Genomic DNA, 72,089 nt, shown 5'->3' on the forward strand with positions numbered 1-72,089 from the left:
ACAATATCATCTCAGTAGGTGCAGAAAAAACTTCTGAAAAAAATTCAACTATGTTTTATGATAAAGACATTCGGTGAACTAAAAATAAAAAGAAACTTCCTCAATATAATAAAGGCTATGTATTAAAGACACACATTTAATATACTTTTCCCCAAAGATAAAGTACAAGACAAAATTACCTACTTTCACTATTTCTATTCAACACAGCATTTAAAATTCTAGCTAGAGAAATCTGGCAAGAAAATAAATAAGAGGTATCCAAATTTAAAAGAAAGAAATAAAATTATCTTTGTTTACAGATGACATGATCTCACATGTAGAAAACTCTTAAGACACCATACACAAAACATGTCTCTTAGAACTAATAAATAAATTCATCAAAATGGAAGGATACAAATTCAACACACAAAACTAATTGTTTATATTAACAATTAACAACCTGAAAGGAAATTAAGGAAAAATACCATTTACAATAAAGTTCAAAAAACAAATAAGGGGTAAATTAATCAAGGATTTGAATGACTCCTACACAAGAAACTACAAAAGATTGCTGAAAGTAATTAAAGAAGACATACATACATTTAAAGGCATATAAATACTCATGGATTAGGGGACTTAATATTATTGAAGTGGAAATAAAATTCAAAGCTATGTACAGAGTCAATGCAATCTTTATCAAAATCCCAATGGCATTTTTTTTTTTTTACAGAAATAGAAAAACCCTAAAAAAAAATAAATCCTAAAATTTACATGGAATCTTAAAGCACTCTGAATAGCCAAAACAATTTGAAACAGAAAAAGATAGAGGTCTCATATCTCTGTATTGCAAATTTTACTACAAAGCAACAATAATTAAAACCATGTTGCTAATATAAAAATAGACATATAGATCAATGGAATAGAATAGAGAGCTCACAAATAAACCCTTGTATTCATGATCATTTTATTTTTGACAAGGTTGCCTTTCAATGGGAGAAATGACAGTCTTTTAAAAAATGTTGCTGGGAAAACTAGATATTCACATGCAAAAGAGGGAAGTTACACCATATACAAAAATAACTCAAAATGGTTCATATGTATAAAGTTAAGACTGAACTATTAAACTCTTAGATAAAAACATTTGGGAAAATTTTCATAGCAATGTATTTGGCAGTGATTTTTTTTTTCCCTTTGGATATGACACTAAGAATACAGGCAACAATTGAAAACAAAATGGTCTTTATCAAAATTAAAAATTTTGTGCATCAAAGGACACTATCAATAGAGTGAAGAGAAAACTCATAGAATGGGGAATATCTTTGAAAATCATTTATGTGATAAAAGATGAATATTCAGAATATATAAATAAACTCTACAACTCAACAACAAAAATCAAATAACTCAGTTCTAAAATGGGTAAAGAACTTGAATAGACTTTTCTTCAAGAATATATGCAGATTGTCAGTTAGCATATGAAAAGATGCCCAATATCACTATCCATTAGAAAATGCAAATGAAAACCACAATGAGATCAATTCACTACCTTTGAGATGGTTATTATAAAAAAAAATTGAAAAGCAACAAATGTTGATAAGATTGTGAAGAAACTGGTAACCTGTGGATTGCTCGTGGGAAAGTACAATGGGTAGAGTCACTGTGGACAACATTTTGGAAGTTCATTAAAAAGATAAATATAGAATTAACATGTGATTCAGCAATTCTACTTCAAGTTATATATGTAAAATAATTAAAAATCTGGACTCAAGCAGATATTTGTACATCAGTGTTTATAGCAGCATTATTTACAACAGCCCCCCTAAAATGTATATTAGCAGAGAAATGGATAAAGCAAAATATAGTATATACATTCAATGGAATATTTTTCAGCCTTAAAAACAATAGAATTCTGATAAAAGCTACCATACTAATGGACTTCAAAAGCATTATGCTAAGTGAAATAAGCCAGACATTAAAGAACAAATACTGTATGATTCCACTTATAAGAGGTATTTGTATAGGCAAATTCATAGAGACACAAAGTAGAATAGAGGTTACTGGGGACAAAGGGGTAAGGAAAGTGTATAGTTATTATTTAATGGGTAGAGAGTTTCTGTTTGTGATAATGAGAAATCCTGGAGATCAACTATGATGATGGTTGGACAATAGGGTACCTAAGACAACTGAGTTGTACATGTATAATAAATAAAGTGCTACATTTTATGTTATGTAGATTTTACCATAATAAAAAAGTAAAAAAAAACCCTTTTCTGAAGTCACTAATGTACTAATGAATAAATCAAATGACTTGTTTGCACTTTGCATATGCTCAAATATCCATCCAATTAGTTTTTGTTTTTATTTGGTTTATTTCTTTTCTTTGACTTCATTTTTTTTCCTCTGCCAGCAGATATTTAAGCTGCCAATGTTCCAGATTAATTTGTTTTTTTAAACAGAATTAGTTATTCTTTTGAAGATAAATGTACACATTAGAATTAAATCTGTTACTGGAGAGAAATCAAGATGGTGGAGTAGGAAGACCCTGGGTTCACCTCTCCTCACATACACATCAAAACTACAACTACATATATATAGTGATTCTTGCTGAAATTGGCATGGGGACTAGGAGGATGGCTTTTTTATTTTTTTAATAACCAAAGCTATAAAGAAAGATCTACATGGACTCTGGTAGGAAAGAAGGGGAAGTGATCTGGTTAGGACACACACCTCTAGTGGGGGAAACAGAAGAGGAGGGGGTTATCATTGTCTCGGGGATCCTTCCTGGAGAGCCAAGGGCTGAAGCTCTATATTGGTCATCTCAGTCCTGGAATTGGATACTAAGAAGACAAGCCCCCTTACCTTCTGAAAACCAGTGGGGCTTACAAAAGGGCTGTAAGAAACTGAGACTCCATTCTTAAAGAGTGCATGCACAGACTTGCTTACTCCTTGTCACAGCACAGAGGCAGCATACAGAAAACTGCCTAGGGTTCTGGCCAGCTCAGTGGTGTGGCACCAACCTCTCTAGCCCCAACACAGACTGTTACCAAGGCATGCACACCAAAGGAAAAGTAAAACCACCACAGAAGTGCAGCCTGAAGCCCTCATGACCTGGCCAGACACCACACCAAGGCGAAGATTTCTGTCACACCCAAATCCCTCAGAGCTCCTGTTCCAGCACCTCAGGCCGCACTTCACTCCTATAGGGCAATGATGGTTGTTAAGTGTAGGAGAAAACCCCACTTGCATCTGGCTCTGGCTCTAGCCCCTCCAACTTCAAGCCTTACTTTCCACCAAGCCAGTATCTGCCAGCACACACTGGTGGGGAGACAGCCTGTGTTCACTTCAGATCCAGCTCAAGGTATAGGGAGCACACAGAGTTCTAAACAAGATGAATCCAAACAGACCCACACTAAGACATATCATGATTAAAATGGTAAGTTAGAATTCTGAAGGCAGCAAGAGAAAAACAAAAAGCCACATACAAGGAGCCCCACCATAAGGTTATCAAATGATATTTCAGCAGAAACTTTGCAGGCCAGATGAGAGTGGCATGATATATTTAAAATGCTTAAAGGGAAAAACTTACAACCTAGGATACTTTACCAAGCAAGGTTGTTCATTCAGAACTGAAGGAGAGATAAGGAGCTTCTTAGAGTTAATCAGAACTAAATTGACCATACAAGAAATGTTAAAGTCCTAAGTGTAAAAAAAAAAAAAAAAAAAAAAAAAAGGCTTCAAGAAGAAATGCAAAGTTTTACGAAGGGGAAAATTCCACTGTTAGAGGTAACATATAGTAATTGTGGTGACTCAATCACTTAAATAAACTAGCATGAAGGTTAAAAGACAAAAATGGTAAAGTCAACCATAATTACAATAAACAGATAAAGGATAGCATGGATATGTAAAATCTGACATCAAAAACAAAAAATGTGGAGGGAAAAGTTAAAATGTAGAGTTTTAAGAAGGCACTTGAACTTAAATGACTATCAGGTTAAAACAAGTAGATATAGTTATAGGTCAATATATATGAACCTCATGGTAACCATGAATCAAAAACCTACAATAGATACACAAAAACTAGAGAAATGAAAACCTACAATAGATATGTAAAAACTAGAAAATGGAACAAAAGTATAACACTAATGAAAATCATCAAACCACTAAGGAAGAAATTAAAAGGAAAAGAACAGAGAACTACAAAAACAACCAGAAAACAAGTAACAAAATGGCAATAAGTATAGACCTATCAATAATTACTTTTAATATCAATGGACTAAGTGACCCAATCAAAAGACATGGGCTGGCTGAGTGGATAAAAAGATGACCCATCTATATGTTGCCTACAAGAGGTTTACTTCAGAGCTAAAGACACAAACTGACTGAAAGTGAGGGGATGGAAAAAGATAATCTATGCAAATGGAAATGAAAAGAAAACTTGGGCAGCAAAACTCATATCAGACAAAGTACACTTTAAAACAAAGTCTATAATAAAAGACAAAAGAGTATTATATAATCATAAAAGGATCAATACAAGATGAGGGTATAACACTTACTAACACATATGAATATAGTATAAGAGCATCTAAATATATAAAGAAGATATTAAAAGACATAAAGGGAGAAACTGACAATAATACAATAACAGTAGGGGGCTTTACTCCACTACATCAGTGCACAGATCATCTACAAAGAAAATCAATAAGGAAACAGTGGCCTTAAATGACACAATAGACCAGTTAGATTTAATAGATGTCTACAGGACATTTCATCCAAAAACAGCAGAATTCACATTCTTTTCAAGTGCATATGGAACATTCTTTAGGATAGATCACAGTCTAGGCCACAAAACAAGTCTCAACACATTCATCATGATAGAAATTAGACCAAGCATCTTTTCTGAGCACAACACTATGAAACTAGAAATCAATTAAAGGAAGAAAACTAGGAAAAACACAAATGCAGAGAGAGTAAACACTGTATTTTCAAATAAGGTCACATTTTGAGGTGCAGAGGTTTGGTAGGTCTTCATCATATGAATTTTGGGAGATAAAATCCAATCCATATATTTCTTCCTTATGGCCCCTGAAAGTAATGTCTTTCCACATGTGAAATACGGTCACCCATCTGAACATTCCCAAAAGTCTTAACTCATTTAAGCATGAACTCTGAGTCCCAAATCTTTTACCAGTATCTTATAAATGAGATATGATTGAGACTCAAGGTATGATTCTTTCTAAGGCAAAATTTCTCTGATTATGAACCTATGAAATCAGACAGCAAATTACCTGCTTCCAAAATACAATGGTGGTACATGTACTGCATAAACATTCCCATTTTAAAATACAGAAATCCTAATTAAGAAAGAGGTCAGGGGTTCCAAGAAAGTCTAAAACCTAGTAGAGCATATCTTATTAGATTTTAAGGCTTGAGAATAATTCTCTTTAGCTTAGATTCGTAATTCCACCTACTAGCTTCCAGACTCACTGGTTGGTGGCCCAGTCCTCTGAGCCTACAGGTATGGCAGCCTTGCCCCTTCAATGTCTGCTCCCTGGGCCTGTGGTGACAAAGGTAACCCTGCCAGCCTCAGCTGTGACTTACCCCACAAAACACTATTTTCTTTTATCTCTTTCAGTCCAGGCTGGCAATGTTTCTGCTATCATGAAATTGTCAAAAATACTTGTTGACCTCTCCTGCAGTTCTTAGGAGTCCAGGCTATCAGAGAAGAATATTCTCCACAGATATTTCCTATATAAGTGTATCTCTATTTCTAGTTTCTGCTGAGAAGGTTGACTAGATTTTTGAGTCACACACATAATCTCTTTAGTAAAGCTGTCTAGCCACATCTTTGGTCCTGTTCCCAGAACACACTATTTGGAGAATCTGAGAATCTTCCAAATCATAAAAGTTCTGATTTTTTTTTTGCTTAGTAGTTCCTTCTTCAAATGCATCTCTCACCTCTTGTATTTTACTATAAGCAGCAAGGAAAATCCAAACCATGCCATCAACCCTTTGCTTATAAATCTCCTCAGGTAAATATCTATGTTTATCTCTTACAATTTCTACTTTCTTTAATACAATAGAACACAATTTGGCCAAGTTCCCTGCCACTTTATTACATCATTCCTCTAGTTTTATGTAAAATCTTTCTCTTTTCTGTCTGAGACCTCACCAGAAGCTCCTGTGTCCATTGGATGGACACATTATAGAGTGAAATCTGCTTTATTTAAAGCTTACTGATTGTAAATATTATATACATAAAAATATCTTTACAGTCACATTTAGCCTGCTCTTTGACCAAACAATTGGGCACTATAGCTTAGCCAATATGACACATAAAATTACCATCACAGTGATGCACACTCTTTCACACCTGATTTATTAACTTGAGTTTTCTCTCTGTTTTAAATTGGTCTTCCTAAAGTTTTGTCATTTTTGATCTTTTCAAAGAACAGACTTTTAGTTTTGTGGGTTTATTGTTTTCCTTTCCTCTATTTCACTTATCTCTAGTCTTATATTTATTATTCCATTCCCTCTGATACATTTTGGTTTACTTTATTCTTTTTTTCCTAGTATTTTAGGTGTAGAGATAGGTTATTGGCATGTGATCTTTCTTCTTATTTATATATGCTTTTACAGCAATAAATTTCCCTTCACACAGACATTTATGCATCCCATAGTTTTGGTTTGTTGTATTTTTATTTTCATTTGTCTCAAAGAATATTCTTATTTTCCTTGTGCTTTCTTATTTGAATCATTTATCATTTAAGTATATAGTTTAATTTCTACATATTTTTGATTTTCCTGTTTTTCTTTTATTTATTTCTAGTTTCATAACATAGTAGTCTGAGAAGATACTTTGTATGATTTCAGTTTTTTCAAATTATCTTTGGTTGACCTTTTTTTTTTTCCTTTCATAACTTTAAATATACCACCCCACTGCCTTCTGGCTTTTATTTTTTCTGATGAGAAATCTACTGTTATTTAATAAAAGATTTTAGTTTATATGATGAGGTGCCTCTTTATTGTTATTTTCAAAATTCTTTCCTTGTCTATGGCTTTTAAAAGTTTTATTATAATGTGAATCACTGTGTATCTCCTTGGCTTATTCTTGTTTTTCATAGAGCTTCTTAGATATGCAGATTCACAACTTTTATAACATTTGTAAGACATACTGCCATTATTTCTTTAAATGCTCTTTTTGCTCCTTTCTCTTTCTTCTCCCTCTGGGACCACTGTGCATATGTTTGTACACTTGATGTAATCTCTCAGGTATTTTAGGCTCTTGCATTAGTTTGCTAGGGCTGTGATAACAATATCATAGGTTGGTTGTCTTAAACAACAAAAATTTATTTTTACAGTCTGGAGTCTAGAAACTAAAGATTAAAATGTTGGCAGTTTTAGTTTTTGCTGAGGTCTCTCTCTTTGTCTTCCAGATGGACATCTTCTCACCATGCTCTCACATGGAGTCTCCTGTGTGTGTGTGCATTCTTGGTGTCTCTTTCTGAGTCCAAATTTACTCTTATCAGTATACTAGTCAGATTAGATTAGGGACCATCCCAACAATCTCATTTTAACTTAACCACATCTTTAAAGAATTTCTCTCTAAATACAGTCACATTCTGAAGTACTGGTGGTTAAGGCCTCAACATATGAATTTGAGGGGAGCACAACTCAACTCGTAACAAAACGCCACCCCATAGTTCTCCAAAATTCACATCATTCTCACATGCAAAATACATTCGATTTCAGTCCAGAAGCTCCCAAATATTGACAATTCTAATATCTAAAAGAAGTCTCAAATCTCTAATCTGTAAATATTATCTACATCAAGAGTGGGTGACAGAAGGTATGATTCATCCTGAGGCAAAGTTTTCTCTCCAGGTTAAACTTGTGAAACCAGATAAGTTATGTGCTTTCAAACTACAGTGGTGGGACAGACATAGGATATACATCCCATTCCAAAATGGATAAATTAGAAGAAAGGAGTCACAGGTCCCAAGCTAATTTACAACCTAATGGGACAATTTTTATTACCTTTAATGCTCTAAATTAGTTCTTTTTGGCTCTATGCTCTGTTCTTTGAACCACAGGATGACAGTACCACCTTCTGTGCCCACTGAGCAGTAGTGTCAGCTCCTCAACTCTGGGTGTCAATGTCATCCCTTTGGTCCTGGTTGGCCACCATGCCCCCATGACCAGGGGCAGTATCCTTGCTTTCAAGACCCTGGCTGGTAGTGTGGTCCTTAAATCCCTAGACAGTGGCAGCTTCATCTGCTGAACTGAGGAGATGGCTCCATCTTTGAAACTGAGGAGGAGACAATACTGTCTTTTGGGCCTGTCCCCTCTGGGCTTGTGGTGGCAGTGGCAGCCTTGTTGATCTCTGAATCACTTTTGGGTCATTTTTTCCCTTTTCTGGAAGGATAACCCATTTTTGCAGTCAGGTAGGTCTATTGTCCTGTCTTGTAGAACTCAGAGTCTGAAAGCCTTCCTCATTTTTCCCGTATCTGTCCCCTTCCATCCGTATTGACAGCCTCTCAACTGAGATGATTGATTGGATCCGTAAGTCACACCTGTAATCTTTCTAGCAAGTAATTGTCCATCCGCACTTTTGGTGCTCTCTCCAGAACACACTTTCCCCCTTTCTGCAACATGGACAGATAGAAAAATTTTTAAATATTCAAATTCTGGTTATTTTTCCTTAATTTATTCTTTAATGTCTCTATGTCCTTTCTCATTTCACTATATGCAGTCTGGAGAAACCAGGCCATATCATCAACACTTTGCTTAGAAATCTCTTGGGCTAAATATCCAAGTTATTACTCACAAATTCTATCTTCCACAAAACACTAGAACACAATTCACCCAAGTTCTTTGCCACCTTATAACAAGGATTACCATTCCTCCAGTGTCCAATAACATATTCCTCATTTCTTTATGTGTTTCACCAGAAGCACCTTTAACGTCCTTATTTCTAGCAACAGTATCATCAAGGCAATGTAAGCTTTTTCTAATATGCACCTCAAAACTCTTCCAGTCTCTATCTATTACCTAGTTTAAAAGGTACTTCCACATTTTCCGATACCTGTTACGGCAGCACTCCACTTCTCAGTACCAAAATATGTATTAATTTGCTTGGCTGCCATAAAAAAAATATCACAGAACAACTAACTTAAACATAATAGGAATGTAATTTTTTATGCTTCTGGAGTCTAGAATCCAAAGATCAAGGTGTGTGTAGGTTTGGTTTATTCTGAAGCCTCCCTTCTTGCCCTGTGTATGGCTGCCTTATTGTATCCTCACGTGCTCTTTTCTGTATGCGTGCACACCCCTAGTGTCTCTGTCTATGTCAAAATGTCCTCTTCTTACAAAGATACCAGTCAGATTGGATTAGGGTACTTTAAAATGCTGCTAAACTCTTACTGTGTTTTTGGGGGCCTTTTTATATGATTATCTTGGTTGCTGTAAATATTTTGGCTATCATCCAGAGTTTCAGTAAACTAAATTCTGATAGTCTTTGTAGTTTTTCAGTGTTTCTGGAAAGGAAATGACCCCTAGAGTTCCTTATTCTGCCATTTTCACTTAGGAATTCCTTGCTTTCATTTTTGAAAATTTATTTTGCTGGGTAGGTGACTCTTAATTGACTTTTTTTCTTTCAGCATTATGAATATTTAATATTATTAGGGCTTCCAGTGTTTCTGACGAGAATTCAGCTGTTAACTGTGTTAACAGCCCCCTCATATATGATGAGTCATTTTCCTCTCGCTGCTTTTAAGATTTCTTCATTTTTTCTTTTCAACATATGTACTGTGATTAATCTGGATTTGAGATCTCCTCATTTATCCTACTTGGAATTGGTTGTGGTTCTTGTTTATGTATATTAATGATTTTCATTACATTCTGGAAGTTTTCATCTATTATATTTTTATTACACTTTCAGCTTTTTTAATTCTCCACTGTCCTTCTGTTATTCCAATTATGCATATTCCATGCTTTCCCACAATTTTCTCAAGGTCTATTTTTCTTCATCCTTTTTTCCCCCTCTTTTCTTCTCATTGATCTATCCTCAAATTTACTGATGATTTTTTTTCTTTTGTCAGATAAAATGTATTGTTTCCCATGTAGTGAATTTTTCATTTTGGTTACTGTATTTTTTAATTCTGAGATTTCCATTTGCTTCTTTAAAAAATTGCCTTTATATTCTCTCTTTGATGAGATAATGTCAAAATACTTTTCTTTACATCTTTAAGCGTTGCTTTCTTTCATTCTTAGAACATATTTATAATAGTTGCTTTGAATTCTCAGTCTTCTAAGTTTGACATCTGAAGTATCTCAAAGGTAATTTCTGTTGCCTGCTTTTTTTTTCCCCTTGTATGGGTAATACTTTTTTGTTTTGTTTGCATATCTCATGATTTTTTAAAAATTAAAACTCTGCATTTTAGGTAATATATTGTAGAAACTCTGGACACTGATTCACCTTCTCCCTCCAGGAGCCTTGTTCTTATTTTTGTATGCTTGTCTCTTTGCTTAGTAACTTGAATAAAATTGTTTATTAAAGTTTATTTCCCCACTTTATGAACGCTTTCCTGTTGTTCCTAAGAGGACATAACCTGTGTGTGTGTGCATTTTCCTTGAAAGACAGTGGATTTTTTCAGGACTCTTTCTGCCCATCTCCTTGCCTGATACTTTTTTTAAGCTATCTGTTTTTGGTGCTATCATTCCCAGCTGTTAGCCTCTACTAAATAATAACTAATTACACTATTGTTTTCAACAATGTCCTGGAGCATAAGCAGATTCATTCCATCCAATAAGATTTGGCCCCATCACAGGCATAGTCTTTAAGGCCAAACTTTGAGACTTGTTCTGACCCCAGGAGATCTCTTCTTAGCTCTCTCTTTCTCTTGTTCAATTAAACTAGCTGGTGTACAATTTAGCTTGTTGTTCTCATGGAGCTATCAGCCTTCTCTTAATTGATTACTACCAAAATTATCATTGTTTCCTACAGTTACTTCAGTTTTAAACTTTCCTACTCTGTTCCAGATAAAGTTAATGCCCATAGGAAGAGCTACAGTGCACTGTATTCTTAAGGACTGTCTCTTCCCCTGGGCAAAATCTCTGTGCCATTCTTCCACTTCGTTTCAGGGTGGCACACTTGCTGTACAAGCTGAGCAATGGGCAGTCATGGTTACCTCTGGTCTTCTCAGTTTAACTATCTCAGCATGGAATCCATGTTCTAGCAGGAAGCTCAGCCTATTGAATTAGGGGTAATCCTTTTGCCATGTGAGTAGGAGTTGGGTAGAGGAAGAAAACTTCATACCTCTCAGCCATTCTTTCTTAAAATAAAAGAATGGAGCTACTGTCATGGGATTGAAGGGAAATAAAAATTTAGGAAACGTGACCTTCTCAGGAAGATACTGTAGTCTTAGCCTGGGAGGTGAGGGGGAAGAGGAAACTATGTGTTCTTGGCTGTATGCCTCCTCCCCAACCCACAGTAGAGCTTCCACCATGCCAAACAGGGGATAGGGATGGGAAGAAACATGCTATGGCTCAAATGCCACAGACTCTCACTTTTTTTTAAACCAATATTTAGGGGTTTTTTTGAATAAATGTTTGTTCACCTTCTGTTTGCTCTCAGGACAATTTTTGGAGATTCATATTATTGTTTCTTAATAATTTTCATCAGTTATGTTTGTTTCACTGGGGAGGTCTGTAGAGCTCCTTGTGCTACCATTCCAGAATTATCTTCCATCTATTAATTTTGTTTTTAATTGATTTAATTATAAGTTTATATAATTTGATTTATAATAATGGCTATATTTAATAACTGACTTGAAAATTAAAAAAATTTTAACATTATTTTCTTGCTATCAGTAAGAGGTTGCTCCAGCACAGCACTTAATTTAGTATAAGTAACATGTAAGGCACAATGCATCTTTAATATATAGGTATCACTGTTCTCCTATGAGAGGTTATAAACAACATCAACAACTGTGAAATTATGTTGGGGTTATTACTCCAAATATACATATCTATTATCATAAAGATAATTCTTAATTTTTCATAAAATGCCCCATTTGCACTTTTTTCTTTTTTTTTTAGATAAACTTTCACTGCAGGTAATTGATTATGTGAGGTTTGAAAAATTAGGACACAACATCAAAAGAATTTCTTATGATCTTTTTAAACAACCATTTTCTGGAGTTGATTGATTCTTTACAGAGATACCAGAAAGTATATTCAAAATTTGTTACTCGTAAATGTCTCATGCTTATCAAATACTGCAAGTTCAATTTGAAAATGTAGTAATCACTTGATAGTAATGACCCATGTGAAACAAATTCAGGACCCTCCTAGACTAATGTCTTTCTTCAGGTTTTCCATTAGCAACTTTCAAACTGTGGTTTTGAGAAAGAAAAACACATGTGGAGTTTACCTTTATTATAATTCATATACTAGATGTTGAAAATATCTAGTGACATTATAAATATTCCCTATTATCTAATAAACAATGGGGAAAAGTTTTGCTAATATAAAATTTATAAGACAGATCATAAAGACAAATTCCTTCTTCTTACTTTGGCAATGAAAGGTTAGCATAAGATCATCACACTGATATCAATATAGGCATAGCAAGGCACCGAGGGACTTCTGTGTCTCAGGCAAGAAGCAGTTTCTCTTTTGCTTCATTTGTGCCCAGAATTAGAAATGGGATGACTGACAACTATTTTGTGCTCCATACGATGGGTTAAAGCTAACTAATCATTGTATAAATAGGAAAGGGAAATTTTCTCCCAAGAGCAGTGACTAATTATCCATTTTCTTTTGTGCCTAAAGTAGTAGATATTCCACATGTTAATGACAGTCTAAAGTTTTTACATTTCTGATTGACTATATTCTATGTTACAAAACTTATTTGAACTGCGGTAGATAGGTGGTCTTTATAATTTGCTTGATATTAAATATTCTTCCTCATTAAATAGAGTGAAAGAAAATGTATATTAGTAGAAGTAATATTCTGCAATGTTTCATTATTTTATACTTAAATAAAAATATCATTCCTGTAGAAGTCAGAATGCGCTTAATTAGACAAGTGTGCTGAATAGGTTTAAAAAATCCAAACCACTGAAAAAATGTTAAATTGACATTATGCTGACACTGTAGGTTGGCTAAGTTTTAATTGTTAGATATGATGAGCTTGTGCAGAAGTGATTCACATGATACCGTGATAGTGGCACTCAGTGAGCATGCTAATATAAATACAAAATTTTAACACCAATCTGATTTTAGTAAAATGTGCCTTGTAGTATATAACTAATAGTATGCCTTTAAAAACAAAACTACAATGAGGTATCACCTCACACCAGTCAGAATGGCCGTCATTCAAAAATCCACAAATGACAAATGCTGGAGAGGCTGTGGAGAAAGGGGAACCCTCCTACACTGCTGGTGGGAATGCAGTTTGGTGCAGCCACTATGGAAAACAGTGTGGAGATTCCTCAAAAGACTAGGAATAGACTTACCATATGACCCAGGAATCCCACTCCTGGGCTTGTATCCAGAAGGAAATCTACTTCAGGATGACACCTGCACCCCAATGTTCATAGCAGCACTATTTACAATAGCCAAAACATGGAAACAGCCTAAATGTCCCTCAACAGGTGACTGGATAAAGAAGAGGTGGTATATTTATACAATGGAATACTACTCAGCCATAAAAACCGACAACATAATGCCATTTGCAGCAACATGGATGCTCCTGGAGAATGTCATTCTAAGTGAAATAAGCCAGAAAGAGAAAGAAAAATACCATATGAGATCGCTCATATGTGGAATCTAAAAAACAAAAACAAAAACAAACAAACAAAAACAAAGCATAAATACAGGACAGAAATAGACTCACAGACAGAGAATACAGACTTGTGGTTACCGGGGGGTGGAGGGTGGGAAGGGATAGCCTGGGATTTCAAAATTGTAGAATAGATAAACAAGATTACACTGTATAGCCCAGGGAAATATACACAAAATGTTATGATAACTCACAGAGAAAAAAATGTGCCAATGAGTGTGTATATGTCCATGAATGACTGAAAAATTGTGCTGAACACTGGAATTTGACACATTGTAAAATGATTATAAATCAATAAAAAATGTTAAAAAAAATAAACTCAGAAAGTTATAATACAATGGAAAATTAATTCATAAAACTCCCTTTTAATTTGAAGTATGTTGAACTATACAAACATTCTTTGAATATGCCTCAGTGTTTCTAAGAGTCTGCTTTGAAAAAACTTGTAGTAATAAATTGTCAGCTACTATACATTAATCATTACATTTGACAAGTTGTGAAATAAACTAGCATGTACATTTATCCACATATCAGGCATATATCAGGCAAAGTACATTAAGAGGTTGTTTTTTGTTTTTGATTTTTATTTTCCAAGAACATTTATTTTGCCTTTTAAAAGATTTTATTTCAGACTAGCATTTATTCTGCCTATTCTGAAATTTTCATATATCATGAATCAAATCAGTGGTCATACACATTTACATTTATAGTTCTGGTATAATATTGTATAGTACTCAATATTAATTAATTTACTAGTGAACATATAAGCTTATGTTTCAAATGTTTAAATTGCAGGTGAGGATTTATTTTTTAATATATACCTAAAATTCTACTGTGTACTTTTTGGATACTGAATAAAGAATAATTGACTACAAGAATTCCAAATACCTGTTTGTATTGCTGTCTATTCAACTGTAAAAGAATTAGATGTGACCAAAAGACAAGTCAATTTGTTTGATTTGTCACAATTTTTAATATGGATGGTGGACATATAACCTATAATAATGCAATCTGATTCAATAAAAAGAGAATTTAATCCAGAAATATAAACACAAATTATTTTATAGTGATGATACTATTAAACTTTTTGATTTCTTCAGAAATAAACTTTCTTAAAAATTGTTTTAGATTCGTTTTTGAATGGCATGCATCCAACTGGCCCAAATGTGGGTACCAAAAGGTACAGAGGAAAAATAACTCTCCACAACACCATGTGCATATTCCTCTGTAAAAAACATATTAGTCCATTTTCTTTTAGAATCATATTTTACTGTTCAAGAACACTTCAATCAGACAAGAAAGCCATAGAAAATGTCAGTAGAAATATAGCTAACTTTATATTCAAAAAGTGTACATACTTAATCATGTAATCAAAATGTGCAGTGATGAGAATGTGATAGTTCCACTGTAAATGTGCAACATGAATAACCATTTAATTTTTATTGCCACTTAATAATGCTAAGAGTTACTCTCTTATTTTCCTATATAATGTGCTATCCATATGGAAGAGAGTTCTATAATCTTTACTATTTTGGGTGCTCAGGCAGATATTTCCATTCTGTACACTAAACTCAAAACTTGACCATTTTTTGTTACTATTAAAATTTACTATAATTTTTGTCTGCTTAGAGAGGCATGTAAGTTCAGGTTTTTGGAGTTTAGAGGGAGTAAATCCCTTGCAACAGACAGAAGAAAGTCACAGGTCATGGTTCCTGACTTCAAACAATGCTACAAAGCTACAGTAATCAAAACAGCATGGTACTGGCACAAAAACAGACCCATAGATCAATGGAATATGATAGAAAGTCTAGAAATAAACCCAATCACTTATGGTCAATTAATATATGACAAAGGAGGCAAGAATATACACTGGGGAAAGACATAAAGTCTCTTCAAAAAGTGGTGCTGGGAAAACTGAAGAGCTAACATGTAAAAGAATGAAATTAAAACATTTTCTAACATCATATACAAAAACAAACTCAAAATGGATAAAAGCCTATTTTAAGACTGGATACTATAAAACTCCTAGAGGAAAACATAGACAGGACACTCCACATAAATCACAGGAATAGCTTTTTTTTTGGTCTGTCTCCTAAAATATTGGAAATAAAAGCAAAAATAAACAAATGGGACCTATTAAATTAAAAGCTTTTATACAGAAAAGGAAACCATTGACAAAATGAAGTGACAACCTACTGAATGGGAGAAAATATTTGCAAATGATATGGCCAATCAGGGATAAATATCCAACATATGTAAATGGCTCATATAACTCAACATCAAAAAAAAAAAAAAAAAAAAGAACAACCTAATTAAAAATGAGTAGAAGAACTGGATATATATTTTTTTTCCCAAGACGAAATGCAGATGGCCAACAGCCACATGAAAAGATGCTCAACATCTCTAATTATTAGAGAAATGTAAATAAAAACCACAATGAGCTATCACCTCACACTTGTCAGAATAGCTATCATCAAAAAGAAGATAAATAACAAATGTTGGTGACGATGTGGAGAAAAGGAAACCCTCATATGCTATTGTGGAAATGTAATATTTACAATCACAAAGATATGAAAGCAACTTAAGTGTGCATTAATAGATGAATGGATAAAGAAGATGTGATAAATGCATGCTTGCATGCTTGTGTGCATGCGCACGCAACACAATGAAATATTATTTAGCCATTAAAAAGAATGAAATTTTGCCATTTGCAACAACATGGATGGACTTGGAGGGCATTATGCTAAGTGAAAGAAGCCAGGTAGAGAAAAACAATTATTGTATGATATCACTTATATGTGGAATCTAAAAAATACAACAAACTAGTGAATATGACAAAAAAGCAGACTCACAGCTATAGAGAACAAACTAGTGGTTACCACTGGGTGGGGTGGGGTGGTTGGAGGGACAATATAGGGGTGGGGAAGTGGGAGGTACAAACTATTGGGTGTAAGATAGGCTACAAATAGGTATTGAACAACATGGGGAATACAGGCAGTAATTTGTAATAACTGCAAATGGAGCATAAAACTTTAAAATTAAAATTTAAAATTGTGTGAAAAATTAAAATAAATAAATAAAATGATAATGATATAATTAAAAAACAGAACAGAATTTTCCCCATTTTACGGAAGAATGTGGTCATACAACTACTAAGAAGCAGTGAGATCACCTATACTGACTCAAATGGAAAGATAATGATGATATGAGGTTGCATCTTAAGAAACTCTAAATCCTGTAAATTAGAAATAATCTGACATAAATATTAATAAGTTTTTAATTTATGCACAAAAATTGAAATAAAAGTGAATGCAAAAAGTTACTATAATTTCATAAAAATAATTTCAAAGCTGACTGAGGAAGGATTTGAATACTGATTTTATGTTAATACCACAGTGCAGTGCCATTTTAACTGGAAAAAAGAAATATCATGTATTATTTAATGAGACATCTTTATTATGAAATCTTGAAAAACTTAAACTTCATGTAAAAATGCTACCAGTTGAACTTGAAATAAAAAACTAGGCACTCAGTTCTTTCCCCCATATAACTAGATAGTTTATTAGTCTTATAAAATACTTCAATATATAGAATAAATATGGCAGAATAAAGACCATCAATTTCTGTTAAGTTAAATATTTGTAGATGATTGTACCTTTCTTGCTAATACAATACTGCTTATTTGAACTTAAATGTCACCACTTTGTTTTGTTCTAATATAAAATGCAAGGGAAATCCATTTTACTTTATATGTTTCATTTTCACCTGATTGTTTAGCAAAAATGAATTCTACTTAGTAAGAAAACCCTTGGTTTCTATGAAAATTCTAGAATTATTTGAACCACCATAAAGGAGGCAATTACACTCCCCGCAAAAAAAAAAAAAAACTTTACAAAGTTAAAGTCATAGGGTTATACCTATGTAATAGTACTTCATTTTATTTTGTACACACAGTAGCTATTCTAAGATCAGCACTTAAAAGATTTCAGTCATGGTTGGTATTAAATTTGAGACTAAAATAAAGGCATTTATTTTCTGAGGGAAATTGTATTAAAACTAGTCTTTGACTGAAATGATATTTTATAAAGCAACATGTTTAGTTGCTTAAAGAATAAATGTTTTAGGGAAATGCAAATCAAAATGCCAATGAGATAGCAACACACACCTGTCAGGATGGCTATTATCAAAAAGGCAAGAAATAACAAGTGTTGGTGAGGATGTGGAGAAAAGAGAACCCTTGTACCCTGTTGGTGGGAATGCAAATTGGTGCAGTGACTATGGAAAACATCATGGAGATTCCTCAAAAAATTAAGAATAGAGCTATCATATGGTCTGGCAATTCCACTTTGGGTATTTACAAAGAATACAAAAACATTAATTCAAAAAGATATATGCACCCTCTCTGTTCATTGCAGCATTATTTACAATAGCCAAGATATGGAATAATGTGTATGAGCCGTTAAAAAAGATGAAATCTTGCCATTTGCGACAACATGGATGGATCTTGAGAGCATTATGCTAAGTAAAAATGTCATATAGAGAAAGACAAATATCGTATGATTTCAGTCATGTTGAATATAAAAAACAAACAAAAAAACCCCAAATAAATGAACAAGTCAAATCAAACAAAAACAAACATGCAGCTGTAGAGAATAGAGTAGTGGTTACCAGAAGGAAAGGGAAGGGAGGGTGAAATGGGTAAAGGGGGTCAACTTAGGGTAACTGATGGGAACTAAATTTTTGGTGATCATGTTATAGTGTACACAGAAGTCGAAATATAACGTTGTACACCTGAAACATGTTATAAATCAATGTTACTTCAATAAAAGATGTTTTTAGTACAAAAAATAGGGATCTTCTAATTGTATAATTTCAGTTGTATTTGTTAGTTAGAATATTCCTATAAAGACAAACTTTCTCATCTACTACTTGGTTACCTAGTGGTACTGCTCTTCTAGCAAAAAAAAATACATGTTTCATTCTTTTTCTTAATTTACCAATTTTCAAGATAAGAAATTTGATCCCCATCATCACTGAAAGATGAATGAATTTATTTTATTTATCATTATGAATTGAGAATTTATATACAGTTGATGGGTTTCAACCCACTGCAACTATAATTCTTACTAAAGTTGTTTTTTTCTCATTATTTTCGAGGGACAGCTTCTTCCAGATGATATAATACTAACAGATTTTTGAAGCTTCCTTGAAATCTGATATGTTGAAAACAAAACAACATCAATACCAGTGGCATATGGTCAGGAGGTCTAAAATTACAACTAGCTTACATTCATGATGTGATTGAGAAAAGCAAAACAAACAAAAAAGGTGGGATGGGGAACTCTTATCGAAATTTAGCAGGGATATTTGGTAATGAAGCCAAAAAGTGAAAACAATCCAAATGTTCTTCAACAGATGGATGGATAAAATAAAGTATGGTATAACCATACAATGGAATATTATTTGGCTATAAAAAGGAATGAATATTGATATATAAAAAGGAATGCTACAATATAGATGAACTTTGTAAACATTCTGTAAAGTGAAAGGAGCCAGTTACAAAAGTCTGCATGCTATATTTACCCATTTATATGAGATGTCCAGAAGAGAGAAATCTAAGTAGAAAATAGATTAGTGTTTGCTTAGGATGGAAGGTTGGGTAAAAGATGGATTACTAAAGTAAAGGTCCTTATATGGTTAATTTTTTATACTCCTCTCCCATTGTGGTATTATGTCACTAGAATGTACTTCTTGGAACAGAGTCGTATTATCCAAAATACAAATGCATCTCAAATGCATCATTGCATGATATTCAGTCAGTTTTTCAGTGTATATCAGAATTCAGAGGACAAGTCACAAAATGTTAATTAAAATTTATATGAGGATATCAGAGAAATGACTGAAGTGCTTTAAATTATGGACTACAGCAGAGCACATTGATAATTCAGGGCATCACTGGAGAGTCAGAAAGACTGGAGTAGAGAGTGAAGTTGAGTCATGGAATAATGAATATAAACTCCATTCTCATTTAAATTTTATCAACAAATGATCTGCTCATGTCCCACAAAATTTTGATTAGAAGCTCTGTATATGTACATAGGTGTATGCATATTTATGTTAACAGGTACATGTGTAACTGGTTCTTCTCCTTTACATCTTGTTTTTAAAGTAATATAAACATGTATTCACACTGTAAGTTGATTACTTATAATCTTGATCTCTATGAACCACAATTTTGTCTGTTGGCAACTTGATATAAAACATAAAGTAAATGTGAGTTCATGTTTTTGCATACAATTAAAAAGAAGGTTAATGAAGCTATATATTTTTTGAGCCAAAAAACAAATACTTCATGAAAAAAATCAGTTCCCCAATAGACAAAACTACATATCAAGTACTTCACCAATTAGAGTCTCAGAAAATTATAATCCATATATTTTATTCTGCCTCTGAACAAATGTGTAACTGCTTTCAAATATATGTTTTATAGAGAACATTTTGTTTTGATAAACATGACTTTAAAAGTCAGCATCAAAAAAGAAAAATTGACAGTGTTACAATCATTTCAATATGATCAGTTTGCTTTCAGATTTATTAGCAAACAAACAAAAGCAAAAACATCTAGACAAAAAAATAAATGAAAATATCTAACTGACTAGATTGGAGAGCTAGCTGTTAAAGTAACTTGAGCCTGAGAAGCCAAATCTACTACTCGTTAGTAATCACTTCCCATTCCCTCCCTAACCCCAACCCTAGGCAGACAATGATCTGCATTCTGTCTCTATAGAATTAAATATTCCAAACATTTCAAACAGTTTTAACATACTGAGATCTAATCCTCACACCACAAACCCACTCACTTGAGGCATACAATTTGATGTGTGTGTGTGTGTGTGTGTGTGTTTTACTATATTCATAGAATTGTACAAACATAACCACAATTTTAGAGTATTTTCATCACCTCAAAAAGAAACACTTACCCTGGTACAATAAAAAAATCTCTGTGAACAAAGAAGGAAATATTGATTCTTAGCTTTTTTAATAAGGAAGGAGGAGAGAGAGGAAAAGTCCCATTTCAGAAGTATGTTCTATTGAAAGTTCAATGATTCAGTGCAAAAGGAAACTCATTTTATTGACTCTACTTATGTATACTTTCTAGAAAAAAATAAATCATTGTTAAGAAGTCCAATAAAGCATGTTTTTAATCTATGTTTGTTTGAAATAATGGAAACTCTGATTAACTGATTTAGAAAATCCAGTCTTACAATGTGCAATCAAATCCACGAGAGGTTTTAGTTCCCTTTTCTGTTAAACCTCTAGTGGTTTTATCATCATTCTGAATTTTACTTTCAATTGAAGATATTGTTCCAGGACTCACATTCTAAAATTGTAGTTGACATATCTTTTTGTTTGGTTTTAAATACATGCTACCTTTTGATAAATTACCTCTGCTTACCATAAATCCCTCTCTCCCTACACTATCTCTTTGAAACTTATTCAGTTCCTTTTCTCGTGACCTATTTTATTATTAAGTGTCTTTAGATGCAAAGTAAAACAGAAACACATCGATCTACACAATTCCAGAGCAATCAGTTTAAAACAAAATATATGAAACCATTCTCTTCACAAGACATCCATACATTTTTGAATAAAATTTGTCATCAACTTAATATGTTTTGATAAGATATTTTTTAAATCTAGTCAACCTGCATTTATCTAGCTAAATTGAAAACAACTAACTTTTTAGAATGTTTACATCATGTGATTGGAAAGCCACCCTGAGAAATCTTAGTGAATTAGTGTAAAATAGTTTTATTTGTATGCCATCTATTTGTACAAAGAATATATTGATCTACTTCTATTTATAATGTGGTACCTAGCAATACCACTCATTCTGCATTGTTAACAGTCATTTGAGGTGGTGATAGAAAAAGGCAGAAGATTAAGCTTGTGTTACAGTGCTAAAACTTAGACTGCATGAGCTAAGATTATTCAGAGCCCTGTGATTGTTGATTCCTGTGTGGAGAGTAAAACCCGCTCTGTTTTAATACAGCAGAAACAAACAAACAAAAAAACTGAGTGTAACAAGAAAAATTCTTATATATAAAATCTTAGTTAAAGAGGTAGAAAAAGCTATCAACTTTTACTTATGAAAATTTAAAGATAAAAGAAAAAAAGAGAGAAAGTAAAGAATAAGAACTAAAATAGTGCTTTGGAAAGAAAACACATATTGAGTATGCAAAATAAAATATCTTCTGTGATGGAAAATGTAATAAGGAAAAACCACACACTTTTATTATCTCTTTAAGAGGAATATACCAATGTTGACAATGCCATTTACCATCAGTAATAGAATCCACAAGTTTCTCCAGGGGTAAAGGATAAATGTTTGCTGATATATCGGGGATCATAATATATATATAAATCCATCCATATATATATATATATATATGATTCCTGAGTTAGGATAATACACTGTAAGCTAGTCTCAACTTAAAAACTAAAAACTAAGTATATGATTTTATCTTTAAGCTAAAATTGCCTCTTTTTAGTCTGGAGCTCAAGCCATCACTGATTCAGAAAAATAAAAATATGTGAAGAAGGAATGACCTTGTCACATATGAGAGAAGGTAGGTTCACTTCACTTTAAGCTTCAGGAAGGAAAAGAATGTTTCAGCATTTTTTTTCACACAAGGGTTTTTTTTAAATAAACATTTATAAGTTATAGATTTACAAAACTATTTTGAGGATAGTACGGAGTGCCTTTATACCCCACATCCAGTTTGCCCTATTCTTAACATCTTACATTTGTATGGCATATTTGTCACAATTAATAAACAGATATTGATATATTATTATTAACTGAAGTCCATACTTTATTCAAATTTTCACAGTTTTTTTTCCATGTCTTTTTTTGTTCTAGGATCCCACTCAATATACCGCATTACATTTGGTCATTGTGTCTTCTTAGGACTTCTGAACTGTGACAGTTTCTCAGACTTTCTTTGTTTTCAATGTCCATGACAGTTCTGAGAACCATTCAGGTATTTTGTAGAATTTCCCTCAGTTGGGGTTTGTCTGATGTTTTCCTCATAATTAGAGTGGAGGGATATGTGGAAAACCAGAGAAGTAAAGCACCACTTTTATCACATCATATCAGGGGTACATAGTCTCAACATGACACATCACTGTTAGAGTTAAACTTGGTCACCCACCTTAGGTAATGTTTTTCAGTTTTCTCCACTGTAAAGTTATTCTTCTTTCCTCCCTTTCTATAATCTACTCTAGAAAAACAGCACTATGTGCAGCTCATATTTTCAGTTATGCATCACCTTCTTAAGGGTGCATTATTTATATAAGTTATTTAGAATTATTTTGCATGGAAGATTTCTCTAATCTTCCTCATTCATTTATTTACTCAATTATATATTTAATCAGTATGAACTTACAAATATTTATTTTATGCTTTGGATTATAATCTAAAACTAGTTTACTTATTTTGTGACTCAAATTTTTTTCCAGCAGTGGCCATTGGGGCCTTTTACCCATGGCTCCTATATTCCTTTGATAAACACCAAACTGTGTCAGTTTTTTCTTAAATATTTTCTTACCTTTTGGTTTAACAAGAGGCACTAGACTTATCTTGTGAATTTCTTGCCCCACCTCTAGAATGAGCTATTTCATTAAGGAGCCATGATTCCTTTTATTGGAGAATTTTGTTAGAAACCAAGATGTAGGTACTGGGTGTGCCTTTTGCTACTAGGATCATTGCTTCTAGGCTTTCTCATCTAATGGAGCAAGGAGATATAGTTGATAACACTAACCTGTGTATAAATAAATATTGATAAATATTTATATTTGTATTAATCTGTCTATATTAAAATAAATAGTTCATACTGATGTCTCCAACTTGACTCCATTGCCACATGCATAATTCTAGTCTTCTCTCTATGTTTATATGTAACCTCTACTCCAACCCTGAAAAATTTGGCTCTCACATTCCACAATCCACTTACTTAATTGCTCACTTCCAGGCCACATGTTTAGTGGTTTCAGAATTGTTAACTCATAATCTCTATGAAGGCCTATTTTTTCAACTTATATAGTGCCTATGCACAGTTCCTTTTGCCTTTAGTCTTGCAGACTTCACTCATTTCCAAAGTTACTTATGTCAGCATCTCTTTCTCCCTACCCTCTTCAGTGAGGTAATTTCATACATCTATAATACATTTAGATTATTTTGTCAAATTCTGCATTCCATCCCTGGAACCTCAACTCCTTAAATATATAAAATCTTTTTTAATTTATGTAATTTGTGTTTATTCTTTGTGTTGTAAAATCCTATGAGCTTTGAGAAATGCTTTTATTTTTAATGTTTTAAATTCACCATTATAATTACATACATAGTAGTTTCACCACTCTAAAAAAATCTCCTCTACTTTTTCTATTTCAACTTCTGCTCAGCCATTTGAACCCCTGGAAACCACTCATTTGTTTATTGTCTCTCAGTTTTGCCTTCCCAGAATGGCCTATTTAAGGACATCTTAGTTACTTCCGGTTTTTGTTCATTATGAATAAAGATGCTATAAACATTTGCATGCAGGTTTTTGTGTGGATGCAAGTTTGCAAATGAGTTGGGTAAATACCTAGGACTGCAATTGCTGAACTGTATGGAAGAAATGTTTCTCTTTTTAAGAAACTGATAAACCTTCTTCCAATCTGGCTGTACCATTGTATGAGTCCCATCAACAATGCATGAGCGTTTCTATTGCTCTACATCCTCTCTCAACTGCTCAATGTCAGACTTCTTTTTCAGTTATTCTAATAGGTATGTGGTTGTATTTCATTGATTTAATTTGCAATTCCCTAGTGAAAAGTGATGTATAGTATCTTTTTATATGCTTATTTATCATCTATCGTCTACATTTAGATGTAAGTTCACATGTACATAGTATTTGTGTTAATGGGTCCATGTGTGTACGGTTCTCCTATAAATCTTGTCTTTAAGGCAATATAAACATGTATTCACATTTTAATTGTACTACTTATAATCTTGATCTTTATAAGCCAGTTTCCCTCTCTGTACAAAAAATGATATGCCTTTCTTATAAGATTTTTGTCAAAATTGAAAATTGGCAACTTGATATAACGTGCAAAATAAATGTTCATTTTGTTGCTTACCAATCCAGAAATTAGATAATCAATCTAAACTTACCTTAAGCCAAAAAATAAGTACTTCATGAAAAAAAATTACATATCATGTAGATCATCACTTAAAGACACATCAAATTTTTACCTACAATATTTTATTCTGTTTCTGGACAAAATTGTTATATACACATATGTATAAAATAATATAAAATTTTATATATATATATCTCAAATATATATATACATATATCTCAAATATATATATATATATATGAGAAAACAAAAACTTCTAACTTTTCTTTTCTTTTCTCTCTTCTGTGAAACTCCTCCAACTTCCTGCCACCTAAAGCTCTCTGGATTCTATGTATCTCTACTCCATTATCAATACTTTATGCTCTGCCTGCAATCAATGTGAACCACCCTTTACTGGTCTTGAAATTACCTCCAATCTGACAGCTAAGAGGCTTGTAAGGATCAACTCAGTATTTTTCCTTTTCTCATACTTGTATTGCTTAATTTCTAATCTATAAAAAGTGCTGCTTTATATATTTTATCCAGCTTTGTAATTTGTTTTTTAGGAAAGTAAATTTAGTCCCTGTTATTCCTTTATGGTTAGAAGCAGAGGATGGATTTTCCCATTTTAATATGCAAGAAATTTAAAAAATATATTAATTATTCTTCAGTATGAATTGTTGGATATATGATAGTTTTACTTTTTTTTTTCACGGAACCTCCATACTATTTTCCATTGTGGCTGTACCAATTTACATTCCTACCAACAGTGTACAAGTGTTCCCTTTTCTCCACATTCCTGCTAGCACTTATCTCTTACCTTTTTGATAGTAGTCATTCTAACAAGTGTGAGGTGATATCTCATTGTGAATTTGCATTTCCCTGATGATCAGTGATACTGAACACATTTTCATGTACCTGTTGACCATTTGCATATCTTTTCTGAAAAATGCCTATTCAAGTTTTGCCCATTTTGTAATTGGATTTTTTTTTGCTATTGAATTGTATGAGTTCCTTATATATTTTGGATGGTAAAAAATGGGAGTATTTTATCCCATTCTTCAGTTGCCTTTTTAATTTGCTGATTTATTTTGCTATATGGAAGCTTTTTAGTTTCATGTAGTGTTTATTTTCACATTTGTTGCTTGTTCTTTAAGTGTCACAATTTTTCTTTTTAATCTGTGGCCTTGATTTGGTGTAAGTTGTCTCTGAAACCATAGTATTTAGGGTGTACAATTGGCTATGAGAAAATATTTTGCTTTTTGTCTTGAACTATAAAAACCAAAGTCCAATTATCATATAGAAGTATTGCACTGCCTCCTTGAAAATGCAAGAATAAACTTCAAAATTTTAGAAATTCCTACTGACTTTCCAAATAAAATGAAAAACGTACATAGATTTTGAAATACAGAACATTTATCTTTGGATTAAAGAAACTATAATATATGGGGTGCTAACCTATTGACTAAACATGTAGGCCACTTACTAAGTGTACTAGATAGTTAATCGATATAGTATTGCCTTTGTCACTCCTGATAATTTTGCATGAAGTAAACATTTACATATACTTGAAGAGACAAAATCTATTTGCAAGGAATAAAATTGTAAAAGAGAATATGCTTTAGCATGGATCATGGCCATGCTTGTAGGAAAGGAATAAAAATATGTGAATATATACTGTCTTATATACATATCCAACTGGTTCTGTTCCTCCTGAGAATGCAAAACAACACACTAATGTGATTATGTAGCCTGGTGAGTCCAAAATCTGCAGCGTGGGCTGGCCTATTCTAGACCCAGGAGAGCCTATATTCCAGTACCAACCCAAAAGCTAACAGCTGAAGAGCCAGGGTAGCCAATGATGCATACAATTTCTTTAGGCAGGTTGCTGAAAAGAATTCATTTTTGTTCAGGCAGGCCAGTTTTTTGTTCTAATCAGGCCTTTAACTGATTGGATGAAGCCCACCAACATTATGTAGGGCAATCTGCTTATTTAGTGTTCACTGATATAAATTTTACTTTAATCCACCAATGCCCTCCAAAATGACACGTAAAATTAACCAACACAATTAGCTATCATGATCAATACAGACAAATGTAGTAAAAGTGAAAAGATGGTAGAGGTTATTTTGAGTTGGAGTGGCCAAGGGAAGCTTTATAGTTGAGTTAGGAGTCAGGCTAAATCTTGGGGATAATTTGAATAGGGAGAGAAAGTGTGGTTATTAAAGAAGGAGAGAACAAAATGAATAAGAGCCACTTATTTTTCTCAGGAAGAGCAAATCAGCATACTTAGCTGAAATATAGGTTAGGATTATTGATGGAAGAATTTATTTTTATCATAGTAGACTGACAAATGTGATAAAAAAAAAAAAAACTTCCAGTTTGAGAAAAAACTTTAAAGTGGATGAGAATATATTAAAATATGTTCTAAAAATCATAAAAATAAAGACTTAGAAATGAATTACTGGATAAAGAGTTGTGAGACAACATGAATCTGGAGAAGTAAGCCCTGCATTTAATATGGCTTCTTTTCTTGGCTATTTTCCTGATCTTGAAGAGACAGCTAAGAAGCTGAGCTGAGATATTGAAAGCTTCACATGAATGGGTGCATCAGTTAAAAATCTATGCCCTGCTAAAGGTGAGGAACCTGAAAAACTATCTACCATTGTGATCCTGGATTCTAAAGGTGTGTGCCCAAGATAAAGATAAATTTCAATAGGTACTCAGCTTTTTGTATGCCTCTGGTGTTTGTTCGTTTGTTTGCTTTTTTCCTAAATTGCCCTCTTTATTCTTCTTAAGAAATCTTTCTAGAGTATAAACCCCATTATGTTCTATCACATTTGTTATATATGCAAACATTTTTTCTTTGTGTAAAACACCCTGTGCTCTTTCTCCTTCCTTTGTACCAAACTAATAAATTCTTAAATACTAACATCTCTTGGAAAATGTTTCTGCTTATTCCTCCTCAATTGACCAACTACCACCATAAATAATTGTTTCAAATTCCTCTATTCTGTGATCCCATGGCACCCTTTACTGTGGCAGTTACATACTGTAACGTGATTATTTATTTGCCTTCCTCAAAATATCATGTACTCTCAAGAGAACAAAAACTATGCTTTACAATTTGTATCTCCAGAGCGAAGTGCATTGTCCGACTTAGATGAAGTGCTTATGGTAGACTTTTAGTGCTCAATGAATATCCCTGTGTTTCTCCTTATTTCCAGATGTGTATTTGAAGCCCTGTGTCAAATTCATACCTGAGCTGGGAAAAACCCCTTCATGACACTGAGACCCTGAGTCACTGGATTATGGAAAATAACACTAAGCAGCATCTGAAAATGTGTGACTAATAAATTTGGGCAGATTAATCTACTAAAGTTTTATGTTCAAATTGATTACTCTAGCATACCTTGCACTATAATATTCTGATTAATACCAAATCCAGTAGATGTTGACAAGACACTATCATTCATAGTTCAGATTTGAAGAGATCAGTGACTAAAATAGGTTGTCCATATGACACCCCATGCAGGTTCACCACTTTGTAAACCTCCTCCCTAAATGTCAAATGATGGATATTATGGATATTATTTTTTGCTAAGATTTCTTTGGACTCAGATATTAGGTAATAAATTGTAGGGGGATAGGTTATTTACCAACCACCTTGTTATTAGGTGACATAGGGCGGACAAAACCATTCACTATTTAAAAATGTTGGCTTCGGATAGATTTCATTTTTTTCAAAGGATTTGTACTCAAGACATGAATTTAATCAGAAGTGATTTATTCTTAATTTTATATAGAGTGCTATTCTTTTTCTGGATCACCTTGCCACTTAAGGAACATTATTAAAAACTTATCAGGGTGACATCAGTAAAAATTGTGAAATGAGTAACTCCAAAAATTCTCTCCTCTATAAATTCAATGGGATCACTGGCAAAAAAAAAAAAAGAGTCAGAATCACCTTTTTCAGCACTTTTGAAATTAACTAAAGACTAGGAGAAATCTGGAAGAATGTATTTGAGAAAAACAGCTGACTCTTGGTAGGAACAGTGAGCTTTGGGACATTTTAACGTGTATTTCCACCCACACCCAGCTACCCAGCTCCACGGTAGCACTGAACATCAAAAGTTTGCAATCACAGTGGAATCTAGCAGTCTGCCAGCAAATGGAGAGGCAGGATTGGGTTGAACATTCTTCAATGACTAATATCAAGAGAACTGTCAATATTTGATTTGTCTGCTTGTTCCTTGGTAGACTCTATTCACAAAATTGGCTTTATTCGACCTTAATTATAGCTCAAATACCACAAAAAGCCTTTTCTTCCTAGGGGCAATTGTCTAAAATTGTTTAAGATTGCAGCTGCCTGAGTTGGCAATAAAAGATGGAGCAACCAAGGGGTGGAAGAAGAAACTTAAAAGGAAATGTTGGAAAATGAGATATCCATAGCAACTTTGATATGGTTTGATATATTACTGGGAATCTAGAAGGCTGTGCATATGTATAACTCTGCACATGTTAAGGAAATACATGAGAAATCCCAAACCTCTCACTTTGTGATGAATTTCAGGCACAATGAAAGCAAGAAGTAAAGGCTAAACAGAGTTATTAAATGCCTGGCTGAATGTTGAAGGTGTCCTCTAAAACACACATAGAGTTCCTCAACAAACACCCTGTGATTTACTGATTCTAGGTGTTTTAAAAATCTAGTGTTTCATTATTAGCTAGCCACTATGCTAACTGAGCAGAGACGTCAGTGGTTACACATGATATAGGCTTTAAAAACGGAATTAGTTTAGAAAGGTCACTACACAAGCAAACAACAACAACAACAACCTACCCTAAGGAGAGAAGAGAATCTGATTTCTGGTTTTGCTACACTATATTATTTAAAATGTTCACTATTCACCAAAATATTATAAGAGATGCAAAGAAAAATAATATATAACCAATACATAGGAAAAACTGTCCCTGAGGAGCCCAGACATTGAATTTACTAGGTAGGAATTTAAATAAGCTATTTTTAAAATGTTCAAATAACAAGAGAAAATAACATCCAAGTTGATTAAGGAAACTGTAAGAATGATGTCTCACAATGAAGAATATCAATAAAATGATACAATTTACCAAAAACTAGAGATTCTATAGTTGAACAATACAATAACTAAAATTAAAATTTTACTAAAGGGACTCAACAATAGTTTTGAACAGGAAGAAGGAAGAATTAGTAAACTTGAAAATAAATCTAGTGAGATTATCCAGTGTGAGGAAGAAAAAAGAAATAATTAAGAAAAATTAATCTTAGAGACTTGTTGGACACTAACATTAACATATGCATAATGGAATTCTTATAAGGAAAGAAAAAAATGTCATAAAGAATATCTGAATTAATGATAGCTGAAAACTTCCAAAATTTGATGTAAAACATTAATCTACTCATTCTGGAAGGTCAAAAAACTATAAGCAGGATATACTCAGACATCTATACCTAGACACATCATAGTCAAACTATTGAAAGGCAAAGACGAAGAGAATCTTGCAAACTGAAAGAAAAGAGACTGAATACATACAAGTGATCCTCATTGGAATAAGAGACGATTTCCCATCAAAATTCATGAAGAACAAAAGAGAGTAGTATAATATAGTCAAAATGATGAAAGAGAAAAGCTATCAATCAAAACTTCTACATCCAGGATAATTCTTCTTCAAAAATAAATGAAGAGAGCAAAATGTGGAATAGGAAGCCCCAGATCTTCCTTACCCCCACAGGGACACTTAAGGAACAACATTACATAAACCAATTCCCTTTGTGAGAAATCCGCACATAAATTAAGAGATTTCTGCAGCCCCAGCAAGCTCCTGACTACTCCCTGGGGAGGGAAAGAGAATACGGGACAAAATGGCTTATGTTTAAGTTTCTGGGGAGTTCCCTAAGAGGTTGGTTTCCGTCTTGCCTGAATATAAGTACTGGCAGGAAAGGATACCAGATTGGGGGCTACTGAGAACAAAGGTGTGATCTGAAGTAGTCATTCACCATAATCCCTCTCCTGGTTCAGCAGGGAAGGAGTGAGAGTAAAATTCCTACTCCCATCATCTCTCTACAGGAGGTACAGTATTGGAGGATGCAATCAACACTGAATTTTCAGTGGGATCCCTGAGGGACTGTTTTTGTTGTTGTTGTTGCCTGTCTTGGAGCACTGACACAACCTGGCATACTATACTGATGCCTTAGAGCCACTGAGAAAAAAGAGATCTGAGGGTGGATTGCTGTTGCTTCAGGGGAACCAAGGTACAGTAGACAGAAGCTCATAAGTCTCAGATGCCTCTCTCTTAGGGGAAGAAAGAAGAGTGAAGCATGCATCCAGCATTCTGATTTTTGGGGGGGTTGGGGAGTTTCTAGAGAAAGGTTTCTATCTTGCCCAATTTGTAGGGCTAATGGGAAATGACATACTCTAGATGCCTGGGGGGCTGCTGAAAACAGAGGAGAACTGAGTGACTTGTGGTAGTATCTGAGAATGTGTGGTGCTATGGACAGATACCAAAAAGAGCAAAATATTACAAGTACATGAAAAAGGAAACAAGAAAATCACTGTAATTAGGAGTTTGCACACAGAGGTCCAGAGAATATGGATCCACAGAAAAAGTTGAGAGACCTCTCAATATTTTTAGTTGGCTGGTTGGTGAAGGACTTTCTCAGTGTGAATTCAGTCTATGGATACTAGGAGAGTTGGCTGCCTTTTCAAATGTGTGAATCTCAAGCCAAAGTTACAAGGTATATAAAGAAACAGAAAAAGGCTCAAGCAAAGGATAAAATAAATCTCCAGAAACTGACACAAAAGAAGTGGAATGTTTGAAGTACTTGACAAATAATTCAAAATAATCATAAACATGGTCAATGAGCTGAGGAAAATGATGCATGAACAAAGCGAAAATATTTTTTAAAAAGATACAAAAAGAGACTTGATCAGGAGAAAGAATCAGTGAACTTGAAGTTAGGGCATCTGAAATTATCTTGTCAAAGAAAGAAAAATTTTAGAAGAATGAAAATGAGTGAATAAAGTTTAAAGAACTTATGGGACACTATTAGAGAGAAGAACATGCACATTTTGGGAGTCTTATAAGGAGAAGAGAGAGAGAAAAGAGGTAGACATGTTTGAAGAAATAATGGCTGAAAACTACACAAATCATGGGAGGAAATGGGTACTCACTTTGAAGAAGTTCAATGGAACCTAATAAGGATGAATACAAAGAGGTCTACATCAAGACACATTATAATTCAATGTCAAAGTCAAAGACAAAGAGATATCTTAAAATAAGCAAGAGAAAAGTGACTCATCATGTACAAGGGAGGTCCCATAAGACTATCAGTGGATTTATCAGTAGAAAACTTGAATGACTTGAATGATAGAAGGGAGGATAATACATTTAAAGTGCTGAAGAAAAGAATACTACCAACCAAGAAAGTTGTCTTTGAAAAAATAAAGGATATACACTATATATGTATATGTACACATATATATGCTCTTTTATATATATTAATATATAATATACTTAACACCTTGTATGTTATATGTACAAATTTTTAAGACAGCAAATTCTAAGAATTCTCATCATATAGAAAACATTTTAAAATTTTCTTTTATTTTGTATCTATATGAGATGATGGATATTTACAAAACTTATTGTGGTAATAATTTTAAAAATAAAATATAGGAAAATTAAAGATTTTCTCAGATAAGCAGAAGCTGAAGGAGCTCATCATCACTAGACTTGACTTAAAATAAATGTTCAATAAAGTCCTTCAAGTTGAAATGAAAAGACATTAGATAGAAACATGAAAGCATATTAAAGTACAAGACTTACTGGTAAAGTTTAATATATGAACAAATACAGAATATTGTAATTCTATAATGGTAGTGTGTAAATCACATTTAATTCTTACACAGATGTTAAAAGACAAAACTATAAAAATACAATTATGAAAATATATTAATCAATACAAAATATAAAATATATATATTTGTGACATCAATAACAAAGTGTAGAAGAAGTAAAAGAATACAATTTGTATGTGCAATTAAGATTAAGTTATCAGCTTAAAATAGATTGCTATAAATATGTTTCATGTAAGCTCCATGGTAACCACAAAGATACACAGAAGAGAAACAGTAAAGAATCAATGTATGTCATTACAAAAAAAATCGGTGAAACACAGATGAAGATGTCAAGAGAGATGAAGAGGGACTAAAAAAGCTGTAAGGTGTAAAAGTAACAAAATGGCAATAGTAAATAAGAACACCCAAATATATGAAGATGCAAACATTGACAGAAATGAAGGAAGAAATAGCAACACAAAAATAGTTGATTTTAATATGCTGCTTTCAAAAATGTATAGAATATCCAGATAGAAGATCAATAAGGAAAGAGGGCTTGAACAAAGGTATAAACCAAGTGGACCTAACATAATAAACTGAATATTGCACCCACAGCAACAGAATAAACATTCTTCTAAAGCATTCACAGAACATTCTCCAGGATAGATAAAATCTTAGGTCACAAGTATCTTAACAAATTTAAGAAGGTTGAAATAATACCAAGTATTTTTTTCTGAAGGCAAGTAAATGAAACAAAATAATAACAGAAAAAATATTGGAACATTAACAGATACAGGGAAACTGAACAACACAACCTTGAACAATCAGTTTGTTAAAGAATTTACCTAGAGGCTTTGTGAGTTACCTAACAGTTACCACCCATTGTGGACTCCCAATATAACTACCCTGGAAAGTTTCCAGAGTCCCAGTAACTTTCTGGAAACTTTAACAAGCTCATAGCACCTTTCTGGGAAATACATGTTTTATATATATGTATAAATTAAAAAAAATAAATTTTGTTTCAATCAAAGAGCTGCATGCAAGAGAATGGAGCTCAAATTTGAGAGTGACTTAACCCACATATAGACCTCAATAACGGTGAGGAATAGTGGACACCTTGTCTGTTTTGTCTCATTGCCTGTAGGCTGTTAGCAATCATCTTTGTATCCATCCTCATTGCCAAACCTGTTAAAAATGATTAAAGAAGACAATGTAGGTAATACAAACAAATTGTATTTAACATTTCATGAAGCAACAGTCTCATTTGGAGAACTGCAAAATAGGGCAGAAGATAGGAAACATTTATAGAATAAAGAACCAAAAACAAACAAACAAACAAACAGACTATATCTAGTTGGGTGAGGTCACACAGCAAACCTTGTTTGGGGTGAGATGAAAGAAAGATAGAAATATAGAACGTAAAATCTACCTGGCATTTGGGGATTGATTGACTGGATACACTATGTTTCTTCTCTAGTGGAGCATTTACAGGGACACAAAAGTTAACTAAGTTTTGGTTTCCTGACATGATATCCTAGGCAGGAGTGGCTGCACCTTGGGTCTAGAGTTATTTCAACACACGAAAACTAATGATAGTTAAGGACTAGTGTATAAATCTTATGAAATATCTATAAGATCTGTATGAGAAAAACTATAAAATTTGGATGACAAAAAATTGAAAGGGCTAAATAAATGGAAATGTATTTTATGTATATACTTAAAATTGTGAAAATATCTATTTTCTATACTCAATATATAGATTCAAAACAACCTGTGTCTTCATTCAGGATACTATAGCAGAAATACTTTATATTGGGTAGCTTATACACAACAGAAATTTATTTCCCATAGTTCTGGATTCTGGGAAGTCCAAGATCAAGGTGCATGCAGATTTGATGTCTGCTGAGAACCCAATTTCTAGTTCATAGTTGGTGCCTTTTTACTGTGTCACAGTCATGCATATACATACATATATTCATTTTAATATTATTTTTCATTAAAGATTCATTCAAGATATTGAATATAGTTCCCTGTGTGATAGATGAAATTTGTTTTTTTAAGTCTACTTTTATATCTAAGTGGCTAAAATTTGTAAATCTTAAACTCTCAAATTTATCCCTTCACATCCCATTTCCCTGGTAACCATAAGATCATTTACTATGTCTGCAAGTCTGTTTCTGTTTTGTTGATGAGTTCATAGTGTCCTTTTTCCACTTCTTTTTAGATTCCACATATAAGTGATATTGTATGGTATTTTTCTTTCTCTTCCTGGATTACTTCACTGAGAGTGACAATCTCCAGTTCCTTCCATGTTGCTGCAAATGGCATTATTTTTATCTTTTTTATGGCTGAGTAGTATTCCATTGTATAAATATACCACTACTTCTTTATCCAGTCATCTTGATGGACATTTAAGTTGCTTCCATGTCTTGGCTATTGTATATTGTTCTGCTATGAACATTGGGTTGCCTGTATCTTTTCAAATTAGGGTTCCCTCTGGATATATACCCAGGAGTGGGATTGCTGGATCATATTTTTAGTTTTTTGAGGACCCTCCATACTGTTTTCCATAATGGCTGCACCAAACTACATTCTCACCAGCAGTGTAGGAGGGTTCCCTTTTCTCCACATCCTCTCCAGCATTTATCATTTGTGGATTTTTGAATGATGGCCATTCTGATTGGTGTGAGGTGATACCTCATTGTAGTTTTGATTTGCATTTCTGTGATAATTAGTGATATTGAGCATTTTTTCATGTGCTTATTGGCCATTCATATGTCTTCATTACAGAATTCCTTGTTTGGGTCTTCTGCCCATTTTTTGATTGGGTTGTTTGCTTTTTGGTTATTAAGTTCTATGAATTATTTATATAGTCTGGAAATTAAGCCTTTGTCAGTCGCATCATTTGCAAATATTTTCTCCCATTCCGTAGGTAGCCATTTTGTTCTGCTTATGGTTTCCTTTGCTGTGCAAAAGCTTATAAGTTTAATTAGGTCCCATTTGTTTATTTTTGTTTTTATTTCTATTGCCTGGGTAGACTGCCCTAGGAAAACATTGCTAAGAATTATGTCAGAGAATGTTCTGCCTATGTATTATTCTAGGAGATTTATTGTGTCTTCTCTTATATTTAATTCTTTAAGCCATTTTGAGTTTATTTCTGTGTATGGTGTGAGGGAGTGCTCTAACTTCACTGATTTACATGCTGCTATCCAGTTTTCCCAAAAACACTTGCTGAAGGACTGTCTTTTCTCCATTGTATATTCTTGCCTCCTTTGTCAAAGATTAATTCACCATAGGTCTGTGGGTTTATTTCTGGGCTCTCCTGTTCCATTGATCCATATGTCTGTTTTTATGCCAATATCGCAGTTTTGATGACTGTAGCTCTGTAGTATTGTCTGAAGTCTGGGAGGGTTATTCTTCCAGCTTCATTCATTTCCTGCAGTATTGCTTTGGCAATTCTGGGTCTTTTGTGATTCCATGTATTGGATAATTTGATAGGTATGACATTAAATCTGTAGATTGCCTTGTGCAGTATGACCATTTTAACAATATTGATTCTTCCAATCAAAGTGCATGGGACATCTTTCCATTTCTTTAAGTCATCATTAATTTCCTTAATCAATATTTTGTAGTTCTCCATGTATAAGTCTTTCACCTCCTTGGTCTGATTTGTTCTTAAATATTTTATTGTTTTGGATTCAGTTTTAAAAGGGATTGTTTCTTTACTTTCTTTTCCTGCTAATTCACTGTTAGTGTAAAGAAATGCAACAGATTTTTGTATGTTAATCTTGTATCCTGCCACCTTACTGAATTCTTTTATCAGCTCTAGTAGTTTTTGTGTGGAGCTTTTAGGGTTTCCTATATATAATATCATGTCATCCACATATAGTGACAATTTTACCAATTCTCTTCAAATTTGGATCCCTTTTATTTCTTTTTCTTGCCTGATTGCTGTGGCCAGGACTTCCAAGGCTGTTGAATAGAATTGGTGAGAGTGGGCATCTTTGTCTTCTTCCAGATTTTAGTGGAAAGGCTTTCAGTTTTTCACTGTTGAGTATGATGCTGGCTATGGGTTTGTCATAAATAGCTTTTATTTTGCCGTGATATGTTCCCTCTATACCCACTTTGGTAAGAGTTTTTATCATAAATGGGTGTTAAATTTTATCAAATGCTTTTTCTGTATCTATTGAGATGATCATGTGATTTTTGCCTTTTCTTTTATTGATGTGGTGTATCACATTGATTTGCATTTGTTGAACCACCCTTGTGTCCCTGGGATGAATCCAACTTGATCATGATGCATGATCTTTTTTATGTGCTGTTGGATTCTGTTTGCTAATATTTTGTTGAGGATTTCTGCATCTATGTTCAGTGATATTGGCCTGTAATTTTCTCTTTTGGTAGTATCTTTGTCTGTTTTGGTATCAGGGTTATGGTGATGTCATAGAATGAGTGAGAGTATTTCCTCCTTTTCAATCTTTTGGAAGAGTTTGAGAAGGATTGGTATGAGCTCTTCTTGTTATGTTTGGTAGAACTCCCCAGTAAAGCTGTATGGTCCTGGATTTTTGTTAGTAGGGAGGATTTTATTGCTAATTCTATTTCATTTCTAGTGATTGGTCTGTTCAAGTGGTCTATTTATTCTTGATTCAGTCTTGGTGGACTGTATGTTTCCAGACACTTGTTCATTTCTTCCTGGTAGTCTAATTTGTTTCCATATAGCTGTTCATAGTATTCTCTCTCTCTCTCTCTCTTTTTTTTTTTTTGTATTTCTGTGATATTGGTTGTAATTTCTCCATTTTACTTTCTTATTTTGTTTATTTATGTTCTCTCTCTTTTTATCTTGGAGAGCCTGGCCAGAGGTTTGTCAATTTTGTTTACTCTTAAGATAAACAAACAAACAAACAAAAACTCGGTTTGATTGATTTTTTCTATTTTTTTAGATCTCTGTTTTATTTATTTCCTCCTGGGTCTTTATTATTTCCTTCCTTCTACTGACTTTAGGTTTTGTTTGCTCTTCTTTTTCTACTTCTCTTAGGTGATAGGTTAGGTTGTTTACTTGAAATTATTTTTCTGTTTTTAAGGAAAGCCTGTATTGCTATGAACTTCCTCCTTAGGGCCACTTTTGCTGCATCCCATAGATTTTGTGTGGTTGTGTTTCCATTGTCATTTGTCTCAAAGTATTTTTTAATTTCTTCTTTGATTTCATCTTTGACCCATTGGTTTTTCAGTAGCATGTTGTTTAATCTCCAGGGTCTCATTTTTTTCTCCTTTGTTTTTCTGTAGTTGGTTTCTAGTTTCATGGCACTGTGGTCAGAAAAGATGCTTGAAATAATTTCTATCCTCTTAAATTTGTTGAGGCTTCTTTTGTTCCTGAGTACATGATCTATCCTAAAGAATGATCCATGAGCACATGAAAAGAATGTATATTCTGTTTTTAGGGGGGATGTAATGTCCTAAAAATGTCAACTAAGTCCAACTGTTCTCTTGTGTCATTTAGTTTCTCCATTGCCTTATTGATTTTCTGTCTGGAAGATCTGCCCAATCATATTAATGGGGTATTAAACTCTCCTACTATGATTTGTTCCCATCATCTCTCCCTTTATGTCTTTTAGTATATGCTTTATGTATTTATGTGTTCCTATATTGGATGCATATATGTTAACAAGTGTAGTATCTTCATCTCATATTCCTCCTTTAATCATTATATAGTGTCCTTCTTTATCTTTCTTCATTGCCTTTGTTTTAAAGTCTATTTTGTTTGAAATTAGTATTGCTACTCCTGCTTTCTTGTCATTTCCATTTGCATGAAATATCTTTTTTCCATCCTCTCACTTTCAATCTATGTGTGTCCTTCTCCCTAAAGTGGGTCTCTTGTATGCAGGATATTGTAAGTTCCTGTTTTATTATCCAGTCTGCCACTGTATGTCTTTTGATTGGAGCATTTAGTCCATTGACATTTATGGTAATTATTGATAGATATGTGTTTATTGCCACTTGGAACCTAGTTTTCTAGTTGATTTGGTATTTCCTCTTTGTTCCTTTCTTTTTGTGGTTTGGTAATTTTCTTTTGTATTATCTTGGTTTCTTTTTGGGTTTTGTGACTCAAAAAGTTTTGTATGCTTTTGATTGTGGTTATCCTGCTTTTCAAGTATATTAAGCCATTACTATATATGTTTGCTTTAAACTGATAGTCATATAAGGTCTAACACATTCTAAAGAGAATTCTTAAAAATCTATATTTTCTTGCTCCCCTCCTCCACCTTTTATGATTTTGATGTCCTTTGTTTTTTAACATCTTCATGTTTATTCTCTTGCAACTCATTGTAGTTATCACACTTCCAACTGTTTTTCTCACTTCTATAGCTTCCTGCTTCTTTTCTGTTTAGACTAGACCTTCCAATATTTCTTTTAAGATAGATTTAGTATTGCTGAATTCTTTTAGTTTTTGCTTGTCTGAATGTTTTTATCTCTTTTTCTACTCTAGAGGATATTCTTGCTGGATAGAGTATCCGAGGTTGCAGCTGTTTCTCATTTAGGACTTTATTTAAATATATCTTGCCACTCCCTTCTGGCCAATAGTGTTTGTGTAGAGAAGTCAGCTAAAAGCCTTATGGGGGTTCCCCTTGTAACTAACTCTTTGTTTTTCTCTTGCTGCCTTTAGAATCATTTCTTTATCTTTAACTTTGGCCATCTTAATTATAATATGTCTTGGTGTAGGTCTGTTTGGTTTCTTCTTGTTTTGGACCCTCTGTGCGTTCTGTACTTGGATATATTTCTTTCTTTAGGTTTGGAAACTTTTCAGTCATGATTTCTTCAAATATCTTTTCAATCCCCTTTTCTTTTTCTTCTTCTGGGACCCCTATTATGCATAGGTTGGCACACTTTACATTATTCCATATGTCACTTATATTGCTTTCATTGGTTTTTATTTGCTTTTCTGTCTGCTGTTCTGATTGGGTGACTTCTGCTATCTTGTCTTCTAAATCACTTATTTGTTCCTCTGCATTATCTAGTCTGCTTTTTACTGCCTAAAGGTTGGCTCTTATCTCAGCTATTGAGTTTTCTGTTTTTAATTGGTTCCTCTTTATAGTTTCTATTTCCTTTTCATAAAATTCTCTGTCTCTATTCATAGTCTCTCATTTCCTTCAGTGCTTTTATGACCCCCCTTTTTGAAGTCATGATCTAGTAGACTGTTGAGGTCTGTCTCATTGTTCTTTCTTTCAGGGGACTTCTCTCTTTCTTTTAATTGGGAGTGGTTCCTCTGCTTCTTCATTTTACTTGTATTTCTCTGGTTCTATGGATTTAGGAGTATCAGTTATCTACTGTGGTCTTGAAGTGCTGATTTTGTTTGCTTATTTTTATTTAAAGTGGGAGCATTCCTGTGTAGACTGTGTGTATCTAATATTTTTGTTGTGAGGGCTGTTCTTATTATGGATGATTGCCATGCCTTTCTTCCATGTGTATTGGTTGTTATACATTTGATTGGGGGTGTGGTTGGTGTCGTGGTGATCAGAGCCTGTCATGATTGTTGTTGTTGAGTGGGGTTTTCTTTTTGGTTCTGTGGTTGTCATAGCCTCGACAGGGGCTGGGTTTGTTCCCCTGTTGCTGGAATAGAGGCTTCTTAACCTGTTTCTGAGTTGCAGTGTGTGGTAGACAGGGTTGGAGCACTTCAGCTGGGAAGAGGAGACACAGTATACCTCCACAGATGTCCACTGGGAAGTGCCCTGTGTGGTGTTGTCTGTAACTTGTTATGCAGGCTTACAAACTACTCTTTATTGATGCTGCCTTTGTCCCCACCTTAGCTATGGGAATGTCAGCTACCCACTCTGGTGTCCCCCAGGTTCTGGGCCCCAGGAACCACCAGCACAGAACTGCCAATGTTAGACAGTAGGACCTGCTGTAGCAAGCCTGCAGTCACACACCTGAATCTGTAGTGTATCACAGAGTCAGCACAGACCCCGGCCGTGCCTCCATGTATGGTAAGGTACACTGGCCTGTTGTAAATACCCATACTCGTCCCCATCATGTGCCAAAACTCCACCAGCTGCCTGTTTGTCCTAGAGGCACAGGTTCACAAAGGTGCCAGTGGAGCAAATCAACTCTCTCTGCCTGGGGCTGTAAACAAATTTCAGTCCCATCTGTGAAGTTGCAGGGTCCCTTGGTATGGATTCATCTTTCAGCCCTACCTCTGCAAAGCAGAGATGGATATGAGTGAGTCCCACCTCTCTTCTCATGAGAACACACCAACAATGAAGCCAAGCAGAGGAAGTGGCTATGGTGTGGCTGTGTTGTGCCCCTCCCCTACATGCACACCAGCAGTGCTTTTGTATGGGGGTCCCAGGCTGTACTGTTCTCTACACCACCCCTGCCAGAGCTCACACTGCCCTCCAGTCCCCTGAGGCTGCCTCTGTGCAGTGGGCCCCAGCCTTTTCCTTGGCTCATCATTGATCTCCAGCTGCCAGCTCCATCTTGTCCCTGCTGGCTCACGTCTAGGGTTGGGAATCTCAGGGATCCTCCATGACAGTTTCTCTCAGTTCTGTTGCCAAGTGGCTGCCACTTTCTCCTCCAAACCTCAGAAGCTCCACTTCTGTCCCCACTGACCTCCCAGATGGAAAGGGGGGAATCCCAGCATGAGGTGTCTTTCTTCCTATGTTGCTCCCTCCCCGTAGGACCAGTCCCATGGTGATTTTCTTTTTCTTTCTTTCTCTTACTGGATTGTGTGAGAATCCTCCTGTATTTCAAAGTGAGAGATACTCTGCCAAAGTTTAGTAAGTTTTCTGTGAAATTCAATGGGTTTGTAGATGTAATTCTTGGTGTTATTTGTGGGAGAGGGTGAGCTGTGAGTCTCTCTCCACCACTAGTTTACTGGCACCTTCACTAGTTTACTTCTTCCATTACGCATGGTTAATATTTATGACTAGAAAGCCTCATAGGGCTAACAGCTGCTCATCATTAGTTTTCAGCTTAATTTACAGTCATTAATTACTTGATATTTATTACATATTCTGCTGCCAGTAAAAAAGCATTTTTTTAAAAAAATTTTGTAATAAGGTGAAACAGATATTCAGAACTTTGAATATAGGCATACCTCATTTTATTGTGTTTTGCAGCTACTGCAATTTTTTTACAAATTGAGTTTGTGTCAGGAAGAAAGCACTTGAAAAAAACCAACACTCCTTCATGATAAAAGATTTGAAATACTAGGAATAGAAGGAAACATCTTCAATCTGATAATAGATGTCTACAAACAAACAAACAAACAAACCAACTCAGAAGTAACATTATGCTTCTTGAAAAATACTGAATATTTTTTCACTAACATCATCAACAAGACAACTATGTCCATTCTTGACCATTCTGTTTAACACTGTGCTTAAGGCTCTAGACAAGCCAATTACGCAAGGAAAAAAATAGAAGACATTCAGACTGAAAGGAAGAGTCAAACTATATCTATTAGTAAATGACACAATCTTTTTTTGTAGAAAATCCTAAAAAATTAACTAAAAACTATTAAAACCAATAAATTAAATTAGCTCAACACAGTTGCAATATATAAGATCAATATACAAGAGTAATTATATTTCTGTACAATAAAAATAAGCAATCGTAAAATGAAACCAAAAAAACAATTCCATTTGAAATAACATCACAAAGAATAAAACATTTAGGCATGAACTTAATGAAAGAAGTGTAAAATTTATACTCTAAAAACTACAGACTTTCTAAAAGAAATTAAAGAATATTTAAATGAATGGAAAGATAGCCTATGATATTAATATTGTTAAGAGTAAAATACTCTCCCAATTGATCTACATTTTAAATGCAATTATTATGAAAATTTTAACTGGCTTTTTAAAAAAAAATTCAGAAAACAAGAAGTCGATCTCAAAATCCTTATGAAAATATGACTGACCTATAATAGTCAAAACATTTGTGGTACTGGCATGAGGATTGGTATATAGATTCATAAAATAGAATTCAGGACTAAGAAATAACCATAACATTTAGGGTTAACTGATCTTAAAGAAACAGGACAAAACAATTCTATTGAAAAAAATAGTCTTGTGAATCAACGATGCTGGAACAAGTAGATATCCACACACAAAACTTTGAATTTTGACCTGTATCTCTCTCCAGATATAGAAATTAAATAAAAGTAGATAATGTACCTAAATTTAAGAGCAAAAATTATACAACTCTTGGGAAACACACACGGGAGCAAACATCTGTGATACTGAGTTAGGCAATGACTTTTTAGATATGACATCAGAAACAGGAGATGCAAAAGAATATTGATAAGTTGGAGTTAATAAAAAGATAAAAACTTTTGTGCTTCAAAGGCCACCATAAAAAACATGAAATGACAACTATCTGAATGAAGAAAACATTTGCAAATTATGTATATGATAAAGTACTGTATCAGGTATATGTAAAGCATGCTCATAGCAACAATAAAAAGAAAAATAATACAATTTAGAAATTTTGGAGGACATATGGAGTTATTATTCATGGGTTCAAGACTGATTTGAGTGTGATAAATATGATCTAAAATTAATGGGTAAACTCTATGGCATTTAATTTTATTTCAATAAACCTGTTTTAAAAACAGATAAGCAATATTATGAACAACTTTATGTCTATAAATTTCTTAACTTAGATAAAATGGACCAATTCTTATATAAAATGGACCAATTCAAAATATAGATAATGAACATTTACCTAATAAATAAATTAATTATTAATTAAATAGCATTTAAATAAGCAAAACCCATGCCCCAATATTTTCATTGGAGAATCCTTCCAGTGAAAAATGAATTTAAAGAAAGTAAATTAATTTCTAAAAGGAGTAAATAGTGTTAATTTTACATAATCACTTTCAGAAAATAGAAGAGGAAGAAGCACTTTTATACTCATTTTATGATGACAGGACTACCAAGACAAAATCATTACAAAAAACAATAACTTCATATCAATAACTCTCGTGAACACATAAGGACAAAAACAATAAAATATTAATAGATTGAATAATTCAATATATATCAAAATACAATACATCATAATCATGTGCAGCTCATGTAAACATAGAAAATCAGAAGAAAATTTGTACAAGATGCTGACATTAGAAAAGAGTATGACTCAAAATAATAACCCATGCTATTGAAGAAACAAGAAAAACAAGGAAGACAAAATAAACTTGAAGCAAACTGAAGGAAGGAAATACTAAAGAGCAGACTACTGAAACTGAATACAGAAAAATAGGAAAAGGTCAATGGAATTGGTTAATTGAAAAGATCAATAAATTTGACAAAATTCTATCACACTGACAATGAAGAAAGAAAGGAGACATAATATTGGGAATAAAAGAGGGGAAATAGTTACAGAAATTTTAGACATCAAAAGGGTAAGATAACAAATAACAAGAAGTCTACAAACATAATATTGGCTCAGATAAAATGCACTAATTCTTACAAAGTAACAATTACAACTCATTCAATATGAATTACATATAATAACTAAAACCTTCTTATATAGAATTCTCCATGCCCAATTGGTTTAACTGGAAAATTTCACCAAATATTTAAAGAAAGATTAACATTAATTTTACATAATCTCTTCGAAAATATAGACAGAGGAAAGTGCATTTCAGCTCATATATCTATACTGAACAGTTAATAAAATAAGACAAAGACAGTACAAAAATATTAAACTAAAAACCAATATTCCTCAGGAACATAGAGGCAAATATTTTTAGTGTTTAGATTATTAATACTAGGAACAATAACAAATAAAATTTATCAATATATAAAATATAATTATACACCCTAATGAAGTGGGTTTTACACCAAGGATGCAAGACTAGTTCGATATTTGAGAATCAATCAAGGTAATCCACTACATTTTCAAGTTAAAGAAGAAAAATCACATGACCCTATCAATAAGAGCGAAAGCATCTAACAAAATTCCATACCTACTCATAATGGAAAATCACAGAAAAATAATAGAGGAGAGTTACATTAACTTGAAAAAATCTACAAAAATAGTGCAGATAATGTCCTACTTAGTGATTAAAAAAACTAAATATTCTTCCACTTAAGTAAAAAATGAGACAATAATTTCTCTATCTATTCAACATGATACTAGACATTTTATCCAATGTAATAAGGCAAGAAAAGGAAATAAAAAAGTATTGAATTGAAAAGAAAAAATTAAATGTCCTTATTTGCAGATTACTTAATGGTCTACATAGACAATCCAAAGCAATCTCAATAGTACTAGCCTTTTTTTCTATTGATGTATTTTTTTGTAATATTGACTGTTTAGATGTTAAACCAATCTTTTTTCCTGGGGTAAATCCCACTTGGTCATAGTGTTTTATTTCTTTATATGCTGCTGGACTTGATTTATAGTATTTCATTGAGGCTTATTGTGTCTGTATTCATTAAAGATATTGGTCTGTAGATGCCTTTTCTTGTTATGTCTTTGGTTTTGATATCAGGGTAATATTGTCCCTATAGAAAAAGTCAGAGAGTATTTTCTACTATTCTATTATGTGGAAGAATTTGTGAAGAACTGGAGTTAATTCTTATTTCAAGTTTGGAAGAATTCATCAGTGAAGCTATCTGGGCATGGGTTTTTAATTGTGCAGTGTTTTTAAATTACTAATGTATCTTTTATTTTAATACAGATCTATTCCGATTTTCTGTGTGCCTTTTTTGAGTCAGTATCAGTAGGTTGTGTCTTCCTGAGAACTTATTTTCTCTAAATTGTGTAACTTTTATACATACCATTGATCACAGTATTCCCTTATAATCATTTTAATTTCTCTAAAGTTGTTAGTCATGTCCCATGTTGCATCCCTGATTATTTCATTTATTTCCATTATAATCTCTTTCTTATTTCCTTCCTTTTGCTTGCTTTGATTTTAGTTTGTTTTCTTTTTCTAGTTTCCTAAATGCAAGGTAAGTATATTGATTTAAAATTTTCTAAAGTTTTAATAAAGACATTTGTAGCTATAAATTTTCCTCAAAGCACTGTTTAAAATTCTACAAGTTTTGTTATGTCTCCATTTTCATTCATATCAAAATAATTTCTATTTTCTCTTGTTATATCTTCTTTGGTACATTGTTTATACAGGAGAGTGTTGTTAAATTTCCACATAATTTTGAATTTCTCAAATTCATTTATTTCTAATTTCATTTCATTTTTGTGAGAGAATATATATGTTGTATGTTTTCAATCCTTTTAAATGTATGGAGACTTGATTTTTGGTCTGTTGTAGAAAAACATGCCATGTACTCTTAAGGATTGCATTCTGCTGTTGTTGAGTGTAGTGCTCTATAGATGTCTGATAGCTCTAGAAGCTTTAAAGTGTTCTTCAAATATTTGATTTCTTTGATAGCCTTCTGCCTATTTGTTCTACCATTTTTGAAGTTGGGTTGCCAAAGTTTTCAACTGTTACTGTTAAATTTTCTGTTTCTTGTTATAATTCTGCCAGGTTTACTTCATGTGTTTTGGGGCTCTGTTAGGTGCATATATAGTTATAATAACTATATTTTGTGCATGGATTGACCATTTATCATGATAAAATTTCTCTATTTCTAATAAAATTTTAGGTTTAATATACTGAATATTACCATGGTTACTCCAGCTTTCTTATGAGTTCTGTTTGCATAATATATATATTTTTTACCTACTTTCAACATTTTTTTTAATCTAAACTGTATTTCCTGTATAAAGGAATTGGAACTTGGGCCCACCTGAATAATTCAGGATAATCTCCTTATATGAAGGTAATCTGACTAGCAAACTTAATTTCACCTGCAATCTTAATTCCCCTTTCACACATAACGTGACGTTCACAGGTTTCAGGGACTGGGACATGGAAATCTTTTAAGGCCATTATTCTGCCTACCATAGTCTGTCCATTGGCCCACAAAGATATGGGTCTATCTGAAATGGAAAATTCATTCATTCATCCCACAGATCCCCAAATTCTCAAACAATTATACAATCCACACATAGTCCAAATTCTCAGAATAAAATAATGCCATTTGCAGCAACATGTATGGAGCTAGAGATTACCATTCTAAGTGAAGTAAGCCATAAAGAGAAAGAAAAATATAATATCACTCATATGTGGAATCTAAAAAAAAGAAAAAAGAGGACACTGATAAACTCTTCTACAAAACAAAAAGAGACTCACAGACATAGTAAACAATCTTACGGTTACCAGAGGAAAGTGGGTAGGAAGAGATAAATTTGGGAGTTTGAGACTTGCAAATGTTAGCCACTATATATAAAATATATTAAAAAAACAAATTTCTTCTGTATAGCACAGAGAACTATATTCAGTATCTTATAATAACCTTTAATGAAAAAATATGAAAATGAATGTATGTATGTATATGTATGACTGAGACATTGTGCTGTACACCAGAAATTGACACATTATAACTTTTGAGGTACACATCAATAAAAAAATTTTTTTTAACATTTTTTATTGATTTATAATCATTTTACAATGTGTCAAATTCCAGTGTTCAGCACAATTTTTCAGTCTTTCATCGACATATACACACTCATTGTCACATTTTTTTCTCTGTGAGTTATCATAACATTTTGTGTATATTTCCCTGTGCTGTACAGTGTAGTCTATTCTACAAAATTTAAAAATTTTAAAATTTTAAAATTTTTTTAAAGAAGTACATAAGCAATTATTTAAAAAATAAAAATTAAATTAAAAAATTAAAAAAGTCCAATATCTGTCTGTAAATCATATAAGTAGATACAGGTAGAACACTGAGTATTAATTCATTCTGGGACAAAAATCTCTATCTGTGGACTTGAGAAACTAAAAAACAATGTATCTGTTCCCAAAATACAATGGAGGGACTAGCATAAGATATCAGTTATAGGCATTCCATTTCCTAAAGGGAGAAAGTAGAAGGAAAAAAGAGGCATCAGTCCTCAGCAATTCTGAAACACAGAAAGGAAAACACTATTCAGTTTCAGTGAATTCTAAGAATAATCCTCTGTGGCTCAGAGTTCTGCTCTCTGAAGCATTTCCATTTTATTCTTTTTTGTAGCTTCCATCTCTCTGCTGATAATACCTATTTGATCTTTCCTATTGCCTACCTTTTTTATTAGAACTTTTCAATTTTTCATTATTCTTATTTTAAAATTTTCCTGTCAGATATATCCAATATTTATGTCATATCTGAGTCTGGTTCTGGATTTTGCTGTATCTTCCCTGATGCTGTTATTTCTGTCTTTTAGTAGGCATTATAATTTTTGGTTGAAACTTGGGCTTACTTTTTAGAGCAGTAGTTGCGAAGGTAAATGTGTTGTTTGGGGACGTTCTAGCACGGCCTTCTTCTAGGCCTTTTACAAGGGATTTAATATAGTATGGTGTTTGATTGTATTTAAAATGTATTGTTCTTGAACTTTCCAGAGTTAAACTTTGCTTTTCCTATGGGCATTACTGACTTCAAATTCCCCTAGTGATGTCTTATTTTGTATTCCCTCTTGGCTTTGGGCCTTTCCTTTGTATTGCTCCCAAGAGAGATTCTCTTGCAGTTCTTTTAGCTGTATTCTAGTCTTATTTTTACATGAGTCCTATTAGCGTCATGGTATCATACAGATAATGATTCTACATATTGGATGACAGATGTTAAACTAAACATGCAAGCTTTAAGTGGCACAGAATCAGTGTGCTTATAAAATCAAGTGTCAACATACATAGATATGTGGTCATTAGTACATTACATGACATAGCTTTTGCTATGTCTGCAACTTAATCTCAGTATGAAACTGGATTGCACTAATATGAATAAACTCTACTTAAAGCTAGCTGAATATTCTATTTAGGAATATATTCATACAAATAAATTATTAAGTCAATCATTGTGTTTAAAAATATGAGAATAGTGATAAAGTTGTGAAAAGAGATGATTTAATGTTTAAGGGGTTCTATTTTATTAAGGTAATGGATAGTATAGTAGGAGGGAGTCAAGATAGAATACTAAAAGGAAAGCAAGTATTAATACAGGTAAATGTCACCATTGCACACAAAATCAAAATTCCTGCTCACTCTTTTTCATAATTGTTAGAGGGAGAAAAGGAAAAAATAAAAGTGAAGGTTCTTGTTTCATTTATATGATTTGTGACAAATATGCTACTGTCATTTCAGCTCTTCTAGGATCTTGCTAAATGGCACAATTCATCTCAAGGGATTTTATTTTTACATAAAACAACTTAGGCAGACAAGATAAAAATTTGAATGTATAAAATAAATCATTTCTATGTTCAACAATTTGTTGAAGCAGTTTTCAGATTCCCCCGAGAATGGCACTATTTTCACTTGAAAGGTACTCTAATTTATTGAATTGGAAGCAGTTCTTTATTAACTAGTTGACCAAAAGTAAATGTACAGCAAATACAGAAAATATTTGTAGCCATTGTAAGATTTGATTCTTATTAAGAAGTTGAGGGAAATATGAGTGACATTTTTCAATAAAGCATTGTTGTGATTATCAGAAACACTTACCTTGGGGCATATGATAACTTATATCTAACCCAAAGTGACTTTGTTGTTTTTGTTGCAAGGGTCATGCTATTTAGTATGGGTAAAAATGAAGGTTTGTCCTCTTAATATCCAAATGCCGTTATTTCAGGAAAAATACTATTTGAATTGATTAATTTTTGCCTATATTATATTATCTCTTTGATATTCATTAAAATTCTCCTACTTCTTAGAAAATGAAAACAAATGTGAATTTTGTACTTTTCTTTATCTTTAAAATTTTTGAAATTACTACCAAAATTCAACCTTCTAAGATCTTTATAAAGTACACTTGCAATAGTACTCTATACTAGTGTAATCCACAAGTGAGAAAGAAAAACACCTGAAAGATGTTAAAGTAGTATAAGGCGCCACTTTGCCTCTTTCTGTGTGGGTAGCAGCAGTATGAATATCAACTGTGTACAGACAGCTATGACAGAAGGTGCAATTTTTACCTAATTATGCAAGAACAAAGATGAGAGAGAAAGGGAGATGAAGAGAGAATTATTTCTTGGCTGGTGATGGAGTTTCAGGCAATGTGAGACCTAGTTAGGAAATTTTTTTTATTTTCCACACAAATCAAAAATAAAATTATTGAACAACACAATTTTAAGAACAATTTTCTAATAATGCTAAGAAAGGGGGTAACTTTGGAAATGGGAAATAAGGGCTTAAAAATATTTAAAAGACTTTCAAAAAATATATGAGGCATGGAATATAAATGCTGGAGAAAAGTTTCTGGCAACTAATCATAGCTATGAGCAGAAAAACAAACAAAAAATGTGTTGGGGGAATCCTTGATGTTTACCTGTCATCTGGTAAAGTGTAGGTCCTTCATGGAATCAGAAAAAAAAAGAGGTATATTATTCATCAAAAAGATTAGCTACTGAAAGCAGATACAATGAACAATATAATTATAAAAGGTGAGTTTAGCCTAAGAGTTAAGATGTAATAGGAAAACTAAGGCCATCAGAGATTACTGCTCTGTACCAAACATAAGATGAGTTGTGTCTTCTCCATAATTATATCAAGTCTCTCTGAAACAACAATGTGCAAGGCATGATATGTAATTACAAGCAGACAGAATTATAAAGCATAATAGTGCAAAAAAATCAGCTTATACAAAAAACTAGTACATGACTTAAAGGAGTATTTATCATTTTATCAAACTTTAATAATGAGTAAGTAAAATGATGAGGAAGTATTCATCATAAGCATGTGTAACTCCTATATAATGAATTTAGTTATATGCACTTAGGTAATTGCCTAGTATGCCTTCATATCAGTCACTCTGAATTTTAATGTACACAATTATTACCTAGATAAGCTTATTAAAATGCAGGTATCTGGTACTAAAATCAGAAGATGGACTGCTTCAATAGGTCTTAGGCTAGAGCCTTTTAAACCATCATGCTATGTAATACTATTGCGAGTGGTTCACAGGTATATATTGAGAAACATGTTGTATACAGTGTATGATAATGTTGGTTTTGTTCCTTTCGACTAACTCCTTCTTTCCCCGTTAGTCCTAAGTTGAGAACCATAACAAATTTTTTGTTTGTTTTATTACTTTTTTTAAAAGCACATTTCTCATGTATCTCTGGAAATCATTCTTTATATTTTTGCTTTTTATGCAAAGTACCCTTAACTTAAATTGCTAGACTATAAAATAGATTGAAAATAGCAAGCCTGTTACAGTTAAAAATAAGTCATATAAATAAAGGTTGAAGAATTTGGGGTTATTTGTTTTTTTTCAATATCCAGAATATTAGCACATCGACCTAATTCAGTACAATATGCAAATCTAGTTGTTCAGTACCATCTTACATACATCTATAATTAAAACATTAGGGAAAAGGTTAGGAATATGAATTCTTAAAAATATACTGCCCATTTTGACCATTTTGATTGACGATATACTCTTGATAAGTATCCTTTGGATATGATAATCTATCCAAAAATCTTCATTTTCCATGAGAATTTTGCATAGTCTGAAAACAAAAGCCTCACTAAAATTAATCTGTATCATATGCATGCATTATGCTGCTATTGTCAGTGTGGCTTGTTACTCTATTACAAAACAAATGAATTAATTTGACATGATGTGCTTCTTTAAAAAGACTTTATCAGCTACTTCTTACTATCAGCTGATCTCATTATCCTTTACTTAATTACTCAAAAAATACTATGGTAAATTTCTTAAATACTAATAATAATCCAAATACTTAAGATGACCAAGGGTTTGCTTTGCCTTTTTTCAAGATGGGATTTACATTTTTAGTTTTTCAGTTCTCAGAGAGTGACTCTGTTCTCTGTGATATCTGAAAACCATGGCAAATTCCAAGATGACAGTTTATATTTTATTAACCGCCTCAGTGGGGTGTAATCATGTCTTTCTGATTTGAATATTTATATTCTATCATGTGCTTTGTTTATTGGTATGATATTCCCTTCAAATATATTGTAGGGCAAATATATTACTTTTCCCTTCCTTATAATTTCCCCTCCTTTATCTATCTCCATAAATATCAATGAGGCTTGTACAGTATGCATTAAAGTAGGTATTATAGAAACAATTTAAGGGATGTCAAAAGATTCTACTTCTTAGAAGTTAAATGAAGAGTATGTATGTATGTAGTTCTATATGTAGTTCACACATCTTTACAACTTTATAATTTTGTTGTGAGGTATAAAATATAACAACAAAAAAAGTATGTTTGACATAGTTTCTAGTACAAGTTTCCAACAGTTCCAGGAAATGGGGATTATTCATGGAAGAGGAATATAATTATAAAATAAAATAGGAAACTCCCCACTTTTCCTCAGCAGAAGGGGGGGTTTTGGTAAGAAATATCAAAATTTTGGAACTTCTTCACCTGGCATGTTTCTGTTTTAGAGGTGCTTGACTTTCCTTGTCTGACAAGAATAGACTCTGACTGTCTTGATGGCATCCCTACCTTCTGCAGGAGGAATATCCATATCTATTAGTTAGCCATCACTATTTCTTAATGCCCAAAGTCCAGATCTCTGCCCATTTTTGGACATGAATTGACCTAGCAGTACTCTAACAAATGTTTTGCTATCTGCAAGGAATAGTAACTTATTTGGAGAACATGGAATTAAGGTGAGAAGTTCCTTTTTAGTGCTCCCCAAAATTGTTTCATATTCTGAGAAGTTTTGTTGCTTTGCTTGATGTTCATAGGTACTAAAATACTATTACAGCCAAAATAAGTTTAGGAACATGAGAAATGAACCAATTATGGAAGGCATCATTATTCAATTAATCACAATTATCAGGCATGCATCACACATACATAGATTTGGCCAGGATAACATATTAGAGAGTGATGGCTTCTCTAATAAAATTTCAAATACTTGTCATATCTAGAGGCATAAAATTATTTTTGTTATTTCATCAGTATCAAATCCAACACTGTCACTGAGGCTTTGGGAGTGGTTTCAGAATGCTTCAATTACCTATTAAAGAATAATTTACTCAAATAATGTATGCATTACTCAACATAAAGCAATTATTTTTAAAACTGAATATCCTAAAGTAGAATAATTTATCTAACACCATGTGATATAAATTGTTTTTCCAACTAATGCACACATTTTTTCCCTTTAGTTTTGGTTCTCTGTTCATTTACTATCATAGATACAAATGTGTTCTTGAAAGTTAGGGTTTTTGTGTTGGAAAATCATAATATAAATTTCTGAAACGAAGCCAGAGATAAAAGTACATATTCAATAGGAACCAAGAGGTAGGAGGCAACTTATGAACTGGGAAATAATCCAGTACTTCAGTCAAGAGAACCAGATGAACCAAAACTGAAGTCTTAAGAATGAGATGGAATCTAGGAAACTGGAATTATAAACTTAAAAGTCAATAGCTATGAAACAAGCTAAAAGAATATACATATGGGTTTAGAATAGTGGTAATATATGGTCCATTTTCTAAATATGGAATTCTAGCCATTGTGGTCCATTTATATGGTATTTGAGTATCTCCTGCCAGAATTGGGAAACCTCCCTAGAGTGACATACAACCAACAAAACCTGGTAAGAATGATTCTAATAAATTTTATCATGGAGCTCTGTCAATGTAAACGTGTGTGTGGTATGAAGACTAGAGGTCAAGGGGTTATTCAGAGTCATATTTGTGCAATTTCACATATGTGATAAGAATTTCCCTCAAATGAATATAACTAGTTTAAAATTTAGTCAACAATTCATAACATTTTTATACAAATTTTTGAGCATTTCTTCCATACATGCTAAAACTACTTTTAGCAGGAATATAATATAAGTCGTGTTTAGTGTATTATTCAGGGTTCTCCAGGTTAAAAAAAAAAAAAAAAAAAAAAGAACCAAAAGCACGCGCGCACACACACACGCATCTAGATCGATCGGTCAATCGGTCAATCGGTCGATCGACCGACAGACCGACCTACCTACCTACCTACCTATAGAAATATACGTATGGGAGAGAGAGGTTGAGATTTAATGGAATTGGCTCATGTGATTGTGTAATTATGGGGGGTAACAAATCTGAAATCTGCCAGGAAGGCTGGCAGGCTGGAAATTCTGACAAGCGCTGATATTGGGAGTCTTGAGCAAAAGCTGGAAGCTCAGGCAGAATTTTTAGGCCACAGTCTGGAGGCAGAATTTTTAGGCTGCAGTCTGGAAGCAGAACTCCTTCCTCTTCAGGGGTCCTCAGTCATTATTCTTAAGGCCTTCAACTAATTAGATAAGGCCCAACCATATTATGGAATAAAATCTGTTTTACTCAAAGTCTTCTAATTTTAATGTTAATTATATCTAAAAAACTACCTTCATAGCAACATCTAGACTAGTATCCGACCCAACTGTGAACCTCAGCCTAGTCAAGTTGACACATAAAATTAACCATCACTCTGAGTTTTTGATTTGTGGTATCAGGAGGTAAATGCTGACAGTTTATTTTAATCATTTGGGTAAGGTAATATATGCCAGATTTTCCCACTGTAGAGTTAAATCTTTACCCTTTGTTAAATTATCTCATGGGAATATACTTTGAGACTACAAAAATATAAAATTACCTCTCAAATTTTTGGCTGATATTATTTTTCTCATCCATTGTCTTTGACTTAATTGATTAATAGAAAGATGGCTAGGAAACAGTGATTTTTCTAATTTCATAATTCATTCTACATTTGATAGTTGGTTTGCCATCATAAGGCAGAGCTTACTCTTCTGTTCCATTAAGTTATTAATTAATTTGTCACTGTGGACTCTTGGATTCTTACTTTATTTAATAGGATAAATTCCTTGCTATTATTATTTCTTTTGATGTTCAAATCATCTCTAATGTGCCAAGTGGGAGCAGCCCCTTAAGATGGTCTTTGTGTCCTTTTAATTATTCCTTGAGCACATACGTATTTTTTTAATTAACATGCAGTTGACATAATGTAAATGTCATCATTTAAGGTGTACAATTAGTGGTTTTTTTATATTTAGTATGTTGCACAAACATGGTCATTCTCTAATGCCAGAATATTTTCATCACTCAAAATAAAAACTACTTATTTCTTAGCTGTCAGTTTCAATATCTCCTACCTTTATCAACTAGAAACTACTAGTCTACTTTATTTCTTTATGGATTTGCCTATTCTGGACATTTTATATAAATGGTATCATACAATATGTGGCCTTTTGTGTCTGGCTTCTTTTATTTGGAATAATGCTTTCAAGGTTTATACATGTTATATAGCATGTATCAATATTTTATTACTTTTTATGGCTGACTAATAGTCCATTGTATGGGAATACCACATTTTATTTATCCATACATCAGTGGATATACATTAGGGTTGTTTCTACTTTTTGTCTGTTATAAATGATACTGCTCTACACATTTGGGTAGACATTGTTCTGTGAACATATATTTTCAATTATCTTGGACATATACCTAGGAGTGAAATTGCTGAGTCTTATGTAAACTCTATGTTATACTTTTTCAGAAGCTCAGTCAGATCAAAGAGCTAAATTTCAGCCAAATTATATAACCTCCCTGTTACAGGATGGATTTATATGGTTAGCATAAGACTACAAGCATTTAAGTTTAAGGGTCTCCCTTATGTTGGGAACAATTAAACCATACTAAGGATAATCAGCCTAATAACACTAGGAAATTGGTCTGGGTTTATGAACAATGCCAGTATATTTCCCTTAAAGATAAGGATTGGTACAGAACAGACTAAATCAGACGGCCTGGGATATACTGGGCTACACTTAATGGAAGGTCTTGGCTTAAATATTTACTTATGACCCTATTAATGCTACTAGCCATATTACTTATATTCTATTTTATAAGATCATTGTTTCTTGCATTATCAAAAGTGTGACCGAGCCTCTGATAAAATAATAACTAGGCAGCTTGAAATGATTGACCAAATATATAGTTTTATATAAGATTAAGGATTATAATGGTGTAACTCTAGATATGGGAAGAAGCAACAAGAAGGAATCATGCCCCTACCCAGAGACTTTTGGCTACTGTTAACATGGCCAAGACCAGTAATAATACATTGAGGGGCCTATCAACAAAATCCTGGCCTAAACTAGGAATGAGCATTCCTAGGACCATGGGACAGAATGGTCATAAAATGCCTCCCAAAAGAGAGTCAAATTTATGATCATGAGAGGGCATTGCCTACTAAAGATTGTCACTCACCATTTGGCTCTACAAGGATTAGGTCATTAGCTACTACAGTGGCTGACCTTTAATACACCCTGAATGGAGTTCAGGGTGGAGATCAGTAATGAGGCACTCTGTACTTTGGGACACATTGGCAAAACAGGCCTTCAGATAGATATTTTCAGGAGAAAAATTTATGAACCCAATTTCTTACATTTTCTCATACCTAGAAAAGCACTAAAGTCATTAACAGAGACATCTGTTCCTGGTGACTAGCAGCAACAATCTACCAAGATGTCTGCTTGATTACACATAACCCCTTCACCAAAATCATATATACTGACCTCCCCCTCTATCTCTTTGGAGCAGTTCCTCAGAGCTATTTGTGAGGTTGTCTCCTGGGCTATAGTCCTCAGTAAGACTCCAAATGTAACTGAACTCATAGCTCTCACATTGTGCTTTTTTTTTTTTTCCCTCCCCCAGTTAACAGTCCTTTCTCTGTATGCCATGTTCCCAATGTAGTGCCTTCAAGCTTTGTCTCCTGTTGACTGACTATGCCCCTCCCTCACCTTTTAAGTGAGAGGGTGCTGGAGAGGATTTCGCTTCCTCTGGCTGAGATAAGTTTCCACAATTGTGCTTTAGTGAATTCCTTTTCCCTGGAGAATAGAATAGGCCTTTGTTATGGAGAAGGCTCTGGTCTTGTATTACAATCTTCACTCTTTCAGGAGGGGATAGTTCTTGAACCATAACTGTGAGAGTCTACTGGATATACTGGAAGGAAAGCCATTGAAAGCATGGGGGAAGTCCCCTGAGGCTATGGCCTTCAGGAATCTCTCAATCTCATACTACTTAATATTCAGCCTCTTAACAATTTCTTAAAATTACCATTTAAATGTTCTTATTAATTTATGACTCCACCAGCTTCTGCTTTAGGTTAAGTCTGTCTTGGTTGCTCTATCTCTCTGGATGTGCCTTTCTTTCCAGATTTGTGGGTCATAGTTACCCTGGAATGTCAATTTTCTGATAGGTTAAAGAAAATTCACCAATTTTAAGTGTCTCTTAACTTTTCTAATTTTAAGGATTAGAGTGATCACATTAAGTTCTTTTCATGGCCAAGCTGAAACTGGAAGTTATATTCATTATTTTTTTGTTCTTATGTGTGGTTGTTTTTAAAGTTTGCCCAATTAAAAGGGACTTTTTCTCTACCTAATTTAGACCATAAGTTCAATATAATGATTGAAAAATACTTCTGGGAGTCTCCAAATGGGTGTGAATGCATCTTACCTATGTGAAATAAATAATTCTGTCCAAGAAGGCACAATATGATAGATTCTCATCAGCCCTAAAACTTCAACCTCCTCTTATACCTGTACCCTTTAACCTATACATTGATTGTAGTTTCCCATGGTGGGTGGTACTTGTTGCACTACCATTTGACCCTGTACTTACTTGACACATCACTTCCTTTGAACAATGGACATTAGAAGATGCGATGCATATAGAGGCTTGAAAAGCACTTGTAGAATTGGGTTTGGACTCTATCTTGCATCTCTGTTATTATTAAGAAAACAAGCTCAGGCTTGCTATGAGACATGAGGCAGATCCCAATTACCTCAGTCACCCAGCAAAGGACAGCCTAGACTATCCAATGACATGCTAACTCTGTGATATGTGAGAAAGCCCAGCCAAGATAAAAGTAGAATCCCTTAGTTTACTCCCAGGTGAAACTGGATATGTGAGAAATACTTTTTGTTGTATTTCCTGGTGGCTTTATGGCTGACTGACATGAAATGCAATTGTAGTAAATAAGGATCAATACTATACTACATGTTTCCTGAGTTTTCCATATTAATGAATACCTTATGCTCCAGGTCTTTCTCTGTCTATAAAATCTATCTGGATTTTATAAACATTTACCTGCCCTTGCTCTATTCATTTAAGACCTTATTAACTGACAGTAGCTAATCTGATTGAATTTTAATCTAATTATATAGCCTTCTTAGGTAATGTTTTATTTTTAGCAAGAAGATTTTATTGTTTCATAACCCAAATGAAAATATAATGTAGGTATTTCAGGTGTAGGGATGGGTGAGCAGGAAAGAGGTCTTTGTAAATGGAGGCCTTTGATCAACACTCAAATCTTATTTCTTTTATCAGAGATTATAATGTCTTGGTATACAAATTGCAGACTATGCACAACAAAAATGAAGTCATTTATGTCACAAGGATCTAAAATGAGCCAGGAAGTCATTAAGGAAGTGGAACTTACATTCATATCTGAATGCAATATAAACTTTTGACCTGACCAGCATGAGGCCACCTGAAACTTATTTTCTTTACCCCCTAGAAACCACAGCTTAGCAACCAAACTGCTGCCAACAAGTGACTGAATACCTACTAGCTCCAACTGTAGTTCTGTAGAAAATAATCTATGTAACTTCTTTGGAATGTCTTTGTTGTCTTTATAAACTGCCACCATTTTCTAATTCTCTTTGAGCACATTTGAGTTGTTATTTGAATCAATGCCTCCCAAATTGCACTTCTTAAGACCCCAAATAAAATCTTTTTTCTTACTTGCAGCTATCTGCATTTTTTGGTTGCCATTACGTGGTGTCAGACAAGTGGGAAACAGAGCGACTTCCCTCAAACCCCAGCACTGCCACAGATTCAAGTGAGGTACCTACAAGGGTCCATTGTGCCCTATTGTCTCCTTGGTGGTCCCAGATCATGGCAGTAGGTCCTCCTGTACCCAAACTTCCCACCTTAGTAGTGGTTCTATTATGGTGTCCTCTATGCTGGCTTCTGTTTTTAGGACTTCATTTCACATTTTGATCTGGTGAGCAATTACTCTTGGAATAATGGGAAGTTCATTCTCTGAGGATAAGGCTTCAGAATAGCTTCCTCCTGTAACTCCTACTGGTTTTATTGATAAGAACTATGGCTCCTTATCCAACAAGTATTTGTCTCAATGGACTATGATTACTGGGATGAATTATAATCAAATTAACCAACTTGGAGCTCCTTTGAAATTTCTAAATTAGTTTATCCGTGTTGTCAATTAGAAAAGAAGGTATAAGACAAAGCAGCCTGAATGAGAAGCTTATTTCAATTGGCATTTTGAGGTCTCAAAACACATTAGTGATTCCAAATTTGTTTCCCTCCAGGATACTAACTTCAAATTATCTGAAGCTAATTCTGAATTGTCTCAGAGATTGACTAAACTTGAAGAAACTAATAAATGTTTCCCTACTGTTCCCTCGTCTCTACCTTCTACTACCAGCACTGCACCTGCTCTGCTTCTCTTAGCTTTTCCATTACCTATCTGTTCACTTTCCCCTCTCTACTCTTCTCTTGCTAAACCTCCTTTCTATAATTCCTATCCAGAAGCAAAAGTTGGCTAAAGATCTCCACAAACAAATCCCATTCTATTTCTTAAATGTATTGTTAACAATTTACCCAATGGTCTGATGAAAGTGCCTATGATTGTTATGGCCATTATGAAAAAAACTCTTTTCAAAACTCTGACCTTAAGGAGACCAAAGTCCTTCCTGGGGGGGCTTGCATTTCTCCCCCTGTGCCATTGAGATGTAAATGTTCTATCTGGTCTTCAGAGAACACTAATCTAAATTATCTTCAATTTTTAATACTAAAGAGAAAAAAGGAAAAAAGCTCTCAAACTGCTAAAGGACTCTCTTGTCCGAACTCTAATAATCACAGACTCCTTAAAATTGTTTGCCAAAGGCAAGTACAGATTTTAAGTTTTCTCCACAAACAATAAGACTTTAGCCATCCAAGTGAGTAGACTTAATTTATTCCAACTGTTATTTATAAACTAGTAAGTTTCCTATTGTATCTGATTTCTGATTAGTTTTAAAATGAAAACTATGAGATCTCTATCTGTATGTATGTATGATGTCTATGCATGTGCATTATAGATGTGGTATGATTCTACATCTGAATGGTATTGCCAAAATTAATTTGTAAAAGAGCTCTACTTAACTGACGTAAAGAAAATTAAGCATTATACAACTTCCTAGAAATATCATAAAAATCAACACAAATGTTTTTCAAGTTCACGTGATCTAGGATTAATCTTTAGAAAATAAGAAAACTAGTTTAAGTTTGTTGGTTTAACTAATACAGACATGGATTTAGAGTTAGCAACATTAAGCATAATAATTTTATTCTATTAGGTTTACTAAAAATCAAACAAGCTTGTTATCTTTGTTACAAAATTTGTCACCCAGAAAAAAACTTACGATGATGACTGATGTATACTGCTGAATGATTTCTTTTTGTAATTAATCTAAATAAGGTTGTTAAGAACAGATGAATTACATAAATGTAAATGATATAAGAATTTTTTAGCTGAATTTTTTTGGCAATGGTTGTTTTATGATTTGTCTATTTAACTAATTTTCCAAATCCCTTTGGTAACATACTCTCTGAGAGTTAAATAATGAATTAAGTTAAAGTCATTGAATATCTAAATCATTCTCAAATAAGATAAAATACTGAAACATCAACTACACATAGGCTCTCCTTGAAAAGAGAAACTGAAGATGTTTGGAACTATTAGTAGACATGTTTAGTGTCATGCTGAGAAATTTTTGATGAGAAAGCATGTGTCTCTAGAACTTATAAAAAGTACTTATAAGTTTGCCAATTTACAGAATGCTAATGTAACAATAAGTTGACAGTTGCTTCTTTAATAGTTTTCACTAGAAATTAAAGGTTTATATGGCTTTAAATATTCTAATATATGTGATAAATGCTACTACATATAAGCAACATCATACGGTATTTTTCTTTCTCCTTCTGGCTTACTTCACTTAGAATGACAATCTCCAGGTCCATCCATGTTGCTGCAAATGGCATTATTTTATCATTTTTTATGGCTGAGTAGTACTCCATTGGGTGTATATATATATATATATATATATATATATATATATATATACACACACACACACACACAAACACACACACACACACACACACACACACACACACACACACATATACCACATCTTCTTTATCCATTCATCTGTTGATGAACATTTAGGTTGTTTCCATGTCTTGGCCATTGTAAATAGTGCTTCTATGAACATTGGGGTGCATGTGTCTTTTCAAATTATATTTTTCTCCAGATATATGCCCAGGAATGGGATTGCTGGATCATATGGTAAGTCTATTTTTAGTTTTTTAAGGAACCTCCATACTGTCCTCCATACTGGCTGCACCAATATACATTGCCACCTACCATGTAGGAGGATTCCTTTTTCTCCACACCCTCTCCAGAATTTATTATTTGTAGACTTCTTAATGATGGCCATTCTGACTGGTGTGACGTAATACCTCATGATAGTTTTGATTTGCATTTCTCTAATAATTAGTGATGTTGAGCATCTTTTCATGTGCCTATCTGGATGTCTTCTTTGGACAGATGTCTATTTTTGCCTTCTGCCCATTTTTTTAATTGAATTGCTTGCTTTTTTGATATTAAGCTGTATGAGCTGTTTCTATATTTTGGAAATTAGTCCCTTGTCAGTCACATCATTTGCAAATATTTTCTCCCATTCTGCAGGTTGTCTTTTTGTTTTGTTGATGGTATCCTTAGCTGTGAAAAAGAGTTTAAATTTAATTAGGCCCCATTTGTTTATTTTTGCTTTTATTTTCATTACTCTAGGACCTGGTTTAAAAAAAAAATTGCTATGATTTATGTCAAAGAGTATTCTGACTGTTTTCCCCTAAGAGTTTTGTAGTAACTAGTCTTAAAATGAGCCTTTAATCCATTTTGAGTTTATTTCTGTATATGGTGTTAGAAAATGTTCTCATTTCATTCTTTTACATGTTAGCTTTCCAGTTTTCCCAGCACCACATTTTGAAGAGAGTTTCTGTCTTTTCTCCACTGTATATTCCTGCCTCCTTTGTCATAGATTAATTTACTGTAAGTGCTTAGGTTTATTTCTGGACTTTCTATCCTGCTTCATTGATTTATGTGTCTGTTTTTGTTCCAGTACCATACCGTTTTGATTACTGTAGCTCTGTAGTATAGTCTGAAGTCAGGGAACATGATTCCCTCATCTCTGTTCTTCTTTCTCAAGATTGTTTTGGCTATTCAGGGTCTTTTGTGCTTCCATACAAATTTAAAAATTTTTTGTTCCAGTTCTGTGAAAAATGTCATTAGTATTTTGGTAGGGCTTGCACTGAATCTGTATATTGCCTTGGGTAGTATAGCCATTTTAACAGTACTGATTCTTCCAATTCAAGAACACAGTATATCTATTTGTGTAGTCTTCAATTTCTCTCATCAGTATCTTATAGTTCTTGGAGTCCTTTGCCTCCTTGGGAAGGTTTATTCCCAGGTATTTCATTCTTTTTGATGCAATGGTAAATGAGATTGTTTCTTTAATTTCTTTTTCTGCTATTTGATTGTTATGTATAGAAATGCAACTGATTTCTGTGTATTAATTTTGTATCCTGAAACTATACCAAATTCATTGATGAATTATAGTAGTTTTCTCGTAGCATCTCATAGTTTTCCTATGTATGGTATTATGTCATCTGAAAACAGTGACAGTTTTACTTCTTATTTTCCAATTTGGATTCTTTTTATTTCTTTTTCTTCTCTGATTGCTGTGGCTAGGACTTCCAAAACTATGTTGAATAAAACTGGTGAGAGTGGGCATACTTGTCTTGTTCCTGATCTTAGAGAAAATGCTTTCAGCTTTTCACTATTAAGCATGATGTTAGTTTGTGAGTTTGTGAAGCTGTGAGTTTGTCATATATGGCGTTTGATATGTTGAGGTATGTTCCCTCTATGTCCACTTTTTGGAGAGTTTTTATCATAAATGGATGATGAATTTAATCAAAAGCTTTTTCTGCATCTATTGAGATGACCATATAGTTTTTATTCTTCAATCTGTTAATGTGGTGTATCACACTGATTGACTTCTGGATATTGAAAAATCCTTGCATCCCTGGGATAAATCCTACTTGATCATGGTGTATGACACTTTTAAGGCACTGTTGGAGTTGATTTGCTAGTATTTTGTTTAAAATGTTTGCATCTATATTCATAAGTGATATTGGCCTATAAGTCTTTTTTTGTGATATCTTTGTCTGGTTTTGGTATCAGGGTAATGGTGGCCTAATCACTATTCTTGTTACACTTATGTAAATAATCAACACAAGTTTATTGAAACTAGACTTATTTTGAAATCAGATTTGTTTTAATTTCACTACATGTGGTAGAAATAAGGGTAAGTTTAGAAATAAAGATTATGTTTCAGTAATATACCTTTTTGGATATTAGATCCTAGTTATTTCCCCTTGAGTTCCTAGTATTTACCTATAAATGAATTAGATCCTAAATTCTTCTATTTTCCTTCAATATCTGGTTATGAATCTCCAAACTAATGCTTCCAGTTTTTCTCTCATTCTTTTGACTTGGAATCATTGAGATCTAAAACTGCCTTTTTTCCCAAAACTATACAGGTGAAATTGGACAAATTGATACAAACTTCAGAGAAATCATCATAACAGCTCATATACAGAAAATCTTTGTGCCTGTTGCTGTACAAGCAACTCAGAAAGTTTACCTAAACATCCAATGACATCATCAAAGACATCTGAAACTGCAAAATATGCTTCTACCCTGACATCTAGAAATCTTCTTTGACTGGCTCCCCTCTGGACTTGGTGCTCTATTGTGATCCAGATTGCAAATAGTTGTAATAATCATTGTTCTAATTTGTTCTCTCTTCGTTGTTTTTAAACTGTTTCTGCTCTGTATTTCTTGCTGTTGCTCAGGCACTCAGGATATTAAGATTATGGCTGTTTAGAGATTTGAATTACTGAACCAGACACATCCTGCAATCCATACCACAAATGAAGAGTGGACAGAATCCATCATTATTTAAGGTCTGAAAAATGTCTAAGTTCTACTTCCTGAAAACCTCCTTGTTGCTCAGATGTGGTTGTTCCCTTATGATCATGACTTACTCCTTTTTCCTCCTCCATGGGACATTACACACAAGGAATGAGCCTTCCTGGCACCAAGGGACTCTTATTTAATAATATTGACAAACAATTACTAACCCCATAAGATGATTGATTATCAATGTTGTCCATGGAAAGATCTTGATCAAAAAGGGGACATGTAGACTATGAATAACAAAATGGAGTCAGTTATGTCAAAGGAAACTAAGTGGAGCCAAGAACCCATTAGGCAAGTGGAATTTACATAAGTGCACTGCCAGATGCAATATAAACTTTTGCTGTGGCTAGCCTGAGACCACCTGGAACTTATTTTCTTTAGAACCTAGAAACCACAGCTTGGCAACCAATTCCTGCTGCCAACAAGTGACTCAATGCCTGCTGGCACCAACTGTAGTTTTGTAAAAATACCCTATGCAACGTCTCTGGAATGTCTTTGTTGTCTTTATAAACTTGCACCATTTTCTACTACCCTGGGAGCACATTTGAGTTGTTATTTGAATCAGTGCCTCCCGAATTGCAATTCTTAAGACCCCAAATAAACGCTTTTCTTATTTTAAGCTTGGTGTGTTTTTATTTTTGTTTTGTTTTGTTTTGGTTGACAAAACCTATCCAAAAACAGAGGCAGCTATAACAAAAAAGCAAAATCCTTGGATTCAGATTAAACTGAACTCAGTTGCAAGCTCTACTATATTATTTTTGTAATTCTGTACAAATTGTGTATCTTCCCTAAGTCTCAGTTTTGTCATTGATAGTATCAGTATCTAAATATAAAATTAATGTGAGGATAAATGAGGTAATCTATTTGAAAGAACTAACTCTAAAGTAATATTCATTTAAAAGGATATTATTAATATGGTATATTTTAACACAGGAAGGAGACAGATAGCTTTTGGTGAAAATAAGAATTTCCCCATATATTTATTTAGATGAATAAACATAATTCAATCATTCTCAATACCAAATATGAATTAAAATCTCTTTAGTAGCTCATTACAATGTATGTACATCCCTAGTTCAAAATCCCAGAGATGCAGATCTAGTAAGCCTGGGACAAAGCCCAGAACATTATACTGAATAAGCACCTGGGATAATCACAATACAGGTGGTCTAGAGCCTTTGTGAAGCACTGCCATAATTATTTATTAACCTCTTTTGCCTTAGTTTAGGTTTTGAACATCCATTTGCTTTCTTACCTTCAGATTTTAATCATTGTTGTGCATTGTCTCTGGTACTCTTTAGAATGCAAGGTGGATGTAAGATATTAGTAACAGATGAGATAAAGATAAAGAAAGAAAAATTCATGAGTACTCACAATAGTACACTAGGACAACCTTTGTAGAAGTTACACTGTACCACATGTGCTCTGCCATTGATGGATCTCTAAAGAGAAAAAAAGAAGACATTAAAAATTAAAAAATACAAAAAGCATAATTTATTTTCAACAATTCAGTTTTTGAAGTTCTAATGTACCTTTATCTAAAAGACAAATCATAATCGTAGAGAATCTAATCCCTGAAATCACCAGTTAACTAGTTGAACCATGACTTAGATAAGAACACATAAACATCAAGATAATTCATAATTCTTATATTAATAATTATTCAACCTATGATGAATGGGCACTTAAACTTAGACACTGATGGATTTAATTCAACAGTGATGCTCAGAACATACAATGGAATAAAGACAGCCTCTTCAGCAAATGATGTTGGGAAAACTAGACAGCTGCATGTAAATCAGTGAAGTTAAAGTACTCCCTCACACCATACACAGAAATAAACTCAAAATGGCTTAAAGACTTAAACATAAGACAAGACACAATAAATCTCCTAGAAGAAAACACAGGCAGAACATTATCTGACATAAATCTCAGCAATGTTCTCCTAGGGCAGTCTACCCAGGCAATAGAAATAAAAGCAAAAATAAACCAATGGCACCTAATCAAACTTACAAGCTTCTGCACAGCAAAGGAAACCATAAGCAAAACAATACAACAACCTATGGAATGGGAGAAAATATTCGCAAAAGATGAGACTGACAAGGGCTTAATTTCCAGAATATATAAACAGCTCATACAACTTAATAAGAAAAAAGCAAACAACACAATCCAAAAATGGGCAGAAGAACTAAATAAGCAGTTCTCCAATGAACACATACAAATGGCCAACAGGCAAATGAAAAAGTGCTCAATATTGCTAATTACCAGAGAAATGCAAATCAAAACTACAATGAGGTATCACCTCACATCAGTCAGAATGGCCATCATTCAAAAGTCCACAAATGACAAATACTGGAGAGGCTGTGGAGAAAAAGGAACCCTCCTACACTGCTGGTGGGAATGCAGTCTGGCGCAGCCATTGTGGAAAACAGTATGAAGATTCCTCAAAAGACTAAAAATAGACTTAACCATATGACCCAGCAATCCCACTCCAGGGCATATATCCAGAGGAAACCTTAATTTAAAGAGATACCTGCACTCCAATGTTCATAGCATAGCAGCACTATTTACAACAGCCAAGACACGGAAACAATCTAAATGTCCATTGACAGATGACTGGATAAAGAAGAGGTGGTATATTTATACAACGGAATACTACTCAGCCATAAAAAATAATAAAATAATAAATTAATGCCATTTGCAGCAACATGGATGTCCCTGAAGAATATCATTCTAAGTGAAGTAAGCCAGAAAGAGAAAGAAAAATACCATATGATATCACTCATATGTGGGATCTAAAAAAAAAGAAAAGAAAAAAAGAAAAACTACAAAATGAACTTATTTATAAAACAGAAACAGACTCACAGGCATAGAAAACAAACTTATGGTTACCGGGGGGAAGGAGGTAGGAAGGGACAAATTAGGAGTTTGAGATTTGCAGACACTGATTGGTATATATAAAATATATAAACAAGTTTATACTGTATAGCACAGGGAACTATATTTGATACCTTGTAGTAGCTTGTGGTGAAAAGGAATATGAAAATGAATATATATATATTTTCATGTATGACTGAATCTTTGTGCTGTACATCAGAAATTGACACATTGTAAACTGACTATACTTCAGTTAAAAAAAAAAACAGTGTTCCTGACATTTAACAACTAGATATAGTACCAAATTGCTAGATTTTATGTTCAGTTTTAACTTCACACTTTCTCCTTTCTCAATATCCACCCTTGTTAAAATCTATCTTTATATCTTTGGAATAGTTAGTTGAACTCATTACCACACTACAGTGTTGAGCCACTCTGTTAACACTAATAAATAAAACTATATTCTACAAAAAAAAAAAACTATATTCTACAGCTACAAAGTGTCATTATAAGACTTTAGCTAACAAAATACACTCTGTTATACATGAAGTTTATACAGCAGCATTTAAAATTAGAATCTTGAGACTATCTAATATTTCTTAAGTGCATATTAGTTTCTCTGTGGAAAATAAAATGCTGTCACAACTTATATATTTGGTGTGAAATGCCTTATTTTTGCATATATGATATAGAAGCATGCTTGTTAAATTTTAAATAGCCACACTAAGAAAAAGTTTAACAAAATGTGGACAAAGTAGTACACATAAATATGCATATTAACATTGAATTCCAAAGTGTTTGAAATTGAGTTATTTTTGAGTGCCATCTTTTACAAATGTATTTAACCAAATGATTCTGAACAGATTTAAAATTATCTGGTATATTCAGTGACATAAAAATTTTTAAAAAGCAAATACATCTTGAAGACTTTCTATGTGCTAAGCACTAAGCTAAGTATTACAAATGTATATCATTAAATTCTCAAAGCAATTTCAGGAGGATTCTTATCATCTCAAATTTTTGAATAGAGACACAGAGAAGTTGTTCACATTGAAAAAATATTGCAAGTATAGTAATTTTAGGATCCAATATTTGAACATACTTGCTTTGCCTCAAGAGAATGCACTCTTAACTATGACATTAAAGTCTGGACTGATTTAATTTCTGGAGCTACATCTTGAATCAAGAGGGTAAAACTATTACTTCAAACTTTAATTAATTATGTAAATGAAAGGATCAAAAAATTCTGGTTTACCTCATGATTAAGTGAAAGCACGTGACAAACTTCAAAAGAATGACTACAAAATTGTTGGTCACCCCAATGACATTATCAGAAGGAAAATGAGAATGTTTGCCACTTTATTTATTCTATCAAGGAGCTGTATTGGTGTTGAATATTTTCAAACCAGATTGGAATGTACATCTGAGAAGCCATTATAACAACTTTATATAAAAATGTAAGTTATATTTTAATATAAATTAAAACTTAACTGTAAGTTATAAATAATAGAGGAAGGAAAGAGTTAGTTCAGCAGGACTGGGCTACTCAAACTCTGCAGATTTCAAAGAAAGGCCTGTTTTAAGGATTGACCTGTGGCTGGCTTCTGGGAGATAACTTCTGAGTCCTTGCACTGCTCTTGCCAATGACTGTTTTTGTATGCCTGAGGCTTTTCAGTCACCTGTACCAGTTTGTCAAGATAAGTTTATGATAACAATGTTATTTATAGAGAATGTCTGTTTTTGCTCTAGGCAGGACTTGAGTCTGAGTAGGTGAGGTCAGTTATTTGAGTGTTGCATGCCTACATGACTGATTTCCAATAGAAACACAGGAATCCAAGGCTTAGATGAGCCACTCATTTGGGCAATATTTCAAAAAGGTCAGATATTGCTGAGAGAATTATGTGCATCTCTGTGTGACTTCACTGTCAGGGGATACCTGTAAGCTAGTTCTTGGATTCTCTTGGATTTTTGTCTCATGTGCCTTTTCTCTTTGTTGATTTTAATGTCTATCTACTCACTATAATAAACCATAAATCTAAGTATAATAGGTTTTCTGAGTCCTGTGAGTTCCAGTGAAACATGGAGCCTGAAGGTGGTTTTGGGTCCCTGGATACATAATCTAAGTAATTTAGTCTCTGGATTGACTTTTCTATATATGATTTTTCAATATTTCACTGTTACATATAACTGCTGCTTTATTATAGATAGTATTTAAAAGCAGAAGTGGTATTGTATTCTGTTCATTAAGATTTTTTATCATAAATTGCTATTAAATATTAGCAAATGTTTTTTCTGCATATATTGAGATAATCATATTTTTTACCTCTATTCTGTTAATTTGGTGAATTTTATTGATTTTCTAATTTTAAATTAAATTCCTTTTCCAGAAATAAAGAAAAGCTCAGCATGTGTCTAATGTGTTCTTACTTTTAAATTTTTGTATATTGCTGGATTCACTTTGCTATTAATTTGTCTATGAATACCCATAAAAGAGATTAGTCTATAATTTTCCATTGTTGCAATATTCATTTCAGATTAGGTATCAAGAATTTTTCTGAATCATGGCACAAGTTAGGATGTGCTCCCTCTCTATTTTCCAAGAATGCTGTTCTAATATTGTGTTATTTCTTAATTAAATTTTGAAACAAACCAGCAACGTTTTTGTGTTTATAAAATATATAGAGGTAGCAACATCTAAAGTACTCTTTTATTTCTAAAATCATTTGGTCAACATTATGATTGTGAGATTCAACTCCATTGTTTTATGTAGAAGTACATTTTTCTCACTTAAATACCAAATACCATAGTCTCATTTAAATATCTTAAAGTTGCAACATATCAAAAGCATTTTCCTTTCTACCACTGATGGAAATTTTGAATTGATTCCAGTTTGTAGTAGTATGAATGGTGCTTCTATGAAATTTATTATAAATTTATTTTAGTGAATATATATCTGTATTTCTGTTTAGTATATAATATAAGTGGATTTTTTATGTGTCATAGAATTTAGTTTTAGAATGAACTATAGGGAAAACTTCTCTACCCTCTTAGAGTCTCTGGCTATGCCTGATGATTCAATTGAAATAAGATAGATTAATGTAAGAAAAGCATAAAATTTTATTTTTATATGTATATGGGAGCTTTCATAGAAAAATGAAAACCCCAAAAGCAGTAAGGTTTAAGTGCTTACATAAAAGGTTGAACAAAGAGCAGTAATTGTAAAAAAGTAACTAAAATATATAGGGAGATTAAATGAAGATAAGAGTTACTTTAAAAGGTTTGTTTGTACAGATTCTTCTTGGCCTCTACTTCCTATCTCTGGTGATAAGAATGTTCTTTTACTACAGATGTGGGTAGGACATCTGTTACCTAGGAATTTTATCTTCTGTTTTCAGCAGGAAAAGGGGAAGTCAGAATGCCTTCCTTACAACTGTTTTTCAAGTGCCTTTAGCTCAAAATACTCAATCTGTCAGATGAGCATATTTTGAGATGGTGTGTTCTGAATCTCTTTGGTACTTACAAACTTTAATTTTCTAAAATATTAGTATCAATTTGCACTTCCACTATCACTGTATGAGAGTCTGCTCCACATTTTCATCAGCAGTTGATATTGTCCATCATTTCTATTCTGATGATTCTTATGTGTGTATATTTGATTGTATTGAATAATCAAACCATACTAGGGAAGGAAAGTAAAACCAGAAGAGTTAACAGAAATAATGTATTATTATAATGTATAATAAGTAAAATATGGTACAGTTGACACTTGAACAATGTGGGGGTAAGGGGTGCCAACCCTCCATGCAGTCAAAAATCCATGTATAAATTTACAGTAAGCCTTCCGTATCCTCAATTCTACATCTGGGGGGTCAACAAGATTGTGTAGTATTGTAGTATGTATTTATCGGAAAAAAATCTGCATATAAGTGGACCTACGTAGTTCAAACCTATGTTGTTCGAAGGTCAACTATATTATAGGTGTAAATATAGACAAATGGCCGTAATTTGACTTTCACAAATACTGTTATTTTATGGTAAAAGTGGAACTACAGTGCTTGAGCAAATAATAAACTTTCTAGTGTGTACAACTGAGTCAATTGGATATTTGTATAGCAAAAAAATATATTAAAAGCTCACCAGTCACAGTACAAAGATAATATAATAAATTTCAAATGGAGGAACATCAGGTATAATGGCAGGTAAAGGATTTTCAAAAATCTTCTCTTCCATAAAAACAATAAGAACAATGCAAAAAAGATCAAAATCAACTTTTTCAGAACTCTAGAATAACTAAAGTCTTGTAGCAATCCAAGGAGTGAATATCTGAATCTTATTCAAAACAGTGAGCTTTGTGTCATTTTAACTAGCCTTATATCCATCCCTTCTACTCCAAATCTGCTGTAATATTGAAAATCAACAGCCCACAATCATGGTGAAAACAAATAGCTTGATAGTCATCTGAGAGGACATGACACAGTTGGAGCTCATCAAAGGTCTACTTCCATAAAACTGTCATTATGTGAACTGTCTGGTGGTTCCCTTGTAGAATCCACTCTCAAAAAAAAATTTTATTTGACTTTATTTGGAGTTAATCTAATGCAAAAAGTCTATTCCCCAAGGGCATTTGTCAGAAAAATTAAAGGCAATTTTTAAGACAGCAGCTGTTTATAGTTTTGATAAAAGTTTGAGTAAACAATAGACCGACTAAAAACTTGAAAAGAAAACCTGGGAAATGTGATATCCATAAGGACTTTGATAAGCTATGACATATACCTGGGAATCCAGGAGGCCACTTTCATAAGTAGGGTTGGAAATACACAGAAAAATACATAAAAAGCCTTAAACCCTTGCTTTGGCTTGGCCTTCAAGGTCTATAAAACTATGCAAGAAAGGCTTAGGTATATTTGTCAGCTGGCTTGCTGAGTGTGACACAACATGCACACAGACTGGGTAACTTATTACATGCATTTTAGGAAATCTATGTCCAATCGTTAGCTGATGACTAACCTAACTGAGCAGAGACTTCAGTGGCTGCAGGCAAAAAAAGAATACAGATATTTCAGCATTAGATCATTCAAGTCACCACAAAGAAGTAAATAAATAAAAAAACCCAAATACTAATATGAAAAAAATGTTTAAATAAAACTGGGAAGAATAGAAATATAATTTCT

This window comes from Camelus dromedarius, chromosome X, assembly GCF_036321535.1.
Source record: "Camelus dromedarius isolate mCamDro1 chromosome X, mCamDro1.pat, whole genome shotgun sequence".
In the NCBI taxonomy this organism is placed as follows: domain Eukaryota; kingdom Metazoa; phylum Chordata; class Mammalia; order Artiodactyla; family Camelidae; genus Camelus; species Camelus dromedarius.